The 72,089-nt window shown below is 39.4% G+C and overlaps 1 protein-coding gene across 1 annotated transcript; it reads left to right on the plus strand.

The window, feature by feature from the left end:
* The first annotated feature begins 25,604 nt into the window (after positions 1-25,604).
* LOC148014042 (cytochrome c oxidase subunit 5C-like) lies at positions 25,605-54,881 on the plus strand. Its single transcript, XM_087667164.1, has 2 exons — positions 25,605-25,849; positions 54,555-54,881. Exons 1-2 carry the CDS (start codon positions 25,723-25,725, stop codon positions 54,659-54,661), a joined length of 234 nt encoding a protein of 77 aa, XP_087523290.1. The 5' UTR covers positions 25,605-25,722; the 3' UTR covers positions 54,662-54,881.
* Positions 54,882-72,089: the final 17,208 nt, after the last annotated feature.

Below are 72,089 nucleotides of genomic sequence, written 5' to 3' on the forward strand. Positions count from 1 at the left end.
ATAAATCCTACACCTGTAATAAGAACTACCTTGCAATGGCTATTTTATATTATCCTATAACCATTACATTGTTTTGAACTTTTAATGTTTATATATAGTTAGAGCAACATAGTAGAAGGGTGATAGGTTCCAACCCACAAGTCCTACAATCCAACTTATTCCCTAACTTTGAGATGAGGACATCTCAATTACTCTAAGGGAAAAAGGATGTAATTTTTAGGGTGAATGTGCCTATGCCTAGCCGCCAGTGTATTAATTACACCAATACTACCTGCATATTTGTACACCTGTACACTACAAGTAGCAAGCACCCATCATTGTCACTTTATTCTTTATTCTTTCAATGAAATTTGAATAAAGGGAAGGCCGGTCACACATTGTGACTGTTGGATTTCTGACATCTTGTGTCTCTCTCTCTTTTGCTCTTACTCCTTCCACCATAGCTCTTACTTTTGCTCCATGCTTCACTTCAAGGCTCACTTCCTTGAACTAGTATGAGAGCCATTGCACCTAGTATTGAGAAAATCAACCTGACATTGCTTTAGCTTATGGAGAAAAGCTTTAGCTCACAACTTCAACGGCAACCATGGATTCTTCACCCGAGGTATGCATTGAGCTCTACCTTCTCCCGAACTTCTTCCTATCAACTAAGGCTTGTCCCAAGGCTTCCCAGGGACCTACTAAGCTTCCCCGAGCCTTTAATACCATCAGTAGCAGCACTAGCAACCACAACAACAGGGACAACTAGTGTGATTTGTGCCTAGCTTTCATGCTCCTCTAGCTTCATCCCACCTCTCCCTAGTTGAAGGCATTGCTCTCACTCTTGACATTGGTTACTTGATTCTTGGAGCTCCCAACCTCCATTCCTTGCTGTCCTGAATAACAAACCTATTGTTATATAGATCTAAATAGAGTTTTCTCAGACATTGGAGCTTGTATATGCTTCCAGCATGTTGGGTGTCCTTTACCTTCTCACATGAAGGTTAGTTAGGTCGATTGTCCGCAGTTTGATGAGCAAAAGGTCGAGACGGCCAAGATCCCCTATGCATCCACAGTGGGCAGCTTGATGTATGCCATGATAGCAACTCATCTTGACATAGCATTTGCAATGGGAGTTCTAGCATGCTATATGGCTACACCTAGCCTATGACATTGGGATGTTGTCAAGGGAATCATGTGGTACTTGAAGGGTACAATAGCTATGTGCATCTGTTATGGTGGCCAAGATACAAAATTCGTGGGATACACTAACTCTGATTATGCAGGACATGCAAATAGTAGGAAGCCCACCTTTCTGGCTATGTCTCCACCATTGCTAGAGGTGCTATTTCTTGGATGTCCAGGGTGTAGAAATGCATGAACCTATCTACTACAGAGGGAAAGTATGTTGTAGCCATTGAGTCTTGCAAGGAGGCTCTATGGTTAGGCCATCTACTAGCAGACCTTGGCATTATTGATGTGGTCCCTACACTACATTGGAATTCTATGAGTGCTATTTAGTTGGCCAAGAATTCGGTCTTCCATGTGAAGATGAAGCACATTGAGGCGCATTACCACTTTATTCCAAAGGTCATTGAGGACGAGTCCATTGAGCTTGTCAAGATCTCAACTGACCAAAATCCTGCAGATCTACTCACTAAAAGTCTCTCATCAAATCGTTTTGCCTTCCTTAGGAAGTTGATGGGTGTTGGATGAGATGACATCTTTTCTCGTCCTATTGTACTTATGTACATTTATACTTTGTCACTTTTTTTCTTGTTCTCTCCTCACTAAGGGTATATTTTCCATTAAGTGGGAGATTGTTGGGAGTAAAGGCACCTATGTCTAGCCACCAGTGTATTAGTTACACTAGCAGTATCAATATATCTGTACACGTGTACACTATAGGTGGCAGGAAGCCATCATTGTTGCTTCATTCTTTATTTTTTCAATGACATTTAAATAAAGGGAAGGTCGATCACATATTGTGATTGTTGGAGTTCCCACATCTTATGTCCCTCTCTCTCTCTCTCTTGCTCTTGCTTCTTCCACCACCATAGCTCTTACTTCTCCTTCGTGCTTCCACTTCAAGGCTCGCTCCCTTTAGTGATGACCCTGAGAAACCTACGCTTGAAGGAGGGCTCAAGGGAGAAGGTTGATAATAGTTATAAACCTTAGAAAAGAAAAAAAAAAATTTAAAAAAAACATCCTCAAACTAATCAATCATGGCAACCTCATTCTAAATGCTGCCTCAACGCATGGTGCTACTCATTGTGTGATGGAGAACATCCTCAACATCGTCACTACACTCAGTGATACCATCAAAGGCGCCATTTCATCTCACATTTCCAAAAGATGAAGGCCGCAAATATGACAGAGATAGATAGCCCTAAGATGAAGGTGATAGAGCCTTAGCCAAAAGCTGAAGCATAAGTTAGTTTTTTTTCTTTGATTATTCTCATGGCCACAAGATTTACTTCTATCAAATTTAGAGAGAGAGAGAGAGAGAGAGAGAGAGAGAGAGAGAAAGAGAGAAAGAGAGTAGGAGTGAGAGGAAGAGAAGAGCAAGAAGAAACCATCATCATCGACAAAACTATCGCATAAAAGAGCACCACATCTAGCTTGGAGAAACTCTGTTGACCCTCTTGCCTCTAGCATTCTATGGAATGGCTCCTTTTTCTCTCTTCAAGGTCTCCATCTCGTAAGGGATCCACCTAGTCGCTCGAAGCTTCCAATCATATATTCAAGTTTGAGGAAGCTCAGAAGACTAGGATATGAGAATCTTATTTGCAATGGCCCCAAAGAGACGATACTCTGGAGCGGGGAGCACAGGAGTTACAAATGTAGTCATTGCAAACATGGACAACACAACATCTCACACAACAAAATCCTAGGTTCCTTTCATAGCCTTATTGAATATTCTTTTAAATTTTTAATAGGAATTTTATAATTAGAAAACTAGGCAAGTTGAAATTTTGACAAGAAAAGAAATGATAGAATAAAGCGGGAAACTATTACTTTAGTTTGTAAATTTTGAATGGTAGGATAAATTGCACAACATCACAATGCATTGAATTAAACTCTTACCTTAGCTACATATAAGCAAAGTGCATAAAATAAATCAAATTTTAATTCAAGAATGATCATTAGAAAAATCCACCAAAAATTTTAATAAGAATTAGGAATCAAGTAACTGCATCAAGAATATTTTTCTTAGCGTTTATGAATCATGTAAATACAGGAAAAAGTAAATTAAGATAGTTAAAACTAGATCATTAAGTTAAAACTAGATAGTTAAAAGTAAATTGTGTTCATAGCCATTAGAAATTATTGAATTGTGTATGTAGGCATTAGAAGCCTAGGATATTCCAATCGACTTGCTTTGCCAACATAACAAAAAGAAGTATGAATCCTAGTTCATGAAGCAATAGAAAAGTAGATATGATTCTCTTTTGAGAAAATAGAAGCCTAAAATTCCTAGAAAAATAACTTGCGGTGTTAACTTATGTAGCTTCCAAGATAAAAAATCAAGATTTCAGGGTTTCCAACCTAGCTTCCACAAGTTAATTAACCATATCCTAACTCATAAAGTTTGGAAAAATAGTCAAGACTTGTAACATGGACAATTGATGAACCTTCAACAAAGGTTTAGGTTGAGAAAGATTGTGAGCAAAGGTTAAAACAAGTTGGAAATTTTAATAAAAACCATGGAAATATCCCATGAGAAGAAGACTAATTAGAATCGAGAACAAAGGGAACTTAGGGTAAACTAGGAAAAATCCAAGAAGGGGATAAGACCAAGTTGGAAAGGATTGTCGCTAGGTTAAACTCTTACGTTGATTGCCTCCCCATTCGTGTAAAAATATAGCTTGAAAAAGAATTGCTTGTGCTTGCAAATGGTGCATATAAGCTTATTTGATGCACTCATGAAGTTTGATTAAACTAGTCAAAATCCTAACGTACCAAATTTACAATAAGATAAAAAGAAAGAGTGATAGACCTCCACAAAGGCTCATTGCAAAATCCTTCACCAAGAGGGATTGCTTTTACCACCTCAAAGAGATCAAACTGCAACCGCGATGGTGAGAGGCCACTCCATAGGGGATCCTTGGGCAGGAGGAGTTGAGGGTGTAGGGGGGGCTCTAGCCAGTAAACTCTTTGACTTCTAGGAATCACAAAATCTTACCTGACTCAGGATAGACTTCCTAAGGACCCCAAGACTACTTAGGAGGGAAATCTTGGTAAAATAATGGCCTTTAGATTATTCTTCCATATGGATAGAAGATGAACACTTGTATAAGATTCTTTGATAAATAAAGAGTTGTATTCCAAAGGATTGTTTTCATTATTTGTGTGTTGTGACTTAAGTTACATGAATGAACATTGTAACTAAAGGGACTAATTAAGGAAGCTAGTTTTATTTGTACAACATAAATGTGTTAAATAAGTAGATGACTAAAAATATCCAATGGAGGGAAGCAAGAGTGCAAGATTTTTGACAATCTTACCCTAAGGGAGGGTGGTATTGGCAAGGAGAGAGCTTCTCTATATTTCAATGCATTATAATATAGGGAACATTGACCTCATAAAATCAGTTAGCACCTTGACTTTGTATCATTTAGGGGAACAGAGTGAGACTTGCCCCACGTGTAGAGAGGTCAATGTACTGGTACTCCCCCTCATTTCTCACTATGTATATCGTAAGTAGTAGTTAACTCTAAATGGTGGATTCTGTGAGGTTTTACGGTGGATTCTGTAAACTTTGATGACCGGGGCTCATACACAAAGTGGATTCTTTGTGCGAGAAGTTGATGGAGACGCCTGTCCTTTTCGGGCGTTTCATTAATTTAGTGTGTACATGGGTGATTCCATAGCAGGTGATTCCGCAAAATGCATATTAAATTAATAAACGTTTATGAGTTTAGAGTGCGCACTCGTAATAAATTAAGGTTAGGATTTATTTCTAACCAGTTGATTTATTTATGTAGCTGAAGACTGCTAGGTATTCACTTTTGTCAGTTTAATTGTATTATTTTATTAACGATTGTGAATGCTTCAGTTGATGTGTAGAGATAGCAGTAGTGGCAGAGGAAAGCATTGGAGGATAGCGAGTATTCGATCTATGGATTATATTTTGATAGGTGCCACGCCTATATTTTGTCATGCCTATTTATTGAGGCATCGATTATTTATTATTATTTTGTATGCGCATGGGCGCACGGTTATGTTATTTCTATTTGGACATTGTATTGGGCGTGCTAGACTCTTTGGGCACCGTCCATTAGCTTTATTTCTATTTTTTTGTAAAAGCAAACTCAAAAGCTAAAAGCTTGCTATATTTTTGTAAATTGGGCTATTATTGAGCATGAAGATGAAATATACATAAAATACATGCTTTGTGAAGCGCTCACACAAGGCATGGGGGGAGATTGCACCCAATTGGTCTCTTGCTCTTGTCGTTCATGCTTTTTACCTTGTAACTTGTGCAAAAAAGTAGAGTTCATTATTCTTGGGGACCTTCCGCATTCACTACGCGAGCATACAGCGTCCGATCTACGCACCACAAGGATGAATGGTTAAGTTGACAAGCATAATTGCACTGATCTTTACTAGTAACAACTCGCCTCAATGTATTATAGGGCTTACTACAACAATTATATTATTCCATGTACTTTTATATCATCGTCCAATTGATTTACTTATACCAAAAAAATATCTGTGTATTGAAAAAGAGCGGGGTGAAGGGTCCCATGAATGCTTGCAAAATTTTGAACTCCAACAACCTAACTCAAAACTCATGATGTATTTGTCAAAGAAGTCGAACAAAGGAGAAGATACACCATAGTTAACCTTTAATAGCTCCAAATGCCTATATCTACATGCAATCAAGGGAGCTTAAGGGAGATGACACATCCAATCTTTCATTTAAATATCCTGGCATGTAAGATAATGTGAGAAATCGACTCAAATTGAATGTATAACCAAAAATGGAAGTTGAATGTACCTTGGCATTATACAGCAACAAAATGGTCACAATCAATCAATTTAACACAAGGTTATTCTTTCTTTTCTAATGTCTAAAGTGTTGAAAATTATGTTACTATGAATAGAGTGAAAATATTTACAATAACAAGATTAATTTTTCATAATGAGATTAAAATGAGCGAAATAAGAGTTAGCACACTTGCTTGTCATTTGAGGATTAATTCCATAGTCAGAGATATTTGTAGTAAGAAAAGACAAAAAAGATAAAGTGCGCATTACATCATTTGGTTGACAAATAATAATTATGATGGAATGTTGCATGCAAAGGCCTTCACTATCCTCTCAAATGGGATGCTTTTCAAAAGAAGATTCTAGAGTATTTCTTGCCTTTTCAATTCAAGCTTCAAGCACAACAACAATGTGATGTTCTTACTTAGCAAGAATGAGAGTTAGTGGCATAATAGATGGAGTACTTTTGGAGTACCTTACTTTAGTTGTGTGAATGATGGAGGAGGTTCTTAAAGATAGTTATCAATGTAATTTTATGTCCGAACTCAACACCACTCTTTACTCTGAGGTGAATGTGTTTAGGCCCACTACTCTTGATGACACTATTTCTTTGGTCCATGATGCAAAGAGGAATAATATTAAAGGATGCATGCCACAACTATAGCTCCAACATTAGGGTAACTATTCTTCAAGACTTTTCAATTTCGAGATTTAATCATGGAGACAACTTACTCACAAGCCTTGGCCTAAGAATGCAAACTCCGCTAAAGGCAATATCAATGATAATGCAAGATCTTCTAAATCCATTGATGTAAATGTTGGGCCTATTACATGAACTGGCCCACTTTCTAGAGTGATTTATATTATTAGCTATTAATGTAATAATCGAGTCACACTGCTTGCAATTGGAAGGCTTTCAATATGTGGGAAAGACACTTGTGCTAGTAAATTTTCTAAGAGCTAATGATGGTAATGAAGATCATGACTTTAGTGAGGAAGCTCTTGAAATTGAACTACCTGATTCTTCAAACCAAAATTTAGGTACATTTTCTTACCATTCTTTACTTAAAAATGATTGTTTTGCATTATGATGGCATTGGGATGATTTCATTTCCAAAAACTAAATCTAGAAACTATGCCCTCAAATCATAAAATCAAAGCTACATTGTTTCTAGGAAGTGGAACACAAGAAGTAAAGGATTTACAAATCTATATGGAGCCATACGTAGAAAAGGGAAACTTCCTTACACCATTATAGTCTAACGACTTTATTTTAGGTATTCCATGGCATCATTAATTTAACCCACAAGTTTACTACAATACACATACCATTCAAATTGTGCATAATGATCAAAGTATCACTTTGCATGGAACTAGGAAAAGAGGATTTTACTCATTACTTAACCATGCACAAGCAAAATTTGCAATGAGGAAGAAGTACAAAACTTCTTTAATTATTAATAAATTGAATTCAAGTTAAGGAATTACATACTACACTAAACTAGAAAAAATTCATTGATAATTTTTTTGAAAGCTTTGTTGATGACCTACCACATGGACTACAATATCATCTAGACCTAAGGATCATATGAGAGACCTAATTCTTGAAAGTAAACCACCCTGCAAAGCTCCTTATCACTATAACATCATACAAAAGAAGGAGATCCAAAACCAAGTTGAAGAACTCATTAATAAAGGACTCATGCGACCAAGTAGTTTACCCTTTGTGGAACCTATTTGGCTTATCAAGTAGTAGAATCGAACTTATCATATGTGCAAAGACTATAGTGCACTCACCAACATCATTATCAAAAATGGCTATCCCATTGCTAGAATCGATAACCTCTTAAATAAGATTCAAGGTGCACGAGTTCTGTAAAATAGACCTCAATTCTTGCTATCACCAAGTTCATATGGGTACATTTGATATGTTTAAGACTTCATTTTGCATATAGTTTGGTCATTATGACTTTTTGTTGGTAAAGACTTTTGGTTCAACTAATTCCCTTTCTACTTTTAGTCATATAATGAACCTATAATTGTCTAATCTAACACACATCAAACACTACACAAAGACATATCACTGCTAAAAAATGAATAGTTAGGGAGGATTGCAAACCAAAATGTGACAAGAATGATCTATGATTCTCTATAGAATTTCACACTTAGCCCCCACACAACATCATGACCTTCATGGGATCAAGTGAAAAGAAGGAATTACAAAAATATTATTCACAAAAAGATGTTGGCTTAAAGAATTGGCTACAACATTTTCACATCCAAGAAAGTATTGTATAGATGGATGGACAAATTAGATAAAGGCAGCCCATCTAATGTGTCATTTAGAAATTTGGGTTGAGATAAAATATGTTTTAGACTTTGTGGGTTGGCCTTGATCATAAATTAAGGCATAATGCATGAACAATAACTAACAACTCTTTATCATATGTATTGTACTTTAACTTGAATGTGTGGTTGGATATAAATTTTGCATCAATCTAGTAGTACCAATACCTAAACTACTTGCATCCATAACCATTAAGAAAATTGGAAAATTAAAATTAGGTAGTTGTAATACAAGAGCAAGGCTAAATGCATGTTTATCAAGGGACTTTTGCTAGCTTTCACCCAAATGAAAAATAATTCTTTCATTTAATAACATAATCAAAGGCAAAACAATCAAAGGAAAAGTTACGAACAAACTTACAATAAAAACTAGCTAAATCTAAGCAAGATTAAACCTCTCATACATTTTTAGGCCAAATTTGACATTGCTTCTACTTTCTAAGGATCAACTTTAATTCCTTTGCCTAAGACTATGTGTTCTACATATTCAATTTCAAAGACAAATCTTTTTTGTGTTCTTCTTCATTTTTTCTTAAAACCAAGATATAATCAAAGAAAAAATGGCACAATGTTGAAATTTCAAAAAGATATAGCTCTATTGAGGCCCAAATTGATTATACTATTAACCTTAGAATATATGTTGTAGGTGCCAGGTCCTCTTTAATAATCATGTGACATGTAGTTGCAACATGTATCTCTTGGGACCACAACATGATGTTGTGTGGGAGTTGAGTGCATAGAATTCTACAAAGAATCGAATATCATTATTGTCATATTCTATCATGTTCTTGCCATTGTTCTTCTACTTATTAATGGCTTAGATTTATAGTTTCATAGTCCTTGATTGTGCGGTGTATTTGTTTTTTAACAGAAATATGTCTCTGTGTAGTGTTTGATGTGTGTTACATTAGACAATCACACTTGGTAATCCTTTAGACTACTCGTGGGATAACCATGTGATTAACAAAGTTCCTATAATTTTTGGGTGACCAGAAAGTTGACATTTTCCATATAGGCACATGAGATATGGTTGTTCTTAGCATGACAAAAGCCTCAAGATGTTTCAAGAATTCAAGACATTCTTGAATCTTCAAGCATTTTGTGAGTTTATTTCAATAGAGATTATTAGGTCGCTACATTAAAACTATATATTCAAGTATTCTATAGAGAATATATGAATTCAAGCAATTGTAGATAGATTCAAGGTAATGCACATAGTTTCAAGTAGATTTGGGTAGCAAGTAGTTCCAAGAAATCCAACCAGCTCCAAGAAATTTCAAGCATTCAACCAATTCATGCTATTTCTTGCAATACATAAAATCATGCAATCTATTGCAATGTAGAGTTCAAGCTATTTCTTGTAATACAAAATTTATGCATTTTCCTACAATGTAGAGTTTAAATCATATATTAGATAACTTTCAAGCAATTCATTTATTCATGGAGTTTTCAAGAAATTTATGCACTTGGGTTTGAATGTTCAATTTTCATGTTTTAACCTTTCTTGATGGCTAAAATGAAGAAGAAAAGGTGTGATATATGCTATGAGCATGGATACCATACAAAGAATTGTTTATGTGTGTGTTAGTCTTGTACTAAAGGAAAGTCATGCAAGTTCTTTTGCATAATTGCTTTATGCAAGGAGTTGTTTGGTATCTGTAAAAAGTTTATTTCAGCCTCAAAGCATGGATCAAGTTTAAAGATAGAGAAAGCATGAAACAAGTTAGATTCCTTTGAAAATTTGCTTCAAGAAGTTTATAAATGGCATGAGGATCATAAAGGTGGAAAAGTTAAGCCTTGCTTGAATTTAAAGTGCATCAAAAGATTGGAAAGAGCAATTGCAAAGCTCAAAGAAAAGTATGAAGATGTTTTAGATTCAGATTTGTATTCAAGTTCAAGTGAGTATGATTATTGGTGCCTTCCACCCATGGACTTGTCAAAGATGGCCCCAACATTCTGTACTCCGTCCATAATCCACGTCCAATATTGTTCCCAACCCACCGTAGAACTTCCTTGTCCCCCACCCTTGTCAAAGTGTAATATTTCTGCACGAAATATTAATGACCCTAGACCCCGCACATCCTGCACAAGAGCAATTTCGAGTGGTCTCCTGCACAGAAAAACCTTGGACTAAGTACTCCACCCTCGTGCATCAACAAACACTAGCTCCGTGTCGCATATAGGAAGCCGTGGCTCAAAAGTCGTAGTTTCACGCGGGAACACCCCTTCAAGGGACAAAAAAGGGGATAATTTTTGCAAATTTTTATGAATTAACTCCCTCCCCTTTAGCCGTTGCATGGCGAGGAGAGGGAGTATGAGTATGTGTGGAGTAGGGAGGAGCATGGGGAGGGGAACATGCTACCTGCCACGTGTGTGGCTACCCCTCCCCCCATTTCCTACCTATATGAACCCCCCCTCCCCAAGCTTGAGGGGGGGAGGAGGATCGTGCTGCCCGTTGCTGTCACCAAGCTGCCCACCGCCAAAGAGCTGCGCCGTCGTCGCAGGTTGCTGCCGCGCCCCTGCCGTCACCATCACCATCATCATCTTCGGCATCGTTGTCATCATCTCCACCCAATCATCTCCCCACCTCCACGTCATCTGACTGTTTTCAGAAGCTTGGAAGCTTTTAATTTGGAAGCTTCCAATAAGGCTTCCATAGGCCCCGTTCACCCGTGCCTTCCCCGATTTTTTAAAAAAAACATGTCTTCAAGGCCCAACTTCTGCGCAAGGAAGAATCTCGGCCTAGTAGGTAGTTTTGGAAATCGGATAAAGGGCAAGGAGAGTTCGCAGAGTTGAAGTCTACTGCGCCAATGGCTCCTAAGCAAAAGTCGAGAGGAGCACACGCGGGAGCTTCCACCCCGAGTATGCGAGTGGACAACACTCCGATTCTTAATGCCCAGGTTCCGATAATAGTCTCACATGAAAAGGATGCATTAAACATGTGTTTAATTCTCATAGGCAAGTTTAAATACATTGGGGAATTTATTTACTCATTCGATCTACAAGTTAGTTGCATGTCGTGTATTTGCAATTGCTTGCACTTCTATGGACAAGGATAGCTGCAATTCTAAACGTATGATGCATAAGTTAAAAGATGAAATTGTGCATCTCCCAAAGGAAAAGATTTATGAACTTGATATTATGGAAATTCGCATGCAACATTAGTTACAATTTAGGTTGTGATAAGCGGTAGAAGAAGGGTTAAATCAACTATGTATTCATTAGCATCTCGTCACGAAAGAATGATGCATCCATGCATAGAAGCTCTTTTATCAAAGTTCGAAATTGGGAAAGGATGCATTCTCATTAAAAGACTAAAGCCTTGAATTTGATGCATATACGTGGGATTTACAAGAAGTAATTCTGAATGTCAACTAATACCGTTAGGGCAAGGCAAAGAAAGATCATTGTAGATCTTATAGCTGCATAGAAGGAAAAGGTCTATGGTCTCGAAATCGCATATTTGCATGGAATGATGCATCTCACCTATCTTGCAGTTGCTTACATCTTTTAGAAGAAAGTATTTGCATCTTTAAAAGAAAAGATCATCTTAAATCGTGGGTTGGTTGGATCAACTAAGTAATCCGCTTATAGTTGAGTAGCTCACATGAAAATCATAAAGGTACGATTAGATTGCATATGACGATCACCTCAAAGTGCTAGGTAGGGTTAAGTTACATTAAAATTCTGCCTAGTATCGCACTTGGGTTGCCGACTTAATACTTCCAATCTTAAGGGTCCTACCCATATTTACGAAATGTTAGGATTATTTAAACACCGTGCAAGAACGATCTAGGGTTCTCGCCCTAAGGATAAATTGACCAAATACTAGACCTCCATACAAATTTAGAAACCCTAGGGCCAAAATGTTATCGGCCTAGTAGGGTTAGGGTTGGAATGGGTCAAGAGGACTCCCAAACCCTAGATCTTGACCAAGGAATACCGTGTGATGAGAAAAATAAACCCACAAGTTAGGTGCTGACACCTATCTCGTGCAACAAGTTGCAAAGTCGCGTGGTCTTGTGTCTAAATCACAAAATGGTATTGCTACTCCTTAGACCAAGTTTGGTGAGTTCTAATCGCAAGTCAAATTTCCTAAGAATTGAGAAATCGTCCTGCTTCAACACTCTTCCTTGAAGTCTGATTTGTCAAGCCAAGGTAATTATGAATTGCCTAGTAGGCAATTGACCAATCAAGTGATGACAACAGGGTTGTCCAGGATTTATTGACCTTAATATAAGGAAACCTAAGGTATTGACAATTTAGGTTAACAAGGTATAAACCCTAACCCAAGAAAAAAGGGTAAACAAGCAACTCAGCTTACGAAACCCTTGGGATCTTGCCAAGTTGCAATTGATCCCGGATCAAATGCTGGATGTATTTGGGGAGAAGGAATCACACCTTAGTAATTGGCCGTACAAACGACCACTGGAATGCTCGTGATTGTATACTTAAGAGCACTGTTTGTACTTCTTTGCTCAAGGAACTAATACTGAAAAAATAATTAATGCTTCAGGTTGAAATCCTGGAGGGAGAGGCAGTATCAGTTACCTCCGACTGTCTACCTGACCCTATCCAAGGGGGTTGTTAGCCGCGCCGGGTACGTGGACCGAACCCACCGAGAGAGGTCTCTCCGTGGGTGCTACTTGGAGCAGGAGGATGCTTGGATGCCAGGGGAGGCTCTGGCCATAAATCCCTTGTCTCCTGATCCTACACAAGAGGCCGACATGACTCGAGATGGGATCTCGAGGCATGCATACTAGTCAACGGGCGAAACTTGGAATAGCGATCCCAGAGGATTGCTGGAATAGCCTTCGGGCGGATTATATGATGTATTCCAAAGACTGATAAATAAAGATCAAATGTTGAAAAGGAACTTGTTTGACATTGTTTTTCTATGTCAGTGCTTAAGTTACATGAAGGAACCAATGATTAATTGGTTAATTAAGGAAGCTATTTTTGCTTATCAAACTAAATGTGGTAGGTAATTAGATAACTAAAGCAATCCGAGGAAAGTGCGGTGGATGTGACCCTGGGTCCATCCTACGGAAGGGTGGTCCCGGTTGGCCGGGAACTTTTCTCAAAGGATTTGACAGCGAGGTAACAATGACCTAGAATCATTAGGGCTAGAGTCCCGATTTATGTTGTTTTAGGGGAACGGAATGGGACTATGCCTTACAGGCAGAGAGGTCGAGCCTCGCATCCCTCTTGTTTCCCATTCTCCTTGAATCAAGTGCAGTATAAATCCGCTTCGACCCTGATGTTTCTGCGTAAAGTAGTTCGATGCTAGCTACTTCCTAGGAACTTGATGATTAGGGAAACCCTGTTTCAGGTCGGTCCTAAGTGGGAACGGTCGGAATGCTTCCACTTCATGGCAGACTCAGGAAGGTCTAGATCGCAAACCCCGTGACATTCCTTGGGAGTGCTGGGCGGCGCTTTCTGGACTCTCTTCCCGCTAATGGGTTGCTAAGACGTATCCTACAAGTGGACAGGGGGACACGTTACACAAAGTAACCTTCCATACACGCCTAAGCATATTCCCAAAGTCCATCCCCAAGGTAAATTCCATCCCATACTCGCGTCTCCACACGCGTCATCCACCACCAAAACAACGTGATAGTGTTAATAGCAAGGCTTTCATTTCATCCTCCACTCGCATTGTCCTCCACCAAAACAACGCGATAGGGTTAATGGCAAGGCTTTCCTTTCTGTCCACTTGCGTCGCATTGGAAAGACCTTGCGCAAGGTTTTTATCACATCATAATCACATCTTATCACATCGTATTCACATCTCCACTCGCGTCGTCCACGACCAAAACAACACGATAGGGTTAATAGCAAGGCTTTCATTTCTCTCCACTCACGTCGTATTGGAAAGACCTTGCACAAGGTTTTTATCACATCGTAGTAATCACGTCTTATCGCATCGTATTCATGTCTCCACTCACGTCGTCCTCCACTCGCGTCATCCTCCACCAAAACAACACGATAGGATTAATAGCAAGACTTTCATTTCTCTCCACAAAACAACACGATAGGATTAATAGCAAGACTTTCATTTCTCTCCACTCATGTTGTATTGGAAAGACCTTGCACAAGGTTTTTATTTTTCTCGCAAGGTTTTCTCACACATGTGTCTTTGTTTTGCGTTGTGTGTGTAGAATCCCAACCGACTTCTAAATTGGAACGGCGCGATGGTGGAATTTTAAGGCTGATAAATGCTTCTACTTGCGTTGTAAAAATTGATCTTCCAACACAGAGCGAGGGTTGCACTTCAAGAGATCTATATGTTTATATTCGCTTTGTATAGGCAAGTAGTGTTTAGAGCTATTGATTCAAGATGTCAGGAACAGAAATGTCACACATATCTACCTCCACATCTATTAAGGGGAAAATAGATCTTGAGCCCACAATGACAAAGGAATCAGTTGCTTCAAATGTTTCAATAGCATCTCATATGTCAATGAGACAGGTGAAGGTTCAAGGAAGGCTTCAAAGTCTCCTGTGAGGGTCCCATGGCTTTCTCAAATTATAGATGTTATAGCCTCTGAGAAGCTCTTGGATTTTCTCATAGAATATAATATTGACCTTACATTCTATCCAACAACTAGGGAGATTTTCAATCCAGAGTGGGATCTTGATCAAATTCTTAATTTCTCAAGGGACTTTTGCAATAAAGATTTTGCAGAGTTTGAAGAGTTGGCATATCCTATTGTTCAGTTGGATTCCAAGGAGTATGTTCACACCCCTGTTGGAAAATCAGGCAACACTGAGAAGTCCTTGTTTACCAAGAAATGTGGTTATCATTCTCTTGATAGATTTTATGCAGCTGAGTTATGCTCTTTACACCCAAAAAAATGCAGGCTTATGCTTAAGTCTATTGCATTCATTGTATTTGCCCTTGTGAAATGCCCTCTTAAATCTTATGAAAAGCATAAAGAAACCTCAAAATTATCTAGTTGTTGCCTTCTTAAAGAGATAGTTGATGAAGTTGATGTTGAGGAGCAACTAGACACCCATATGGAAGCACTAGTTTCAAAGGACATGGATGTTGCTGAATTTAAAGCAGATACTGTAATTGAAGAAACCACTATAGAGGTTGATGAGCCATCTGACAATCCTTCAAGCTTATTATTCCATCTTTGCCTACTTTCCCAATTAAAGACAAGGAATACATATTATTGTCTGATCTCCAAACTCTTTTCAATTTGAGAGAAGAGTATTGCTTGGCAGTTATTGCAGAGGCATCTATAAATGCAAAAGGCATAATGGATGTTGAAAATGAGTCCAAGGACTTACTTAAATTAGATATTCAAATGTCCGATGATATGCTTATAGATGCATCAAATGCTTTATCCTTATGTTTAAGCAAGGTTAAAGATGCTGAGAGAGAGTTACTAGCTGCTAACAAAGAGTTTGATCAATTTCAAGAGAAGCTTGGAATCTCCAATTTTGGAAGGGAGGAGTCAGAATATGTAAAGGAGCTCAAGGGTATCAAGGAGACATCAATCAACTTTTGGAATCCAAGCAAACTTGAGAGTGATGAAAATCAAATGCTAATGCATTCTTTTGTTTTTGTGGAATCACATACATATTTTCATTTTTTTCATTCAAACTGTTGCTTTTATAGTTGGAGATTGCAGATGAGGATAATTTCTTGGGAAGAGCCAAAGGATCGAGAGTTGGTGGTAGTTCCCTAAAGGATGTTGCACTTAGGCAATTACATATCAAGGATTGATCCCAATATTCTATTGGTTTTGCATAGCATTTTCTCAAAGGAGGCCTCATGGACAATTGTCTGTGTTAAAGCACTTACAAGGCTTCTTGGATACTTAGGTTTGCAATACAATGCACACAAAGTTATGTTTTTAGAAAAGACATCAGCCGTCTGAATATTTGATTATGGTCCCGGCTTCTCTACCTCCAGGGCTGGATACTTCCTTGCATACTCATCTTATGTTTTAGCAGGAAACAAAACATATATCAAATCCATAGTTGGATACAAGATAAGAAAGTTTTTATGTTATAGAGGACAAATGCCCGAGGAGGAAGAGGATGTAAAGGCTCTTAAAAGCTAGCCATGTATATAACATTTTGAAAATAATATCGGTATTTTAGATTCCACCGTATTTATTGTGTTCTTTGAAGTTGTCTTCGAAAAAACCAATTGAATAACTCCTAAAGGGCATTGGTTTTTGTTGCTCCTCCTCCATGTCTAGTGCTCCGAAAGAAACACATGGTAGTGAGATTTCTCCATACCTTGGCTACTATAAGTTGCTAGGGGCCCTTGCTCTTCCACAAAAAAAGGCCCATGAATAAGAAGAATATGCTGTGACAACCCAACAAGCAATAATTAGTTTAAATCATTAAACCTTGTTTTCAAAATAGAAATGTTCAAATTTATGTCCATCTTACCAAGTAGAAAGTAATATCCTTTTCTCCCCAAGCTTCCTTGATTGCTTGAACAAGATTTACAATTGAACATTTGTACTCTTCTGAATAGTTAGATGTTATCTTTTGTACCCTGAGAATTTTAAAAAATATGTCAAGGTGTTTCCAAACCTCCATTCGTAGGAATGCAATTCATGGTGTGCTAGTCACATTTTTTGTGATTGCACACAACTCTCTCCAACACTCCCACAATGCGTTAATTTGTTTGCCAGTATGATTTCTTAGAAATCGTCTAGCTTTTGCACCCCCCGTAGAGACATCTGCTAGGACCTCTCTTGTTTTCCCTAAGGCTTTTGGATCCTTTCTCAGGTGAACTTGACCTCCATGAAAACCCATTTTTGACAGTAAAGCCTCACATTTATCAATACAGTCATCTGACAAAGATATTGGTTTTATTGAGTATGCATAGTCAAAATGCAATCTAAGCAACTTATCAATTATTCTAATCTCTGCATGTAATGTACAAATATGAATGTTCCTTAGAGAGATTGAGAGAATAGGATCCCATAAGCCATCCATGTTTTTGAACTTACTCAAATCTATAGAGTTTCGAGTCGGGGCTCTTCTTGCTCGCCGCAAAGTACTCCATTCTTTGGATCCCAAACTCTCCATGCAATAAATACAAGGATATTTTGCATTGGCCCCATTACTTACTCCAAGCATACATTTGATAGTTTTTAAGTCAGTACTCATATGCCATTCAACATTAAAACTACCAACACCATTGACTATCAACATTTTACCTTCACTTTGAGACTTTATAATATCAAGAATACCTGTATGAGAGAATAACCATTTCAAGATTTGTACCAAAGCTCCATCTTGGATTGTATCTTAAATTGTTGTTCTGGCTCCTTGCCGATACTGTAATCCAATGTCCTGTTCATGATATAGATGCTGACTCTTTTCATCTTTTGTCCCTTTTGAATCTTTGCTTCATCCAATTTTAGTGCAAACTTCAAAATACCACAACATTCTTGGACAATAAATTTATACATATGGACCATTGCAATCTGGACTCTTTTAAGATCAATCCAAATATTATTAAATGTGTTGTATTCAAAAAAGGCCTTTGTTTTATGTTTTTCATAGGGCATGGATCCTTCTATTTGAATATACTCCCCAAAAACATCTAGAATCCTACGATTCATAGATGTCCTAGCAATTGAAATTGCAAGAGGCCGAGGCAAACCAAATGCACTTATTCTATGACATTTAAGATTTGTAAACCACAATTTAGAGAGAGCACGATAACCTCTATGATTGATACCCATATTGTCACATGTCTCCACTATTTTATCTGGTGGTTTAACTGTTCCTTTTAAATCTTTCACTAACTCTTTCAGAGTTTGGCTTCTCAAGTCTACAATTTCAGGTGATTTAAGAATCCTTATAATGTCCTTCTTTGTCATGGTTTCTTTAATAAGCTTAATCCTCTCATCGTTCTCTCTAATATTACTACCTGAAATTTTAGAGACACATCTCTTTGCAAGATTTAATCTCCTTTTCTTCACCCGACTACACAAGTCCATTATATTTTTAAGTGGTTTTGCGCAGTAATTTTTCTTGCAATGATTGATTAGAGTTTTCTGGATTATCAACCTTGTCCATTAGCTCAGAAATAGTTTTTTATGCCAATGCTTCCTTCATGTCGTGCATTTGTTCTGTAAATGTAAAAGATGCAGAATATAACCTCATGTAATAGCCAAGCATCCCATCACAACCATCTCCAACATACCTTATGAAGTTGTGAATATTGTAAAAAGGAGGATGCTTACCTATAGAAGCGTCCGGAGGATAAATATTTCCATCCATCTATAAGTCTATATGCTTCTTTCCTTGTAATCGCAACCTGTTAGCTTCATCCTTGTCCAACAATGCTCGATGGTGTATACTCCTCCAAGATGAATAGACATGATCTAATTGAATAGTAAGTTTATACTTGCGTGGTGGGGCTGTGCTTATATTGCTAGAAGAGGTACTGGTAAACATTTTGGTAGGGAACCCTAAACAGGACAACAATATCACAGAGAAGGAAATAAAAACCACAGGAAAGAGAGGTGCAGAAAATGAATGTCGAGGAACACAAACAAGCGACGTCTTTTGGTGCGAAAATTCAAAAATACAAGATTTTGCAATTTTCAAGAGAATAAGACTGAAAATGTGACACTTAACATCCATTAAAGATTGAAGATATTTAAAACCCGACCTCTTAAATGAATCATATATTCTCTCATTAATAACGTCCAGGCAGCCAAATTTGGAGGGTTTTTCTTTTCTAAACCTCTTCTTATTAGCAACTTAATCATTTTCCTATGAGTGCCGTTTTGAAACGTTTTTGGCTCTAATGTTTTTGAGCAACTATAATTGAGCTTCAATAAGCTTTAATTAAGAAGGAAGCAATCAAGAATAAATTAGAAAGGAAGAGGATTAGTTAAGCAATCAATAAGAAATCAGTATAAGGAAAGATGATAGGTTAAATGATTAATAAGATATATTATCACGATGGTGATATTTTCATGGATGACAAGTTTGAAGATCATGGTTTCTCAATGATGATATTATTGTGGATGAATTTCCTTTTTCTGTTGTTGATTTTGAGCAAAATGATGCAACTATTAAGTTGGATTCTAATGAAGAGACTTTGCAAGTATATGAAGTACCACTACCTATAGCGTAGAATGTGCCATCTTTGGATATATTTGTTGACAAAACCCATGTTTCTAGCATAGGAGATACCGTTTCAAATTATTGCATTATTTTGCTTAAAGGAATTTAGCAAGTTTCTACTACTGTAAATATTCAAGTGGATTATCCATATATGAAAAAAGTAGCCAAGTGGTCCAACCTAGCATTTGGCTTTGGGAAAGGTATACAAGAGGTTAAAGTGGAAAATGTACCTAGCTTGAGCTACATTAGAACTGACTTAGGAGCCAACACCCAACTCTACAAGCATAATGGGATGTGTAATAGGGTAATATCGCTATCTACATAATCATCCACCCCCAAAAAACAATCAAGGATACCTAAAAGGCTACCATAGCAATGTTATAACCCCCCTAGCTATGGTTTGTCTTGTTGTGAGTGAGTATATATGTGGAGCTTGGTAGTTCCTTCCATGTTCACATAGATGATCTTGTGGACCATTGTATTTTATGGGTGCCATCTTGAAAATGTCCAAAAGACAGCTTCTCATCTTAACCACGACTTCCATTATTATAAGAATGGCCATGGTATGCATGCATAATGACTTCACATTTGGCGTCAAGATATTAGGAAAATGGACAAGTGAATGAGAAAGTACAACATGGGCTACATAAATCCTACCCATTTCGAAATATGAAATTGTTGATCATGGGAGTGAAGTACGAATGAACTTATCTCTTAGTGCATACATGTGTGGGATTCAACAATTGAAAGCATAGGTGTCCAATTCTTTGTACTAGATGATGTACACAAGTGAGAGAAGGAGGAATATTGGTTTCTACCATATATCAAAAGATTAGTGCAAGATCGGGAGACATCTTGAAACTAAGTAAGAAGAAGAAGACATTATACTAAAATTGGAGAAAGAGATGTGCATGCTTGTCCTACTAATAAAGGATGTGATTATACATGTGATCCTCCTCAACATCAATATCAATGGTAGGGTGGTGGTGCTACTCCTTTTTGTGATGCTAGGATGGTGTTGTTGTTTCTTGGCTCTACCAACTGCAAGTTGCAATGCATGTTTTTGAGGTTTTGGCACTTGTGGAATATGCAAGTGCACCTCCTATTGCCAATTGATGTTAGATGATAGAAGCTTCTTCTATGGTAAGGTTTGGGCGTTGTCTTATTCGTGCTTCACAAGGTCTCGATTCTCATGAAGGTGAGCCGTCATCAATCGTAACAAGCTCATCAACTATGAGGACCTAGCCATGCCCTTAGTGGTGAAGGTGCACAACAAGATGGAGTTGTGGGACAACTAGAGGTGGCAAGATGACTTTCAAGGGCTGAGCATGAGGGTGCATGCAAAGCAGAGCCTGGCATTGGTGGGGCAGTGGGTTGGGTGAGAACTCCACCATAGGGCTCATCATGAGATTTTGTGACCTCCTGTTGTGTGAATGTGCACTGGCTATGTTTCCACATTGTGTTGGTGTAGCAAGAACCAACACTATTCAGGATGTCCATCTACATATGGTGCTAGTGGGGCACTGCCACAACTACCATCACTATCAAGGCATCTAGTTGCATCACCATACATGTGACTTGGTTAGCTCCCTACTATACAAGTGCATCCCTATTGCCATGGGTAGGACATAGCGATGGCCATAATGGCACTTGCCAGTATCTTGAACACTTGCATTGCAAACACCACTAGGATGAAGGCTCCCTTGATGAGCGTGTTTGCATACTCCAACATCATGTCTACTAACAATGGGTTGTCCCCCCTCCCCACCCCATGCCACACCCCGATGATAACCTGCACAAGCTTGTTGTGGCTCATAGAAGAAGAGATGGTGTTGGAGGAAGGGAAGAGGAGGAGATGATACATATGAAGATGGTGGTGATGGGGCCACGAAAGGAGAGAGTTGTGGCAGTAAAAGCCAAGAGGTGCTGCCATGAAAGGGCTCACACATATTTGCAGAGAGATTGCAAAGAGAGAGAGAGAGAGAGAGAGAGAGAGAGAGAGAGAGAGAGAGAGAGAGAGAGAGAGAGAGAGAGAGAGAGAGAGAGAGAGAGAGAGAGGTGCCATTAATGGCCAAAACATGTAACTTTTTTCTTTAAAAAATTTTAAAAGGTGATGCCCTGAAAGGGCTTGTACATGTTGGCCATGTTTGCATATATCATTGAGAGAGAGAGAGAGAGAGAGAGAGAGAGAGAGAGAGAGAGAGAGAGAGAGAGAGAGAGAGAGAGAGAGAGAGAGAGAGAGAGAGAGAGAGGCCCATTAGATCATATCAATTAGAGACTGATTAATAGAATATATCTCATGTGAATCTTTAGGAAAACAACATGAATTGATTGATTTCTATAATTCCTTACTTTCAACCAAGTATTGTAAACCTAAACATTATTGAAAATTGATATCTTGCTATCCTAAAACTTGATATCCTAAAAACCCTAACAAAGTAAATGTATGTATGAAAAATTACAATACAATTGACCTAGGAAGATGATCAAAGACCATGCAAATCTAGATTTTCCCCAATCCCCACATGCTCTCTCACTCATTTTCTCATACTTAAGATGTTAAAGACACCATTGCATTCAAGTACTTGGCAATTTTTAATGCTATAAGTTATATAAACATTTTCTAAGAATGGCGGGTATACACTTGCATATATGTGGATACTCAAAACTTTATGAAAGTTATATGAATCGCCTCGTTCAATGTGATTGCTTAAATTGCTCCCTCATGTAGGAACTTTTTTCGAATGATGAGATGATGTTATGCATGAGTATTTTCATAAAATATCTTAATGTGTTTGACTTTTTGATATTGGGTAATTTAGAAATTCATCTAACAACTTTCACACACACACACACACACACACACACACACACACTCTCTCTCTCTCTCTCTCTCTCTCTCTCTCTCTCTCTCTCTCTCTCACTTCAATAATATATTAAAGTGCAAGAATTTGCCAAATTTGAGACTAAATCCTACATGTCAAATATTCAATACACTCAAGTTGCAAAATGACCCCTCTCTCTCTCTACACACACACACACACACACACGCACGCACACACACACACACACACATTTCAATACTATATTAAAGTGCAAGAATTTTCCAAACTTGAGACTAAATCCTACATGTCAAATATTCAATACACTCAAGTTGCAAAATGACCTCTCTCTCTCTCTCTCTCTCTCTCTCTCTCTCTCTCTCTCTCTCTCTCTCTCTCTCTCTCTCTCTCTCTCTCTCTCTCTCTCTCTCTCTCTCTCTCTCTCTCTCTTCACACACACACACACACGCGCGCGCACGCATGCACACTTACATGTGCAACTTACAATCTAGAATATGTGCCACACACACACACACACGCGCGCGCACACATGCACACTTACATGTGCAACTTACAATCTAGAATATGTGCCACACACACACACACACACACACACCCCCCCCCCCCCCCCCCCCCCCCAAACATAGCTCTCACATCCTTCCTCCAAACCAAGGATTTTCGGTAATAGAAATACAATCCTCTATGAACCATCAGCAAGAAGCTTCATATCCACCAACTTAAAACAGAAAGGAATTACATTGGAAGATTGCAGTAGTACTATTAAGAAACTATTGTATGATTGATGTAAGTTTCTCTATTTAGGAAACCTCATGGAAGGAAGTCACTTCTCTTAAAAAGATGTCAAAAGTTAGTAATCCATGATTATTTCACAAATGTACTCTTAGATATATTGCATTTTAAATCCCTTCTACGAGAGATCTTTTTTTGCATAAGACATAACTCTACCTCATTTGATTTGGTCATCTACCACTTTTATGTGGATTGTCCCCCCTCTCTTAGGCAATAATTGTATCGTCCAAAAGAATACTTCTTATATGAAAATGATTATTCATGTTTTTGCCACCTCTATGATTCTAAAGTCTATTTCCAAGAATATCTACATGTGATAACTACTAACCTCAATATCATTGAGAATCCTTCTCTTCAAAACTTGCTCAAATTAGGGCTTAATCATATTTCCTCATAACCACCAAATGTTCAAAATGCAATGGATGCTCTACTTGATGCTTTCACATCATTTCGACTTGGAGATTCCCAGTCTTTCTCTATCTTTCTCCCATTTCACCCTATAACAAACTTAAATTTTTGATGGAGGCTCGAATTCATAAAAAAGATGAGGAATCCCTTTGTTTTGACACACTTATTTCTCACTTCTTCATTAGAGGTTTGGATAAAGCTCCAAATAATGGTCCTAAATAATGGATAAAGCTCCAAATAATTCTCCAATTAGCTAAACAAAGAATTAATGGTCCTAAATTACCCAAATGTCCCTTTTTTTAGAAAGCATTCAACACTCACTGCATGAACTAAAGGCCCTTCTAAATCTTGAGTTCACACCCTCTTCCATGATACTACCCTTTCTTATGGCCAACTTCAAGTTGCATAAAATAGATTTTAGATGGCTTACAAGTGCTTCATCCTACCTCTACACTGAAACTACCACTCTATGTGTTGCACCACTAAATACTTGCAAAGTAGAGCCGCAAGCCATGAGTGGAACCTTTAATCAAAAAATATTATTGATTAGAGGCCTTCAAATCACATCATTTTGGATCATTGACTCAACCACCATCAAACTTATTATAAACCTTTGAAAGAATATATTTAGTGCATGCTCCCTATATATCAAGAAATGTTATGAATCAATCCCTCATGATGGACCATAAGGCTTAAAGAACACCCTAACCACATTAACCTCCTAGGTGTTCCATTTTGCTAAGGCCTCTTATATTTCATTATGAAAATTCCCATCAAATTTTACTTATTGGTGCAATAGCAGAAACTCACTCTCTTTCAATGTCCAAGAAGTCATTTTAATCAATAATTGGCATATCGACCATTCTTATATTCAATTAAATGCAAAAATTAGTAGGTGCATTTGTGGTGTACCTATGGGCTTCTCTTATTCACCTCTATGGTGTAATTTATATTTATTCTACTTTGAATATACATTCTACAAAAGACTTGCAAGCCAACAAAGATGGGACATTTTAAAATGGTTTCAACAATGTTTTTAGTTTTATGATGATCTTTTTCTCATCAATGTTCCAAACCCTTTGATGTTACTCAATACCACAATCAAAGACAATGAGTCTATCTTAAACATTTATCCTAAAGATCTCATTGGTTTTGACTTCTCGGATAATAAGCTTTATATGATCAATGATTGCCACCACATTTCTATCTATACTACATTCCTCAACTTGGAAATAATGGTCTCTAAGAATGAACTTCTTTTGAGAAGATTTAGCAAGAGAAATTGTCTCCCTTTTGAACCAATTAGGTTCATGCATAGAGGAGGGAATCGACCTTCAAATTTGGCACACAATATTATTTTATCACAAATTCACTCTTGCCTATACTCAACAAACTCAATTTGTGGGATTTTATACATTAGGCATGAAGCGCCTCGCTCATTGTGTACGAAAAGTACTATTTTCTTTTGTGAGCAAAAGAAAGTGGCTGTGTTATCGCTTCCCTTTGCTCACTAGGGTAAAGGGGCCAATAAAGTAGCGCCCTCCAAAAGGAAAACACACCCCACACCAATTGAGTGACAATTTTACAAGAAAGATGTGACTTTTAAAGCCACTTAGCAAATATAATATGAATTTTTTAAAATTACAAATGAGCTTTAATTTATGTCAAACAATTGAGCCGTGTAAATTTTTTTATATTTTAGATTTTGTAAAACCCTAAAGTAATGCATATTCGAGTGTCACTCTATTGGCCCCTCACTATCCATCTTTTATGAACCTTTCATTTGTAACTAAGGCTACTTGATAAAAATATCAAAATGTCCTAATATTTTTTCTTTGAGCTCTATATAATGTAAATCGTTTGACCATTAAAAAATATTTATGTAACTCACTTGGAAAAAAATATATTTATGTAACTCACTTGAAAAAAAAAATTATAATAGAGGATTGTTAGATGACAATCTATTGGCCCCTTTACCCTGTGCGAGCTTTGCAAGTTTGCCAATCCCGCGACACGCAGTTAGCGAGTGGGACCAGCTAGTCTTGATTTGAGGACTTGCTCTCGGCCAATTCCAAAGTTTTGGTGGAAAAGGGGTTGGTTTTGGAAAATTCCACAAAATTTAGGGGGCAATTTGCTAATTTTCCGAAAAGGAAAGAAACGCGTAAACCGTCGATGCATTTCTGGTCTTCCCGATCGAGAGAGAGCGCGCAGAGACCTTTCAGGAAGGACTCGGATTCAAGCGATGGCTACCCGCATTCCGCAGACTCTGAGAGCGCGTCCCGAGGCAATCCCTGTAGCCGCAGAAGCTGCCAGGCGTGCTCCGAACGTCGTCAGGGAGATCTGCTATGGCCTTGCCGTCGGGATTACAGGTATTCTTCCTGTTTTTCATACGAGCTAATTAAGGGTTAATCCGAGCTGCGTCTGAACCCTTGTTCTACAGGGAAATGATATTGTCACACAGAGAGAGAGAGAGAGAGAGAGAGAGAGAGAGAGAGAGAGAGAGAGAGAGCGCACTACAATTTGCCCATACCATGCAATGAATATGCGTTTAGAGAGAAAAAAAGAGATTGCAAGAAAAGCAAGCAGAGGTTTTTTCATTATTTATTTATTTTATTAAAAAAACATTTCTTTCCCAAAAGGACCAGATCAACACACACAAGCTTATAAGTGGGCCACTTAAGTCAAAGTTAACTAGGCATAAAATTTTCGGGATATGAACCACCTCCTCACCGTGCTATTGTAATAACATATGCCCTAACACGCAATGCTAACAAAAAAAAAACTGTAAATTAACATATAAGGCAATGTGATGATGGCATGAGAGCACATGAGTCCCTAGCTTTCCCACCATCTACAAGAATCATCATGGGGTATGTTGGAGGGGTATAAACTTCTCCAAGATGAGAATTTGATGAAGTGAATCCCCTCAAGAATGTCCAAGTGTGGTGAGAGACGATAACTTGGATCTTGTGGACATTGCTTGGTTGAGAAACAAGGTATGCTAGCTCTTCATAACTTTGCAACTTTGCCTATAGCGACCCCAAAGAGTTCTACATTACATGCTAGGGCTGGTATTGATGGATCAGCCTGTAAGGGTTCTTTGTCTCATATCATGCATGCGTATTATGTACTATTGCACATGCTTGGGGTGAGGCTAGTGCATCTAGGTGTTTACTAATCTCCAAAAGGAAGAGGTCCGGGCATCTCTGGCATAGTTTCCATGCTTTTTGGAAATGGGAGTTTCAGAAATTGGAAGACATGGAGTTTTAGAGTTTTGGCCGTTTGAAATTTTCGTGGACATAGCATTTTGGAACATTCCAATAAATTATAATATAGTATTTGTGTTTATGCATATAAATATACATATATATACACATACTAAGCATACTAGAGACGAGAGCCTCTGAACAATCTTAATTTTTAATACAAGAATCCAAGCTCCATGATTCACATTGCACAATTTCACGTAGTCATTACTTTTGCAGGCTGCAACTTGCAAGATTCATTAGTATTAAGTAATCTTAAATCACCCAAAATAACGTTCAATATTTTGAAACAAATCAACTCACATGTGACATATCACATAAATCCTGAATCAAAAGCCGTAACATCATAACATTTGTCATTCGAGAATCACAACTCAAACTTAAAAAGTCAAGTTCATAAGAGGAACATGGGATAAATTAGGATTGGGGGCTATGTTATTTTGTTGGCCGCAAGCTGCCCGAACATCAAACAAACGTCAAATAAGACTAAAACATTGTGTGTATTGTTGGCAAGACTAAACATTTCTTATACCTTGGTTGAAAATTGCACAAATTCAGGTCTGAAATCTGCAAGAAAATAGGCTGAATATTCACAAACAAATGACACACAAGGTTGAAATAGTGTGCATACAACTGGCAAGACAAAACAATTCATATATCTTGCTGAAAATTGCAGAAATTCAGGTCTGAAATCAGTAGGAGAATAGGCTGAATGTTAAGAGCTGAAGCTTACCTTTAAGAAGCGAGCTTTTAAGTTTTAATATTGCCAAGGTGACAACAGATTGATATGCAACATTTGGGGCAGGTTTGTAGTAGTTTGAGCAGGTGTAGTAGTCCAAAACGTGTAGGGAATAGGTGAAATGATCTAGCAATAAAAAGCGTACCTGGAAAGGGGGTTTTACCTTGCTTGTCACTCAATTTGCTTGAAACACTATTTCCAAGAAATGCAAATGGCTCAAAATGACTGTCTCGTTTTGGTAGGTCCAAAATGCCGTTTTTGGAAACTATGATCTTTGGGTAGGAAATATCATGATTAGATGTATTAGACCAAGTCCCTCTTGGAAGAGACATTGGTAGCAGTTAAAGACTGGGTCACCAAGATGGGCACAAGCGTGTTCAAGTTAGTTTAGGGTAGTTTATGCAGTTGTTCCATGTATAATAGTAGATCAGGCAATAGTTTCGTGTAGTCATTAGATTTGGGTGTGTAGTGAATGTGGAGCGTATGGACAAGATTGAAAGACAATGAACAAGAGAGAGGAGGGAGAGAGAAAAGAGACAGCAGAATGTAGAAATCTGTAGTAAATGAATATTGAAATGAAGAAGATAGATATATAAACAGGTTGTTGAAGTATCTCCATGAGACAATCTCTCTCTGTGAGAGTGCACAACGGAAAGAGGAAAGTGAACACAAAGAGTAGACAAAGAGAGAACGCAAGAGAGAGAGAAGGAACAATGTGACTGTAATGGTTGAAGGTACAAGGCTACAATAGTCAGTCCCAACATGTAGCTCGATACGTTAGTGTGGGTGCCAAACGATAGCAGGGGGATGAGAGAATGAGGAGGGCTGGTTGATCACGAAGGATCAATATAATGGATAATGGATAATGGATAATGAAAGTGGGAGGGCAGGCTACCTATGTATAGATGAAAAGGAGGAAAACCCTAAATGTGGTCAAACCCCTAAAAAATAGGCAAAAGTGTACAAAAAGAAATGAACTAACGTGTTCTCTATCTAAAGTGTCTAAAACACATAAAATGATAGACAAAGACAATGATAGAGCTACTAATGTCATCATTTGACTCAAACTAAGGCTCATAGGAAGAAGATGACCACACAAGACCCACTTGCTAACACCCCCTCTCAGAACTTGGATATGGAGGAAGGCCAAAGGAGATGTGGATTGAAGGGTGGCAGAAAGAGTGTTAAAGCTGATGTAGTCGGTTGATGAAGAGAGCCAGCCAAGAAGCAAGATCTCTTCTCCATTTAAATAGTTGATCAAACGGAAGGCCTCCAAAGGGCTATGGAAATGGAGAGGCCTCGAATGGATCACTCCAAAAATCTCTAGTCGGGGATTGGCGAGCCAAGCCTCTAACCCAACTATGGAAGCACTAGGGACCAAGGGCCAAGCGGCAGGGGATGGTGGCTCAATGATGAAGAAAAGTGGTAGCCGAATAAATAAAGGCCCAAAGTAGACTGGAAACCTTGAAGTAACTCCTCACGATCTCAAAAAGCCTCCTCTAGAATAAAAAGGGCTAGGGTATCCACAGTCGCATCACCAATATTGCCCCCTTCTGAAAAGGATGGGAGATATGAAGAAACCACAAGAGAAGATGGTGGGGGATGGGATGGAACCTGTGGAAAAGATGGTGCATAATCGGGAACAGGTGCGGCAATAGAAAATTGCCTCGGAGGGCCCTGCACAATGGGAGCGGAATGGAGCATAGATAGCTCTCTCCGACCAACTTGTCACAAAAGTGGCTCCTGTAAAAGAATCCTCAACAAAAACAGCCGGATCGGTGAAGATAACGCAAGGTCCTGAGTCTAGGAAGGCCATAAATTGAGAGGAGAGGGAAGCACAAGTCGATAATATATAGAGCCTTAGAAATGGAGCTCAATGGACTATTAGACAGTAGAGGCAAGGTGCAAAGACCACTAATAGGCATGAAAGAAATGTCACTAGCAGTGACAATGCTCTTTGATGGATAGAGAACTTGTAACAAATTACCTCGAGGAGTCATAGGACTCCATGTACCACTGTCAAAGAGCCAAGGTTGCTCAGAAGACGAGACATACAAAGGAGTCTCTGTAAAGAAATACCCTAACACAGAAACACAAATAATAGTCGTACGACAAAGCACAGACTGATAAAAGAACACAATTAGGGTTAGGGTAACTCAAAGACAATGAACACAGTGAATAAATGAAATGATATGATTATTGAATATACAATGCTCATGCAGTAAACACACTATGCAGTGAATGAATACTAAACCTCGAACTCCTGTATCTCAAGGATCAGGGCAGGGGTAATGAGCTGGAGAGTGTGTTGTACTTTGAATGGATCTCAAATCGCAATAGCCTCCGGATGTAGAACACCAATAAACACAGCTAAGGAAGGCTGGGTCTGATGTAGATGGTAGTGTAGGAGAGAGAAAGACTAAAACGCAGGAAAAACCAGCAGCAGCAGTCAGCATGCTGAAATTAGCTCCAAGCAGTGTGTGGTAGGTTGGAAACAAGCATTGGACTGTTATAGACAGCAATGGCCGGCTTGGACTGTGATGTCCTGCGCGTCTGGGGTGTGGGTAGCAAGCTGAAATACTTGAAATCTGCAAAAACGAGATTATTTTCTGAATGGAGAGTGATCAGCAACAATCACTTTGCTGTAAACAGCTGCAAATTGCGGGTGGAAGGCTCAAAACAGGCACTAGACTGTAGATGACAACAAGGGACAGTTGAGATTGCGATGTCCTTCACGAAAGGGGTGTGGGCAGCAAGCTGAAAACACCTGAAACTTGAAAAACGAGATTGAGGGCTGAATGGAGGGCAACATATTTATTTACAGAAAGTTTGGGCCCTCCCAAGTGGGTTTATGCTTATGGGACACAGACACTCTCTAGGAACACATTTCTTTTAAATAAACAAGGTTTCTTCATTAATTAAGTATGTTTTGGGGTTGTTTTAGTAAAGCTAATGCATTTTTAGCTCAATAGGCTCCTCCACCTGATAAACGTGTAGAAACACTTACTTAGTGGAAATAGTGAGTTACGAAGTAGAGGTAGACAAAGGCTCCGATGAAGATCAACCCTTTGCTCTCAGACAAAGGTGAGGGTATATCCTCCAGCACTTTTCCTCAGGATACGAAGTCTTCCCACAATGAGGACATGTGGAATATCCTCTACGCTTCCTCACAAAAATAGTATCAGAGTCGAAAGATGACTTCAACTTCTTTTGCTTCCCTTTCTTCTGCTTGTCTTGTCTTGTATGTGTAGATAAAGTTGTATAAGCTTGGCCATGTGCATAGGCTCCGCAAGAATTTGGCTCATTGTGATACACATCTTACTCAAGCACCAATGGGACTGGCTCCTCCCAAGCGAGAGTCTCTCGACCATGAGAAGTGAGAAGGTTGGTGTAGAATATATCATATGTTGGTGACGGAAGATGTGAGAGAAGTGTCACAGCTAGGTTGTCCGAAGAAATGTCTGTACCAAGGAATGAAAGCTCATCTTGAATCTTCAGTGGATGTGATCCCTCTGCGACAGAAAGTTGTCATAGCTTCAACTTAAGAAATAATTGATGCCCAAATGTCTCAATCTAAAAGAGAGATGTCAATCTCCTCCAAATCTTTTTAGTGGTGTGGATATGTCTAATATGCATGAGCACAGAATTTGTACAACTCAAAAGGAGAGAAGAGTGGGCTTTGGCATTTAATTGATCCTATAAAGCTACCGATTCTGCGGTTACACCATCATGAGGATCCACGATAGATTAGGGTATAGGGACTGTAACAAAATCCCCAAGATCACATTCGTCGAGGAGACGCTCCATGTGGCATGACCATAGAGGGTAGTTTATCCCATCTAGCTTGTTGGATGGAGAGAAAGAGGGTAGGACTGATACCTGCTCAAGAGATGCCATCAATGCTAATCAAGGACTAGAAGCCCTAGAAGAATATAATGGGAAAGAGTAATAAGATGGTGGTCAGCCCGAACCACACGATCCCCTATTATGCGGATGTGAAATTTTGAGATGCATCTTGTTGATAACATTTGATTAAGTTCTTAATCAAATGTGCAATGTTGTTTAGCACATGTGATACACATGGCAGCTATTTCATGGTAACAGGCCAAGGACCTCGAGGATGCAATGGGTGTCATAGGCAAAAGTTGTGATAAGTTATGCCAATTGGGCTTTGGGGGTCAGTTGGTGTCAATTTCGACCCTAGGATAGTTATTTAGCCATTAAGTGTTGGTTTACAGTAGAGATCTCTTTGATGTCCACCAAATATGACTGAGATTTGCTCAAAATGGCTGAGAAATGTTGAGATCTCTTGAGAATGGGTTGGAGAAGGTGAGAGAAAGCCAAGATGAGAGAAATTTTGTTTTCTTTGTGAGGAAACCCTAAATTTTACCTACTGCTTACATTTAATGTAGTCACCTATTGCCAGGCATCTCCAAAATGCTGTCACCTGATTAGCAATGCTGTTGCTAGCCTCTTGGAAGGTGACTCCATGCTGTCACCTGCTTGTTGAGGCCCTCAGATGGCTGTCTCCTACAGCAAATTTGTGTTCTTTGATCAGAAAATGGACCAACTCCTCCCCCTCTTTGTCTCTATCTCTCTCCCACTCTTCCCCTCCCTCCCCCCAATCCCCCCTGAAACCTTTCTATGACTCACATAAAGTGGTAGTTTCTTCAATTAACACTTGGTCTTTTCACACACACACACACACACACACACACACACACACACACACACACAAAAACAGAGATCTCACTCCCTCGCTCAATACGAGATTGGCCCCGAAGACCGGCGCCCCTCTCGATATTTCTTTATCAATTAAAAGATGGAAAGTTGCAAAAATGAAATGTTCCAAAATACACAACTTGTGAACAGTTGGTTTTCATCTTTTTTGAGTAAATCCCAACTGCATAAGGACAGTACAGCATGACTAGAACAACATCCTTTTTGGGAAAGCATTTTTTGTGACCATAACTCAATGATTCATGTGCAGAATTGGAGTGTGTAGAACTCTGTATTTACTGTTTTTACTGTCTAGCATATCCAGAACAACATCCCTTTTAGGAAAGCATTTTCTGTGACCATAACTCAATCATTCATGTGTAGAATTGCAGTCTAAAGAACTTTGTATTTACTATTCTTACTGTCCAGCATATCTAGAACAACATCCCTTTTACCTTGGCATCATTCCAGCAGTAAAACAATCCCACAAATAGCACTAAATCAGAGCTGAAAAACCCTCTTCCTGTGTGGCATGGTCATCACTTTCTTGTGTGGCATGGTCATCACTTTCTTTAGTTCTTGCATTGGAGAAGCCAACAGCTGCTCCTGAACCTAGACAGTGAGGCTCTTGCCTCAGCAGAAGTGCAAAGAAAACACAGAATTGTACCTTCGATGGAATCAGCCCATCATGCAGAGCATTTCCTCTGAGAATAGAGAGAGAGTTGACTAGAGGGAGCAAGCTCGACCTCTGTACATGAGTTAGAGACGAAGAAGTACTCTCCATAGCTGATGTACTTGCAGCAATCTGCCCTCATCTCCTCAAAACTGTGAGAGTGCGCAATGGAAGAGGAAATACGAACACGGAAGGAGAGAGAGAGAGAAAGCAGAAAATAAGGAAGAGAAATCTGCACTGACTGAAATGAATGCTGAATACACTGAAATGGACTGATCAGTCCCTGCACGCAGCCCACAGCGTCAGTGAGGGCACCAGATCAGGCTGATGATGATGGGAGCACCACCACGGGGGAGAAGGAGTGTCGGAATCTGCAAGAAGACAACTGACCAAGTGGGGAGGGGGGCTGCCAATAAATAGGCAACGGACAAACCCTAGCCCTAACCCTAAAATGGGCGCAAACCCTAAAATGGGCGCAAACCCTAAAAGTGCCCTAAAATGGGCGCCCCACAACAGTGACCAAAAAGTGGCCGGGCAGCCAGTGGCTGCCCACTAAAAGAGGCCAAAAAGAAATACACAACCTAAGATAGCCAGTCGAGAGTGACTAGCCTCCCCCATCATAACACATGACAGACATGTCAGAGCTCCTAATGTCCTCGTCTGACTCAGACTGAGGCTCACAGGCAGGAGATGACAAGGCATGACAAACATGACTGCTAACACCTCCTCTCAGATCCTGGATGTGGCTGAAGGCCAAAGAAGAAATGGATCCGGGGATGGCAAGAGGAATGCCAATGTCGATGAAGTCCGTCGAAGTAGACTGCTGCTGAAGGAGCTCCTCACGATCCTGGAAAGCCCCCTCTAAAACACTAGGGGCCAGGGAATCCACAGCCGCATCACCGAGATTGTCCCCCTCTGAAAGGGATGGGGGGTACGAGGGAACCACCGGAGGAGAAGGTGGGGGATGGGAAGGAACCTGTGGAATAAAAGGTGCACAAGCGGGAACGGGTGTAGCAATAGACTGCCTCGGAGGACCCTGCATCAAAGAAGGGGAATGGAGCCTGTAAAGCCCGCTCTCCTGCCAACCTGTAGATAAGACAGCTCCTGTAAAAGAATCCTCAATAACAACGGCATGCTCGGTGAAGATCACTCGAGTGCCAAGCCTCGTAAGGCCATAAACTGAGAGGAGGGGAAGGCCCAAGTCCGGAACATGTAGGGCCTGTGAAAGGAAGCTCGTAGGTCGGTCTGTAAACAAAGGCAATGTGCCAACACCACTAATAGGCACCAATAAAATGTCACCAACAGTGACTGAACCCTCTGATGGACGGAGATCCTATAACAAATCACCTCGGGGAGTCATATGACTCCAAGCACCACTGTCCACTAACCAAGGCTGCGCAGAAGACACTGCAGCCACGGAAGAAGGATCCTCCTCCAAAGCATGGATATGAAGGAACACGGACTCATGGGTAACAACTGGTGTAGAGGTAGAAGAAGGCTCCGATGTAGATCCACCCTTCGCTCCCGGACGAAGGTGAGGGTACTTCTTCCAGCATTTCTCCTCGGGATGTGTCCCTTTCCCACAGTGTGGGCACTTCGGTCTCTCTGAATCTGAGTCAGAGCCTGAAGAACTGTCCTTCTGCTTAGCCTTTGACTTCGTCTTCTTCTTCTGTCCTCCCGAACCTGCAAGAAAGGCTCTAGTGGAGTCGGATCCACTAGCACTGACCTCTCTGAGTCGCTCGTCATGCTCCAAGACAAGCGGGGATAGCTCCTCCCATAGAAGCTTCTCACGGGTCCTCGATGTAAGAAGGCTGGTGTAGAAGACATCAAACCGAGGCGATGGCAGCTGAGTCAAAAGAATCATAGCCATGTCTACAGAAGATATCGTCCGACCGAGGGATGCAAGCTCATCCCTCATATCCTGTAATCTGTTGATGTGGTCCTTCATGGAAGGACTATCATCAATAGCGAGCATCCGCAACTTCTTTTCGAGAGATATCCGGTGGGCAAACGTCTTCTGCTGATAGAGAGACGCTAGCTTCTGCCAGACGTCCACTGCAGTCTTCAACCTGTGAACATGAACAAGGACAGAATCCTGCAAACTCAGAAAGAGGAAAGATCGGGCTCTAGAATTGAGCCGATCCCATAAGGCTGCACGATCCATAGATGTCCCATCTGCGGGATCCACCATAGGCCGGGGAATAGGAACAGAAACAAGCTCCCAAAGATCGAAGGAGTCCAAGATACACTCCACCTTGCAGGACCATAGAGAAAAGTTGGAGCCATCCAACCGGTCCTCTTTGGGCAGCTGAGGAAGTACGGGTACCTGTACAGGGGGTACCAAAGGCTGCATCTTCGGCCCACTGGAAGGGGCTCGCCGAGATACATGAATAGAAGGGGGACGGGAAAGAGGAATAGACTCCGGACGACGGTCCTCGTGATAGAAATCACGCCTCCGTTCAGATGAATGTCGAGACAAAAGCTCATCATCTGAGTCATCAAAACCTGTAAACTGATGATAAGACATCTTCCAATCTGCAAAATACCAAACACCAAAGAAAACTGTGCTGATGCCGAAGAATGACCACCAGAAGGGTCACCAACCACCAGAAGAACCACCAAACTCCAGGAAATCAGGTCGCCTATCACCAGGAGGTGAAAACGCAGCTGTGTAGGGCACAAAATCCGGAGGGAAAGTTGCCAGGCACCAAAACGCAGCCAAGAAAAGAAGCGCCAGCTGGAGATGAGCCGTCAGGAGGGAAAACGACCACCTTGGATGCAAAATGCAGCCTGTAGTGGAGTCGCCCAGCTGAAGAGAAGGCCGCCCAGCTGAAAACGCAAGTAGACAGGGGCTGGTTGATGACGTGGCAGCCTCTGGAAGGGGCTGATGCAGCAAACGCAAATATTCAGACCACCTATGCAGCAAACGCAAATATTCAGACCACCTGGAGGGGCCGCCTGGCTGTTGGAGAGAAGGGGGGCAGCAACAGATGATAGGTGTGGTCTCTCTCCAGTCGATGAAGACCTCCGTGCTCTCAGTTTGGCGATGATACCATGTGAGAGTGCGCAACGGAAGAGGAAATACGAACACGGAGGGAGAGAGAGAGAGAAAGCAGAAAATAAGGAAGAGAAATCTGCAGTGACTGAAATGAATGCTGAATACACTGAAATGGACTGATCAGTCCCTGCACGCAGCCCACAGCGTCAGTGAGGGCACCAGATCAGGCTGATGATGATGGCAGCACCACCACGGGGGAGAAGGAGTGTCGGAATCTGCAAGAAGACAACTGACCAAGTGGGGAGGGGGGCTGCCAATAAATAGGCAACGGACAAACCCTAACCCTAACCCTAAAATGGGCGCAAACCCTAAAATGGGCGCAAACCCTAAAAGTGCCCTAAAATGGGCGCCCCACAACAGTGACCAAAAAGTGGCCGGGCAGCCAATGGCTGCCCACTAAAAGAGGCCAAAAAGAAATACACAACCTAAGATAGCCAGTCGAGAGTGACTAGCCTCCCCCATCATAACACATGACAGACATGTCAGAGCTCCTAATGTCCTCGTCTGACTCAGACTGAGGCTCACAGGCAGGAGATGACAAGGCATGACAAACATGACTGCTAACAAAAACTTCACTCTGAGATCTGCCCTTCATACCTATTACGTTTTTTTAAAAATGCTCTCTCTCTCTCTCTCTCTCTCTCTCTCTCTCTCTTTGGGAATTTGTGCCACATGGCATACATGTAACAATTTTCCCGTTTAAACCTTCCGGTCTAAAATTATCCATGATCATTGCAAAATTTGACCTCGGCACAGACTAGAGAATTAATCCTTGTGCAAAAATGAAGATAATGACACGAACAAATTTTGGGGTCCAAAAACAGTAACTCCCTAAATTTTAGGGATGGTGACCCCTGCATTCCTTAAGTTGTTCTGAGCAACTTTTATTATTGCAACCACATCAAAAAGTGTAATGTGGCTCAGTTACAGTGACTTTTATTTCGTGAGCATTCTCACATATGCATCTTCTGTCTTGGCTAGGCTCATTGTCCCACACTATCTCCAGTGGCTAAACACACAGTCCCAAACCATTGGCATTCTATTCTTCAATGCCCATTCAATCTGGTCCCAAGGCCTAGACAAATCATTAGTGCAATTTGTTCCAATGGCTGCCTCTTCTAGCCATACAAAGATCCCGGCTTAATCCAAGAGAACTCTAGGGGTAAAAAGCAACAGCAACTAAATAAAAGAAAAATAAAATATTTATATAAGTAAATAAGGAAAGCAACTGCAAAAAGCATCACCACCTAGTGACACACCCCAAGCTGTAAACTATGTGAATGGCTAAGACTCAGACACCAAAAACGTTTTCTTAGTTTATGTAGGCATTTTTGCCAAGTGGTTGCCTTATAAACCCAAATTTTAACATTATCCAAGTATTTAATTAATTTTAGAATTAAATAATATTGAAAATTAATTTCAGCCTTTGTGACACTGTCCAAAATTAAATGTGCCCATTTATAATTAAATTGGATAGGCCATTTGCAACCTGGAGTGGTCCCTATCCTCTGTTGACCCTTAGACTAGCATTAATTGATTAATTAATGCTAGTCCAGAGGGTTACCATCAACACTTATTGGCTAAATAATTATCCTAGGGTCAAAACTGACACTGACTGACCCCCAAAGCCCAATTGGCATAACTTATCACAACTTTTATCTTTGACATCCATTGCATCCTTGGGGTCCTTGGCTTGTTACCATGAAATAATTGCCACGTGCTAAACAACCTTGCATATTTGATTAATAACTTAATTAAATGTTATCAGCAAGGTTAAAGCATCTCAAAATTTCACGTCCTCATGATAGACCTCCCCTTTGAAATCCTTGTACTCGTCCTTGATTGCACTGCAGTGTGCTAAAAGAAAAGCATATATTGCATTGGAATTTCCACAAGGCATCATAGTCATGACATTGGCCATTGTTGTCTAACTAAGCTAGTAAACCATTGAAAATTGAGCATAATCTGATTATAAACTAATCACTTGCTGATCTGAGAACTGGTAACAAATTGCTGTAAATGTGACCCCAAATTGATCACAAATTGGTTGCAAAAACTGATTAGTAACTAATGCAAAACTATTCTCAAAAGTGACCATTAAGGGTTTTGAAACTGATTAAAAACTGAGCTGAAACCAATCAGAATTTGATTTCAAAACTGAGTTAGAAGCTTATGCTAATCATGAACTGATTTCAAACTCTTGCAAGAGTATAGTCTCATAGCTGCGGTAACAACCATGCTCATTTGTATACGTTGTGCACAATGACTAATACACAGAGTAGTAATCTTATAGTAGACATATTGTTAGCATAGTACCTTGGATGCATGTTGAATACATCTGAGATCCACTACATATGGGAGCTATCCACAACTAGAGGAATGGGAGTGCTATCTCCCTCTTGAGCATCATGTAATACTCTGGATCCTTGCTCTGTTGAGTTAGACTGAGCTTGAATGAATTGAAGTTGGCTCTCATTGAAAGGCATCAAGGACCAAGGTAAAGCTGCAACAATTGAGGATGGTCTATGAAGTCATCCTCATCTATCCATTTTGCATCCATTGGTGAATATTTTTGAAACTTCACTAAATATCTCTTGGAAACTTTACCTCTAGTCTTTTTTTCTATATGTGCCAAGATTTACTCAGGTACTAAAAACTCATCCAGCTCCTCAACCTCAGGCTAAATTTTAGCAGACATATCGCATCACCACGAAAAGGCCTCAACAACTAACACAAAAGGCATTGTGTATCAGCCAATATGGAGGTAATTTCAGCCGATATGCTACATCGTTGGTCTTTTTCAACACTTGGAAGGGTCCATAGTATCTCATACTCAACTTCGGATATAATCTCTCTCTTCCTTTCATCTTTTTTAGCCTTGCCTTTTCAAAACATAGCAATATATAATTGCCCTCTATTACCTGCAAAGCACGTCTATGGCGATCAACTGCCTTCTTTTGCTTTTCCTATGATCTTTGAAGTGCATACTTTATCTTTGCATAGGTTGCATCCACGTTTTTCACATAACAGTTAGCCTCAAAGATCTTATCCTTAGTTTGGAAGATAGGAAAATGGGAATGTATCTATCACCATTGTCGTAACGTCCCTCAATCCTCACCTCTCAGTTGATTGAAGAGAAAAATTAGTTACGCTTAGCCCCCCCTCTTGTTGATAGATATATGAGTGCAACTTGATTCTTGACACTTGTTGATGTAATCCTCATTGCCTCTTGTGCGAAGATTGTATGCCTTGTAATGGTCAGCCTCAAAGATCTTATTCTTAGTTTGCAAGATAGGTAGTACCTTCTTGCTACCCTCAACCACCTTAAATGGAGCTTTGCCAATGGAACTATGCATTGTATTGTTATAAGCAAATTCAACTAAGAGCAAATACTACTCCCACTGTGTCTTGTGCTTTGAGACATAGCATCTCAAAGGATCTAATACTATGGAATTTGCTTCCTGAGACTGACCTATTTGCGGATGGAAGGATAATGAGAATTTTTGCATGGTACCCATATTCTCAAACAATTCCTTTCAAAATATATTGGTTATTCGAGGGTCTCGATCATTGATGATCAACTCTGGCATATCATGATACTTAAAGATATGCTGTAGAAATAAGCATGCCATATGATTAGCCTTTATTTTCTTCCTCACCGGAATGAAATGGGTTTGTTTGCTAAACTTGCAAATGGTAGTCCATTTTCCATCATTTCTTGTAGGTATCCTAGGAAGCTCAAAAATAAAATCCATTGCAATGCTCTGGAGAAATTTTGCGTGGTACCCATATTCTCAAACAATCCCTTCCAAAATATACTGGTCATTCGATGGTCTCGATCAATGATGATCAACTTTGGCATACCATGATACTTAAAGATATGCTGTAGAAACAAGCATGCCATATGATTAGCCTTTATTTTCTTTCTCACTGGAATGAAATGGGCTTGTTTGCTAAACTTGCAAATGGTAGTCCATATCCCATCATTTCTTGTAGGTATCCTAGGAAGCTCAAAAATAAAATCCATTGCAATGCTTTGCCAAGGCCTATCTGGAACAGGCAAGGGCTGCAACAAACGTGGCATTTTTTGCCTATCATGCTTTATCTTCTGACATATAATGCATGTCCTAACAAATTGCTCTATATCATTCCTCAAAGTTGGCCAATAAAAGAAATGCTCCATTGCCTTGACCGTGGCATCAATACCTCTATGTCCTGCTTATGGAGGAGCATGACTTTCAATGATAACTCTAGGCTTCAACTGCTTCATGACACATAATCATCCATGCATCATAAAAAATCCGTCTCTTAACACAAAGTGCTCATGCCTTTGGCCATTGTACAACTGATCATAGACATTAGCAAAGTTTGAATCAACAATATATTGCTCTTTCATGGTATCCAACTCAGTGTGATAAACCATGTTAACAGTTAAAATTTGTGGCTTATGTGATAGTGCATTAGCCATAACATTCTTTTTACCATCAATATATACAATTTGAAAATAAAACATAGAGAGAAAAATTTGCCTATCTCATATGTTTCTTTGACAACTTTGTTTGCGTTAGAAAGTGCTTTAAAGTTTGATGGTTTGTCTACATTGTAAAATTGGCCCCCAACAAATAATGTTTCCACGTAGACAATGCATGAATTACAACCAAGAGCTCTTTCTCATAAACTTGCAAATTCTTTTGTGTACCGTGGAAAATTGAGCTCTCATAAGCCACAACTTGGCTATCCTGTATAAGAACAGCCCCAATGTTGTTACCACATGCATCACACTAAACCAGGAATGACCTCCTTAGATCAAGCAACACAAGCACAGGATGTAAAGTCATCTTTTGCTTCAAATTTTCAAATGCTAAAATTTCCATTGGTGTCTATCTAAATGGCACATCTTTTCTTTTGCAAAGCATGCAATGGAGATGCAATTTCAGCAAACCCGTGTATATACTTCTTGTAGTAAGAACATAAACCCAAGAAGTTGCTCATGCACCTTTTCAAAGGTGGCCATAATCGTATTGCCTTAAGCTTTGCAAGGTCCATGCGAATACCATCAATAGATATAATATGTCTCAAAAAGTAAAATTCATGCAAAAAGAATTCACTTTTCTTGTCATTGATAATCAGCCTATGCTCATGCAATTCATTGAACGCAATGTCCAAGTGTCTTATGCTCTGTCTCATTCTTGACAATCATGTCATAAAAGAAAGTGGCAACAAATCCTTTAGGTGGCCTAAAGATGCGATCCATTATCCGAGTAAAAGTGGTAGGAGCATTCACAAGTCCCAAAGGCATAACAAGAAACTCATACAACCCAAAAGATAACTTGAAAGTTGTCTTAGGTACATCTTTTAGTCTAATGCGTATTTCATGCTACCCACTTTTCAAATCTATATGGCTGAATATGGCTGCCCTTTGTAATCTATCCATGATATCATCGAGAATAAAAAGGAGTGCTGAGTTGAATCAATGCTTTTTCTAATAGCTCATTCTCCTGACTCAATCTCCTGCTAGGTTTTACTAACTTTGTAGGGTGACTTATTAGGTGGGCTACTTTTAGGGATAAGATATATAGCTTCATCTTCAGGCCATTCAGGTGATAGTTGCCCTGAAACCGCATATATTTTCAGAAATGACATGCAATCCTTCTCTAACTCAGACATATTCCCAACATTCTTACTGTCATCTTTATCCTTAGTAAAACCAAGTACATTGAAAGATGATTTTTCATTACTTTAGAAATAGTAGCTGCAAATACAAGAGGACCAGATTCCCCTTTTAGTTTTACATCAAGTGTGAGTGTCTTTCTCTTATTCTGAATAGTAATCTCTTTTCTATGTGAATCAATCATTACATGCATACGGTGACACTAGAGCATACAAAGCAATACATCACAACCCTCAAGTGGAGCAATGAAGAACTCTTCACTGTGCACATATCCTTATATGTGCAATCGAAGCTTTCCAATGAGCAGTGTGATGGGCTCTGCATGGCCTTTAGATGCCATTCCAACTTTTCCCATAGGATCCATCTCATCCTCTCTGATACCTAGACGGCGGGCTGCCATGTCTACAGAGATGAAGTTGGCTCGTGCACTGTTATCAAAGAAAATCAATGTATGCTGATCCCTTATTGCCCTATGCTCTACAAAACTTAGTAGCATCATCATTGGGTTGATTACTAACAACATTGGGCACCAATGCCACTGATGTTTTGGGTTTCTTTCCTTTAGAATCTCCTTGATTTTCTGATTTTCCAGCTTGTTGCTTATTGGGACAGACACTCGCAATGCGACCCTCCTTTTCACAAATAAAGCATTTATTTGTAGCCATCAATTCTCTACGTTGTGCCGATGTTTTTTAGCCCTTTCTTTGCTGTTTTGGCCTCTTTTCAGGCTGATTTTGAGATCTTTCTCTTTTCTCAGCCTTAAACAACTTTTTATTCGGCTTTTTCCCACTCTTTAAGAAGCCGGAATCCTTCCCATGCAGCAAAGCATGTATTGTAGCAGCAGTCTCTATGAGCTGAGACATGCTAGAGACTGTGGATTTAGTGCAAAAATCCCTAATTATTGTAGGCAGCTCACAAACATATTTTTCCACTTCATAAAGAGGTACGGGGCGACAAGAAGTGATGGGCAGCAATGCATCCCAAAACTTCTTATTGTATTGCTTCAAATTCTTATATTCCTTAGCATCTAGCTTATTCCAAGTTGCGATGATGTCCACTTCAAAGGTACTCGTCAACCAATTTGATGCAAACATTTGCTTGAATTGTACCCATGTTGACAATACTCTACCTTGCATCAAAAGAGTGGACCACCACTGCGATGCATTCCTCTTCAAAAAAGTGGCTGTCTTTCGAATCGTGGAGGACTCGGTGAAGTTTCCCCTTGAATAGGCTACATCAAACTGTTGAACAAAAGTTAAAGCTTTCAGCCTATCTCGTGCACCATTGAAGGACTCAAACATCATTGCTTTTTCATCATAGTCTTTTGCTGCCCCTTTGGGTGTCAAGTTGTCATACACTAGCTGTTGAAGAAAGGATGCATTCGCTGAATTTACATCAAAACCGACACCAAATGGAGCATTTTCATGACTAGTGTTCATTCCTTTAGTCCCATAAGCATTCGGGGGTGTAGATGCATTACCAAATATGCCATGTTGTGCCCAAGGCATGAAGCCAATGGTGCCATACATAGGTTTTGCATATTTCCAACCATACTTGAATACAATGGGCCTTACACACCATGCATACCATAGGGATTTGTGCCATACATTCTTGTATGCGGTCCCTGTCCAACCATAGCATGAAAAATTGTGCTTCCACCAAAGTATCTTGGTTGCCCCATCATAGCATGCATGCCCAATTGTCCAAAATCCATTGGATTGGCACTTCCATGATGGCCTTGCATTTGCATTCCTTGCCTTGTAGATACCAACTGTTTTGCTTCATTAGCATCTTTGGGAGCTTCAAATGAAGGCTTTGGCATTACCTTCGGTGCACCTTTTTGTCCCGAAGGTGTAGAAGATGTCTTCTTTTTCTTATTCTTGCTGTCCTTCTTCAAAGCATTCAAAAATCGGGTAAATTGAGGATCCTTTGCCAATTCAGGAAAGAGATTTGTGCTATTCTCATCCGGTTCTTGAAGTGGTCATCAAATTCCTCTTCACTTTGCTGGTCATCAGCCTCATTGTGCCTTGAAAGCCTTGCATCTTGCCCAACAACAACATTTTTAGCTTGCTGTCCATGGTTTAAGCCTTGTCCAAGGTCAGACATTGCATTTTCTTCATTCCTTTGTGAATATTTGTACTGAGAGGCATTATTACTACTTGAGTCCATCTCACTGTATGACGACATATTGTTGTAATTTCTTAGTTGAGAGCAAAAATTAGCAGTAGGACAAAGCTTTGGCTTGCAATTAGGTGCCTTAGGCCTACCAAATCAAGGGATTGAGTGGTATCCCAGGAATGGAACCGTGAAACCAGACTTTCTTCTTGGAGAGGGTGGTAATTTCGTGATTAAGCACTTGTTTACAGTAATAAGCAAATAATCATAAATTGAAATGCACAATTTACCATAATAATCTTGGACAATAGACAACCGGTTGGTCCCAAAATTGGCTCCGTATTTCTTTAACTTTAATTACTAATGGATTGAGTACAAGTTGAGATTTCACAATCTCCTTTGTTGATTCAAAAGCCCCTTGCTATACATACAGTCAACAAGCAACGTGGGCCAATCGCCCCTTGATTTTCACCCAAGAATTGCACAAATGGAACCACCAACTAGCCAAATGTTTCCCCAATTCACAATGGATGGCTTTGCATTTGAAATCCCTATCAATTCCACGAATTTCAGGTGCTCATTTCAGTGTAGGATGCCTACTCCTATTGGCATGGATCCCAAGGTGGTTGCTAGACCCTAATTTTTGCAAAAATTTAGGGTTTACAATAGAGATCTCTTTGCTGTCTACCGAAATTGACTAAGATCTGCTCAAAATGGCCGAGAAATGGTGAGATCTCTTAAGAATGGGTTGGAGAAGGTGAGAGAAAGTTAAGATGAGAGACAAATCTGATTTTCTTCGTGAGTAAATCCTATACTTTATTTGCTACTTGCTCCAGCCTGCATTTAATGTAGTTACTTACTGCCAGGCATCTCCAAAATGCTGTCTCATGATCAGCAATGCTATTGCCAGCCCGAGGAAGGTGACTCCCTGCTGTCCCCTGCTTGTTGAGGCCCCCAGATGAATGTCTTCTGCAACAAACTGCTGTTCTTTGATTAGAAAATGAACCAACAGCTTTCTCTTTCTCTCTTCCCCCCCCTCCCCTCCCAAAAAAAGTTGCAAACTATCTGAATGACTGAGATCTAGTCTCCATAAACGTTTTCTTAGTTTTCATGGGTATTTTTGCCAAGTGGCAGTCTTTTAAACCCAATTTTTAGCATTATTAAACCATTTAATTAATTTTCAAAATTAAATAAACTTGAAAACTAATTCTAGCCCTTCTGACCCTACCCAAAATTAATGTGCCCATCCATAATTAAATTGGCTAGGCCATTTGTAACTTGGAGTGGTTTCCAACCTCTATTGACCCTTAAGACTGGCATTAATTAATGCTAGTCCCTCGTGTCACCATTGATACTGATTGGCCAAATAACTGTCATAGGGTCAAAATTGATACCAACTGACCCCTAAAGTCCCACTGGCATAACTTATCACAACTTTTACCTTCGATACTTACTACATCCTCGGGGTCCTTGGCTTGTTACCATGAAATAATTGCCATATGCATCACATGTGCTAAACAACCTTGTACATTTGATTAATAACTTAATCAAATGTTATCAGCAAGGTTAAAGCATCTCAAAATTTCACATCCTCGTGACACTTATCCAGAGTGCTATTGCTATGGTACTTGGTCTTAAAGACCCATTTGACTCCAATTACCTTCTTGTGACGGATTGAGGCACAAGATCCCAAGTGCCATTCTGCTCAATTGCATCCAACTCTTGGTCCATAGCCTTTTTCCAATGCTATGACTGCAAAGTCTCCTTCACGAAGGTGGGTTCTCTATCCTTCGTGGCACAAGACATCAAACAATAGTTAGTACAAACAAGCTCGGTGGAGTGTGCTTGGTTTCTCCAAGATTGTTGTGGGTCATCTTGGGGTCGCCACTCCTTAGGGACTCTCTCAATCCTTGCATCACGAAGTGTATTAGGTGTCCAATGAGGAAGAGGCTGATACTTCCCTCGTTGCTTTGCCTCTGTCGAAGTCTGTGGAATGTCTATTGGGCCAGCATAACGGGCTAATTTGGTAGTGAAGCAATCGTCTCCTCCACTAATGGTGGAGCCTCAATAGACAGAGGCTTCAAAGTCATTAGATCAGGTGTCTAACTATCACTTGGATCTCCAAGTACGGGATGCTCAACATCCCCCTCTGTAGTTATAAACTCCACAAATTGAACATGTTGACTCATGTATACCTCCCGTGAAACAGGTTCATAAAACTTGTATCCTTGGGATTGCAAACTATAACCCATGAACATGTGTCTGTTGGAAGTTGACTCAAATTTCTCTCTCAGTTTCTTTGGGATGTGAACATAAGCATCACACTTACCTACCACGGTCGATGCAAGAGATTGAGTAAGGATGTGGACAACAGTGACCACTGCTTCGGTCCATAGACATTGAGTTGTCTGCTGATGTTCCATCATAATCTGCGCCATCCTGATCACATGATTCTTCGGCCCCAATATACCATTCTCTTGAGGTGTGTTTGTGTTGGCAAACTCCAAGTGTATGCCACGATTTGTACAAAACCTGGCCAGTTTTTTGGAGACAAACTCCCCTCCCTTATCGAAATGCAAAGTCTTGAGTTTCTTGCCAGACTTGTTCTTCTTGAAGATCAACCAATCCTTAAAGTGTGAGAATGCTTCTAACTTCAGCTCCAAGAAATATGCTCAAGTCATTTGGCTAAAATCATCAACAATTAGCTTAAAGTTTACACTCCCCTTACAGGACTTTGTCCTTAGTAGTCCACGTAAGTCTGTTAAAACAAGCTCCAAGGATTGATTAGCCCTCCATGAAGCCTTGCTAGGAATCATCTCTCTATGCTACTTGTCATGAATGCAAGACACACATGGTGGGTGGCTCACTCCAATCTCTGGCAATCCATGCACAAGGTAACCACAAGCTGGCTTCCAAAGGTACTCCTACTTGAGATGGCCAAACTGAGCATGCCATAGCTCAGGTTGAGTTTGTGAAGAAAGAAGAAAAAATATAAAGGCTGATGAAGTCTACATCTTGTAGACTCCGATTTTCTCATGATCTGCACAAAGAACTCGTTGAGAAGCTGTATCAACGACTTGAAATGAGTTCTTATTAAACTTGATTGTAAGACCAAGGGCACAAATCTTGCTCACTGAAAGTAGATGATACCCTAAACATGGCACATAGAGAACCTTTGATATGTGGGCACCACCTTGCCCGTCCAGAACCAACTACATATTGCCTTTGCCTTTGATAGGGATCAAAGAGCTGCCATCTATGAGAACCCATGGATTAGATGCATCTGAGCAATATCATTTGTAGGACGTGGTATGCGGTAGGAAGTGCCACTATCCACAATCCACTCACAAGATTGGGGGTCACCTTGCCCGTCTAGAACCAACTACATATCACCTTTGCCTTTGATAGGGATCAAAGAGCTGCCATCTATGAGAACCCATGGATTAGATGCATCTGAGCAATATCATTTGCAGGACGTGGTATGTGGTAGGAAGTGCCACTATCCACAATCCACTCACAAGATTGGGAGCAAACATTGTTGCATTAGTGGTTGTCAGAGAAACGTCCTCAATCACCTTCAAATGGAGGTAGGTGGCCGATGGAGCAGCCGCCATTGTGCCTGAGTCCTTTGTGGTCTTGTCCTTCTTGGTATCCTTGTCCTTGTCGGGGCAATCCTTCTTTCAATGACCTGTCTTGACACAGATGTGGCAAGTAGACTCCTTGGCTTTACCTTGCTCGGTCTTCTCATCCTTGTTGTTGTTGTTGTTTCTTGGTCCAAGACCATCAAACCAACTCCTCCCTCTCAAGGGTATCTATTTGCCTCGAAGCAATCAAGGTGGAATAGAACACAATGAACTAGGGCAGTAATTGTGAAAGAAGAGTTATTACCATGTCCTTCAAGGTAATCACCATCCTTGCACTTGCAATTGCCGAAGCTTAGTAACACGCTCCCACATGGAAGAAAACTTCTTGGGACTCAAAGTTGGCATCTGAACCTCCACAGACACCTACTTCATAATGGTCATCCGATTGTATATTTGATCCAACTCTGGCTATATCTTCAAGTCAAGTGCTTGGTGTAAGCAATAATAGTTGGAGTACGAGAGAGAGAGAGAGAGAGAGAGAGAGAGAGAGAGAGAGAGAGAGAGAGAGTGTGGATGTGGGTGTTCAGTTTATCCCAATGTGCTTGTACCTTGAGCAACTTAGCTTTATCACCTGTAGACAGCTTGGAGGAATCACAGATTGTTGGATGGTCTAGAGCCTTGGTCACGAGCTTCACTAAATCATAGGACTCCAAGGTGGCAAGCATCATTACCTGCTAGATAAGGTAATTCTCCCCATCGAGCTTTTGATCTAAAGGAAGAACGGTAACACGGGTACGTTACGGTCCATAATAGCTTGAAACTCCATGTGGATCTTAGAAGACATTGTCAACTAAATAGCTTGCACAAAAACAAGGACAACCCCCATTGACTCTACAAACGGTGCTTGCTAGGGCTTCCTCTGCTTGTCTCAAACGCATTTCAGCCTTGCAGTAGGTGATGAAAACTCAATCTTTGCTCCAATATGCTGGAAACACAGCATTTTCTCCTTCACGAACAGCAAAAACCTGCAAAAAACATCAACTTCGCTTCTTTCCCACGCTTCACTTGTTTGCCTCAGCCTTTGAGTGCTAAAAACACGAACTTTTGTCATGTTGAAATCTCCCATTCAGGTTTACCCACGATCAAATAGTCCTTCAACGTTGCTTTGATACCACGTTAGAGTGCAGCAAATGTGGTAGTGTATGGACAAGACTAAAAGACAATTAACATGAGAGAAGAGGGAGAGAGAAAAGAGACTGTAGAATGTAGAAATCTGCAGTAAATGAATGCTAAAATAAAGGCAGATGTATAAATGGGTTGTTGAAGTATCTGTGTGAGCTGATCTCTCTCTCCACTTGAAATAGACAAGTGAAGTGATCAATAACAGGCAGCCTATAAATAAGCTTCAAGAAATACAATATGATAATCAGGTCGGCCAGTTTTAAATTGGCCAATTGCACCAAAACTGCAATCACTGAATAAAATAATACTAAAAATGCTGCACGACAGTGCAATTGCCATGTGGCACTCTGTGCAACATCCTGTGCTTGCTTGATTGCACGGTAAAGCTGATAAATGCTTGTAGATTGCATAGATGTCCTTGTTAGAAATGAAATGTGTAAATGTGTCTGAGAGAACTAACTGTACAACAGTAGCGTAACAATACCTATCCAAGGGATGAATAAATCTCTAACATTGGGGAGGGTTTCGGGCAAGTAGGATAGTGTGTAGGAGTGGTCGGATAGCGAGCAGGTGGCATGTGGCAGCCTGCACAAGCAGTGCAGCATTTGCATGATCACTTATTAAAATTGGCCATTTTTTGCAGTCGGCTAGTTTTTATTGGTTCACCTGATCTCGGTTTTGTAGTTCTTTTTGCCTCCAAATGGGTCTTCTCTTATGCTCCGTGATGTCTTGCATATACCTACGCTCAGTAAGAGCCTGATCTCTGTCAGTCAGTTGCATGGTGCAAGATATTATGTCTCTCTTGGGGATACTTCATGGAAAATCCGTCGTGGTTGCTTGGTATTGGCCAGAGGTGCTAGATATGGCAGTGATTATGTAGTGCATGTCTCTCATGTGGGAGATTCTATGGTTGCAGTTACGCAGATACCACATGCATTGTTATGGCATTGTTACCTAGGCCATGTACAACACACTGAGATGGATGCTTTATGCGATATGGACTTATTGCCTGCTTTTTCCCATGCTACTTACCCTCATTATATTCATGGTCCGTGCAGAGTCTCTTTGGCTTATGGCGATCGTGTGAGGCAGGCTCCTTTAGATCTAGTCCATGTTGCAGTATATGGACCTATGCCTTCGCAGTCACTTACCAGCTCCAGCTTGGTCTGTTGAGCATGAGCACTTCTTTGTATTTAGGTTTTTTTCTGAAGTAATATAATTAGCCACACTTTATTTGTAAAAAAAAAAGCCTTCCCAATCACTTGGTGGAGCGTCGTATTTTGTGACCTTCATGGATCATGCTACCCACCGTATTTGGGCTTATCCTTTGTTACGGATTGAGGATGCTGCTACTATGCTTAACAAGTTTATGGATTCTGCTGGTAGCAGGCCTAGATGCTTGCAGATGGATTATGAGAGTCATGCTATCTCTCCCAGCTTACGGATCTCTTGTCAGCAATATGGCATTGATTTCTTATGTCCACGGTATTATGGAATTGCTCATGGCATGTGCCTGACTTTACAGGCAAAGGTTGCTTCTATGCTTATCATAGTTAGGTTGTCTTATGGATTTTGGGCTGAGGCTCTTATGACGGTAGTCTACTTGGTTAATCGGACGCCGTGTTTCTTTTTGGATGCTATTACTTTGCATGAGGCATGGAGTGGCATAAGACCCTCCTATGATCACTTGAGGATGTTTGGCTGCCAGGCATTTGTTAGTATGCCACATGAGCCTATGTCACGCAGATGCATACTCCTTGGTTATGGAGATGGTGACTTTACGGCTTACAGGTTTCGGGATTTAGATGCCGTCATGCTGTCTTTTATGAGACGCAGACACCTCTTAGGCCTCTTGATGCGCGCTCAGTGCGCTTTATGGCTGATTCTACAGCCGTATGTCAATCTTCCGCTTTGCTGAGGCCGCATATTGCCTTGAGACCCCATTTGACTTGTGTTCGGGATGCTGGCTTTCTTTCGATAATTGACCTTGGAGAGTCTGTATGCTCTCCGCTGTCTTTTATGCGCTGCGCTGATGCTATGCGCCGCTCTGATGCTTTACAGCCGTGCACTTATGAGTTGTGTTGCTTGCTTCATGGGAAGCAGTCATGGATTGCTCTATTGTCTAGAGCTATGGGATCGCTTATCTCCTGGATGTCATGGACTTAGGGATCCTTGACTCTTCTTGTGAGGAGATTCCCGTCACTTATTGCACAGCTGGCTTTTCGATTGGGCGTTGGGTGAGATGTTATGATTCCTCACCTTGTCTCTTTTCTTTTGTTTTGTTTTTTCACTCCCTGGCCCATTGGCCTTTTAGTGGGAGGTTGTTGGGGTAAAAGGCCCTTGGGCCTGCCCGTGTACAGTGACCGCCCATATTCTTTATTCATATATATATGAAAGTGTAATAAGGCTGTTATAACATTGTTGACAACACCTACATTGTGTATGCTCTTCTCTCCCGCGTCTCTTGCATCCCTTTCAACCTTTTGGGGGCTTCCATTTCTCTTGGAGGCTATTCGAGTGATCATGCCTTAGGCTATCATGGATTGTAAGGTCTCGGTTCTACGGACTCTTCCACATGGTTAAAAGCTAGATAGAGAGACTATTGCATTTAGTGGGTGCATGCATGCAAGTGAAAGGCTATATGAGGTTGGAGCCTCATTCTAACATGGTGGGCATTGGGAGAGGAAGAGAGAGAGAGAGTTGTTCTTGCAATTTTTTAGCCATTGGGGTGATCAGCCGAGCGATTTGATATTGTCAAAGAGCTACCCCTAGCTGATAAGGAGGCTATTGAAAGCAGGTGATAGCCCTTGTAGGCTGCCTATAGGTAGGTGACAACAAATTTGGGGGCCCATAAGGGTAGATGATTGCATGTGGGGCTCTTATTGATGGTGGGATGTAGTAAATTAATCATTCACAATATGGCAATGTCAAAATTCAGCCAATTTTTGTGTTTTGCTGTTGGCCAGCCTCCTTTCTGCTAGGCAGCAGTCTTTAAGGCTGGGCAGCAGCTCTTCTCAGTTGGGTGGCACTGTTATTTGTTGGGCGGCCTATTTATAGACGAATAGCATCCTTTATTAGATGTGTTTCAAATCGGTTGGTCTTTTCTGACCATGGTGGCCTCTTTTTCAAGCTAGTAGCAAGGCAGATTCATGTTTATTGTAGGTACATCATTTCTGGACACTCCTAGTACTTTGCTAGTCCTTGGATTGGCACTCAAAAATTAATGCATATTTGGCTAGCAAAGGGTTCAAAAATAGTCCAATTGCTCCCACTCCATACATTAAGAATGAAGGGAGGGACTTGTTGATTATCATTCTTTATGTGGATGACATGCTATTGATTGGACCTACAAAGAGGAAAATTGCAGATTTTAAGGCTGAATTAAAGCATGCATATGCTATGTTAGACATGGGCTATCTACAACACTATTTGGGGATTCAGTTCACCCAAAATTAGTATGGTATCATCATGCCATAGTCATAGTATGTGGATAAGCTATTACATAGGTTCAATATGCGAGATTGCAAACCTATGTGGACTCCTATGGAGCCAAGCATAAAGTTGTCTATGCATGATAGTGAAGAGATGCATGATGTTGCAATCTATAGCCAGATTGTTGGTTGCCTCATTTACCTTTGCAACACGCATCTTGAGATTCAGAATGCAGTATCTCAAGTGGGCAAATACATGCACAGCCCACAAACCATACATTGCCAAGCTGTTAAGCATATCTTTAGATATTTGTAAGGTACTCTTCATATACACTATTGTTTCGCGGGGGGGTGGGGGAGGGGAGACTTGCAGTTAAAGGCTTATAGTGATTCAAATTGGGTTGGTGATACAGACACTAGGCAGTCTACTAGTGGACATTGTTTCTTTTTGGGCCATTTATGTATTTCATGGCTAAGCAAGAAACAACTTACAGTGGCTACCTCGTCTTGTGAGGCTGACTACCGGAGAGCCTTCAAAGCAACAGTGGAATGTGTATGGTTGCGCAAATTGTTGGCCGTTCTACATTTGCTATTGGAGGGTCCTATATCCATAATTTTAGAGTGTATTGTAGTAGCTCAAAATCTTGTGTTTCATGCTCGCAAGAAACACGTTGAGGTGCATTACCATTATCTTAGAGAGAGATGCTATGCAAGAGAGATTAGCTTGATGTATATACCCACACATGAGAATGTTGTAGACATTTTTACCAAAGCATTACTACGTGAGAAGTTTAAGGCTTTTCAAAAGTCTTTTGTGTGGTGTTGATACTTATTTTAGTGTCAATGTAGTGTGTGTACCTAGTGTCTTTAGATATTAAAGTAGTGACACTAGGAACTAGAGTAAGTTAGCCTAAGTCTAGTTAGTTGGTGGAAGGCTAGTCAGGTCAACTCATGACCTAAACTAGGTTGTATTTTCACTCTTATCTTTTCAGTTCAGCAAGTACAATCTACTCTCTTGCTGTAGCTCACTCACTTTCACTATCTTGTTTCTCTCTCCTTCATTGCTGGTCTTGTTTTCTCACACTCATGGCTGTGGGGACATATGGAAAATGGACAGTCGCATCTTAGCCAATTGCCGTTGCATGTCTTTGATTTGAGCTTGGAGAATTGCCATTGGTGATGTATCTCCATCAAATTTGATGGAAGAAGATGCTTTGGGACGTTGCACGTGCCTGTGTTTGGGTTTGGACAGGCATCCTCCATGTGTTGAAGTTCAGTAGGAGTGGGAGTATCAAAATGAGAGACTTTGTGAGAAGCCATGGTGGTGAGAGAGAAGAAATAGATGGAGAGAAAACAAGAAGATTTAGAGAAAAGGGTGTAATGTGAGCTTAAATGTAGATTAGAGCAGAGAGAGAGGCATAGCGCAAGACTATAAATAGATTGCTTTTAATGTAGATTTGTATTGTCTTTTTTTTCTCTGGGGAAGCAGGGGGTCAGCTCAAGGGGCTTGCTTCCTCCCAAAGTTAAAAATTCAAACTGAAATCTTGAAAGGGAGATCAAAAATATTAAATGAAAGGGCAATTGGGTTCATGAGAAATTGTCAATCCACGTGTCATATGGAAGATTCAAGACTTTGAAGACTTCACGCTTGTTCCGCCATGTAGCCCCCAAATCACTAGAGGCCATACCACGTGGATTGTACATGATCAGGCCCCCCTTCGCCCCACATGGGGACACCACGGATGTTCGAATGAATACAAATGGGCTGCCTTAATAGCCCTCTGTTTATGCGACTGCCTTGCTACCTCCGTCTCATTGTTGGACATCTAGATGGGTGCTAGTAGCATTGCTTAGTGGTCATGAAGTGACTTAGTGCGAACACACTAAGTACACTTCGGGGTTAGGGCAGCGGAGTACTATTTATAGGACTCAAGACCCTATTGTGCACATCGTTGTGTGATCACCACTCTTGGACTCTCGGCTTGTTGGTTGACACATTCGTACATGGGGATGGTGTGGGTTGGTGATATAGGACACCAACCAACCCTTGGGATGTGGTCGTGTCCCGGAGTGCTGCAAGCTACTAGGCTCAGGGGGTGAGTTGGCTCTATGGTTGGGAGGTGAGTTTGATGTCCAGTCCCTTATGTCCATGAATGTGTCTTGTGTTGTGTCTCATATGGAGGTTGGATGCTAGGGGGACGTTTCAAGATGGATCTTCAATCTAGTGGCTAGATGACTGTCTCCCTGGTGGAGTTCATTTCCCAGCAGTTTGGGGCATGATTATGTTCTGTAGACTCCAGTTACTAGTGTTTGGGTCCAAATGTGTGTAGTTTCCATGTTGTGAATGTGGCTTGTGTTGTGTCCCATATGGAGGTTGGATCCTAGGGGGATGTTTCAAGATGGATCTTCAATCCAGTGGCTAGATGACTCTCACCCTGGTGGAGTTCATTTCCCAGCAGTTTGGGGTATGATTATGTTCTGTAGACTCCACTTACTGGTGTTTGGGTCCAAATGTGTGTAGTTTCCATGTTTCTTAAGCTTCAACTGGGTACTTTGTGTGGCGAATTTTTTTTAAAAACCGTCAGGAGCTGGCTCAAATATCTAACAAGATTTTGTTGGTGGCCTGTCAAATACAGGGGGTGCTGCATGGAAGGCTTATCACTTGCAATTGAGACGAACGATAGAGGAATTCTACTATCTTTTAGAAAATGGTAAAATCACAGTGGTGGTACCTGAGGAATGATGTCAACTGGAATTTCTGGTGGACTGGATGCTGCCCTTGCGATTTGGCATACACTTATATCAGATCAGTGAACAGTGGGAGCTTTCATTCTCTTCTCAGGAAAATGTGAAGTTACTGTTGCAAATAGTGAGGTATCATATCAACTGATGAACAGTTAATAAAAGACACATGGGCGAAGGTACATGCTTTTATGTAAGAATTCTGCTCTGGTTCTAGATAAGAGTGTTCTCTCGCTATTAAAGTGGTTTTAGGTAGATCTGCAGTACTTGGCTTCCAGACTAAGAGACATCTAGAAAGTTCTACATGAGCAGAAATTAACAAGGTCATCTTACTGCTGCTTGTTCTTTTAACACCTTTACAATCTGGAGTATCATGTGTATCTTGATTGTGTTTAAGGGTGCAGATATCTACAAATGCTCGTGACAATGAACATCTTAGATTGGCAAAAGCTAGAGAGAGTTCAGTGGTTGGTGACTAGGATTGTCTTGCATTTAGTGTAAAGACTTAAAAACATCTTTGTTGTTACACGTGCAGCTAGAACTCACATTTGGTATTCTGGAATGCTTAGATATGCCAGTGACATGCTACTTTTCTAAAAATAGTACGTGAAACAAAAAGTGAATGCCTAAAAAGGCAAACATTGCATAGATAGAAAACTTCTCTCTGCATTTTTGAATTCTTGAGTTACACCATGTGGCAAATCCTAATTTTATGGAAAATGATTAAAATGCTTTCTTTGGTCTACAACACAAATGTCAGAAGTACTAGAATAGGCCTGAGATTTGGTAGACAAATTCTACTGGAAGATATAATGGTATTTTAGTGATTCCTTAAACCAAAGGAGTCTTCGCTAATTTACGGACATTTTTGGTTTCCAAAACTGCGTTGGCAAAGTAGAGCTAATGTGATATACACACACATAGACACAGACACATGTTCTCTCTCTCTCTCTCTCTCTCTCTCTCTCTCTCTCTCTGTAATAGGTAATTGAATTAATTAATGAAAAAAAGTACGAGTACAAGATGATGGGTCTAGGCTATCATGCAAAAAAAGTAAGATCACACACACACACAAACACACACACACACACACACACACACACTCTCTCTCTCTCTCTCTCTCATTGAATAGTAGATCTTTGCCCATTGGACTAGTGTGCATGTGTGCATGCATGCTCAATTATGAAGTCTATGGGATTATACTTGGAAGGTAGAATATAACTTATGCAATAGTAGTTGGCTTTGTGAGCTTTGCTCTAGCATAAAGCACTTGTTTGTCATTTAGGCTACTAGCTCTTAAATGTATGGTCCCTTATTTAGTATAATCTTTAATTGTTCTTTGAGCGGGAGTAGCTTCTCATATTCTAAATTGTCCTTGTTTCAAAGCCTAGAACCTTACCAAGCAAGTACATATCATTCCAAGCATTCTCATAGATAACCATGAATGAGCTAGAGGATTAGAGGTGGAAGCTATGACTTGGTTGTCATTGCATCTCACAAGTAAAATTGTATGGGAACAAGAGCATTGAGTGAGGCCTAGTATAGAGCAATCTTACTTCAGACATAACACAAATCATATTATGGTTTGGAATTCCCCTTGCTAGCTTTTCACCATATGCATCCCACTCCCTTGCTATTGTTGTCTATTTTAAAGCTGTGCTGTGTAGTAACAATCTATCAAGACATGATAGCTACTTTTGGTGATCTCCTTGGCATGATCAAGATCTAAGCCCATGGTAATTTTGTTCCTTGAAGACTAATGTTCTCTCTTTTCAATTTTAGAGATTATCTTTGACATATGTAGGCACACCATGTGTAGGGATCCTCCTTAGAAGTTCATGTGATTGTATAATAATCTAATTATCCTTAGTGTTCTCTTTTGGATTCCTAGAGCTACAAGAACTAAGCAAACGTGGAAGAAGAAACCTTCCTAAATAGGGCTGTGTGAGTACTAATTGAACATAGATGGTTAGTAAGAATCTTGTTTTCCCTCTCCCAATCTTGAGAATCCCATTTCCCATGTTGGACTTGCCACCATTGAGAAGGCCATTCCTATCCTCCTCTTGTCAACCACATGTTCCCAACCCTTGGAACCTTGCCATGGTGAGCCCCTCAAGAATCCAATCCTTGTAGCCTCGAACCTTGGAAACATAGGACCAACATATGGTGGTAGTTGTACCCCTAGAAAAGATGACATGCATGAACACCATGTCTAAGGAAGCCTTGGTGAATGTAAACTCCAATATAGGAGCAATAGATGCATGAGGCTAGGAGAGGAATTAAGATCAGTCTTGGGTGTAGATACTTGTGGTTGTTTCTCACATACCCAGGTCCCTTCTCAAAAGAGGTGCAGTACCATGAACACAAGAGGCTTAGGGAGATCTACAAGTACTAAAAGAAGATTTTGTATTTTCTTTCAAAAGCTTGTGCATAAGAGGCCATCGATACGGTGTTAGCAAAGCTTTTTGAGAATATAGTATTGTATACAAACCATGCCATAGTCATGCCAACCTTGTACATATGCATATTTAGTTTTAGGGCATACTTAGCCTTAGAAATCTTCTCTATTGATACCTCTCAATACACTTAATATTGTGCTGTGTTAAATTTATTCATCTCCAAATGTGCATTCTTACAACCATAAATCTAACAATTGGTATTCAAGTGAGCTTTGATTTGCTTAGATTTGGGTGGGACTTGACAAGTGTTGTTAGGTTGGTAAATAATGTACATAAGCCCACAAGGACTTGGCGTCATCAAATTTTTGATTTGGGTTCATTTTGGCTCTCATTTGCATTGCTGTGAGTATTGCGCATACTACTTTATCCTTTTATATAGAATTTTTTACAACAGTCAATGTTGCAAGTAAGAGCTAGTATAGTCTACTTTATATTCTGCTATATAGCACATGTTGGTTTTGTGCACATTTTTCCTTTATATAGGCAACTTTTGCATCAAGTGCATGATATATTGCATATGTTAGTGGTTAAGGATAAGTTGGATTGAACTAACTATCCATTGTGGGCTTACATGACGAGTCATGTATTGGTTGCAAAGGGGCTTTTGGACATTGTGCATGGAATGAAAAAAGATCATGGTGGTGCCGTGAAAGCTGCAAGTGCGGCATAAACAAAAAAAATAGGTGCAGTTGAGGATGTTGCAAGTTCTAGTTTTGCTGTTGAGGATATTGCTGGTTCTAATTTTGCTCTACTTAGTGCTAGTGTTACCATCACCTACTCTTGAGTATATTTATTGTGATGGTGGAGATGTAGAGGATCATGCCTTGATTGCATTGTTTATTAAATGTATTATGATTCCACACATTCGCTTATGTAAGATAATTAAAGATATTTGAGATATACTTGCATGTTTATATCATGGAAGAAATGAAGTGTGTGTTGCTTACTTGCATAAGGAACACATGCTTAATTGCATAAGCAATTAGAGTGAAACATATGGATGGAGGTGACTATGGATAGTTTTTTTACAAAGATAAAATATCTTAAGGAGCAATAGATCATTACAAATAAGATTTTACCAAATAGTTCACTTGTGTAGATTGTTCTCTATTGTCTTCATGATTCTTATTAGAGTTTTATGTCTACTCTTTTTGTTGATGATGAAAGAAAATATGAATACTTAGTGATTTGATGAGTTAATTTTTGTTTGGATGCAAGAAGTGAAATCTCGAAAAAGCAAGTCCATTAAGTTTGTTATATATTAAGATTTTGTGGCTAGAAGCAAAGGAAAAGTTGCATTTTTTGCCAGTAACTAGAAGTCTGTAAATGAAGTCCAAACAAAGAAGATTGATAAGGGTGAGAATAACATGAGAGTAAGATTTGTTGTTTTAGGTATTGTAAGGTCAAACATCATGTCATTAAGGACTATCCTAAATTGGCTATATAAAAGAAAGTAAGAAGAAAGAGGTTAATATGGCACGTGCAGATGCCTCTCCCTTTAAATTGGAATATACAAAATAATGTGCAAGATATAGAGTGGCATTTAGTATGCAATGCAATTATGACCCTTCTTTACATAATTCTTGCATGTATGCTATGGATTCAAATGTATGGTCCTTTGATAGTGATGCCACTAAGCATATTACTTCTTACAGTAGTTTGTCCACTTATCTGGAGTCTACTCCTAAAGGTAGCACTATTACATGTGCCACTAACTTCTTTTATCCTATTAAAGGAGTTGACAAAATTGTATTGACTATTGCTAATGATAGTGCTTTCACACTTAGAGATGGTTTGTATGTATTAGAGCTCAATAAGGATTTGATGTCGGTTTTTACACTTGATTGTGAAGTTTCTTGATCACAAATGCACAATTTATGATCTCTTATGTGGTGATACAATTATTGTATTTGGATCACTATATCGTGGGTTGTACAAGCTCAAAAGCTATGGTAAATGTGTGAAAAACATGCCATACACACAAGTGATCTCAAATGCAAAACTTTGGTATGCATACTTTGGTTATATGAATTTTCCTAGTTTGCTATACCTACAAAGGAAAAATGTATCTTTCATGGAGATGTCATGATGCATGATTAATAGTCAAAATTTACCACAGTTTTTGGTTTGAAGTTATTTTGTGTGCAACTTATGTGCATAACCAATATCCCACTGAAGCATTGTAGTCTATCACCTCATATGTGGCTAGCATGATAGGTAACCATTTATATTTTTGGTCACTTGCCTTATATATTAGTACTTGTGCAACAACATATGAAGTTGGATTATTAAGAAGTAAAGTTTATTTTTGTGGATTACAATACTAAAAGCAAAGGTTATAAGTTATTATATTCATAAGTTAAGCATATTTTAGTTAATCATGATATCTTTGTAGAAGATGGTATTTAGCCTTTATTTTTAGGTACCAAAGAGATAAATGCATATTCACAAGATCTCTATGGCATGCTGTTTCCTCTTTTTAGTAGTGCATAGTCACATGTAGTAGCAAATGAGACAAATTTTTAGCCTATGAAAATTTCTCATAATTTCCATAGATCACAAACAGTGCATGATAGTAAATTGGATGCACCTTTGTCTAGTTGTATCCATCTTGGCTATCATAGAGCCTCATGTATTAGATGGTTATGTATTAGTGATTTCTAGTCTATGTGATGAGGATGAGCCTATTTCTTTTGAAGAGGCATAAAATTAAGAAAAATGGATGGTTAATATTTAATATGAATATGATGTTATTGTCAAAAATGATATTTGATCCTAATCTAATATGCCTCTTGGTAAAAAGGACATTGTCACTAAGTGAGTTTACAAGTTGTAATAAGTGTAAGTTAGATGGAAGTGTTGATCATTATAAAGCTCTTCAACTTGTGGCAAAGGATTATGCTCAATACAAGAGCATTGACTTTGATGAGACCTTTGCTCACACTTGTATTATGATAATAATTTGTAGGTTATGTGTATTAGGAGCTCATAATATACATTCGATGGATATCACACTTGTATTATGATAATAATTTGTAGCTTATGTGCATTAGGAGCTCATAATATACATTTGATCGATATCAAACTATGTTTTTGAATGATGATCTACATGGGAAGTATATGTTTTTCAGCCTCATGATTTTATGTAGAAGTGGAAAGGAAACAAAGTGTGTAGATTGAAAAAAGCATTGTATGGTCCAAAGCAAGCATCTTGAGCTTGGTATTAGAAGATTCATGCATACTTGATGCATGTGGTTTTTAGAATATGTAAATAATAGGGAAGATCAATATTTTAGAAATATTTGGAAAAATAAATAAAAAATCACACTAAAATTGGTATGAAACGAAAGAGACTTGTATTTTTGTCACCATTCAGAAATAATCAAATCAGTCTCTTCATCTCTCCAACTCTTGCAAGCTTTCATCGGTTCTCTCTCCTTCTCTCTCACTCTATTCCTTCTCTCTTGGTTAAATGGTTATTTACTCTACAAGGGTAGGGTATGTGTCCCGAAAGATGAAGAAATAAGGCGCCACTCTAGTCTCCTTTATGAAAATTGATATTACAGCATATGTCTTTGGTCCCATTTAGTCACATTTCAATCAAATTTTATCCTATTTCGAGGTAGATAATTTATGGCCACTCAAGTATTGATCTTGTTGACTAGTAGTTCTTCAAATCGAGAAGATAGCCTATTTGAATAATCTTGCAAGATATGGTGGCAAATTTGTAGGCAGGCTGGACAAAATAGCAGGTCATCATAAAATCTTAAGCCATTTTGGAGGTATTATGTCAAAAGAGAAGGTCTTAGGAGTTAGTAGTGGTCCAAAGTCATATTTACCTTTGAGAAAAGAGTCACTCTCTTCTTTTTCTTCAAGCTTTTCCACAAAGCTCTCATGGCGAACTACTATTCAAACATTGCTCTTGCTTCATAGATGACTTTTCTCCATCTTTAACCTACTTCAAAGCACTCATTGAACCATGGCCAACAAGTAGAATAGGCATTTGAAGCATCTTGAGTATGAGGCATTACCAAAATTTCTATCACATTTTGTAGTGCAAAATGCATTGATTTAGTAGGGACCAAGGCATTAGTTCCAGTTGTTGACAACACTTGTGAAGTTTCTCTAGTGATCAAGCAAGCAAAGGCTACCTATTCTTCATGGTTTTGAGCTCTCCTTCTCATTCTTTTGGCTTAATTTCTCAAAAACCCCAAAAATACAGTAGGGGAACCATAACATCAACTTGAAGCTTCAATTTCTAGAAGTTTCTCAGTACTTTGGCTTGGACACTTCTGTGCAATGATCATCCTTCAAGATTGAAGCAAGATTGCAAGCTTTGAAGAGCATTTGACATCAAGAGACCATTATGGGTCATTATTTTGGGGATTCTTCATGGAAAGCTCTTATTTATCATCAATGAGTATTCTTTAATGTTGAATAATTACTTTTCTTGAAGTTCTTCCAATCTACAATCACTGGGATTGATTTGTCACTTGACATGGAGGCTATGGAGCAATTTGGGAGCAATTCTTGATGCATACCATTGAAGGCTGATTCTTCATGGTTCATCAAGCTTCACCAATCAATTAAAGAGTTAATCCATTACTTTTAATTCTAATATCTCTCTAATTCCACTTGTTGTAGCCTATATGCACTTGATGATGAGAGATTGCTTCATCTATAGGCTTCACTTCCATGTTAAATCACATAAATACCTCTTCTAGTATGGTTGTGACAACTCAAGTCGGGGGGAACTTTACCCACCTCCTGGTGATTTGGAGCTTGTGTAGGGAGCCCTTCACCCCACTACTTTATCCCTCACACAAATACTGTGAAACATGGCATTTAATCCTTTTTGGAGGTGTTTTTCAAACATTACCAGGTGCTATAGGGTATTTTTGAGCCTATGCATGTTGAGTATAGGTCATACCATGTTATTCTCAACCTATACAGGTTTGACAATGATTATTATAGACTCAAGACACTCCATATAGGGCCTATAGGTGGACAAGACTCTGTAACATGACTATTATAGGTTGATAGACTGTTTTGCATAGTTATTAAAGAATATTCCCAAAATATTCTATCCTAATTCTAACTATATGTGATAGCTCATCCTTGACTTTGATTTGAATCAAAAAGCAAGTTGATTGCATATTGAGATCAAAACATATCGCCATTTTTCAGAGAGGAGGTATGTTTGGATAACACTCAAAAATGGCAAGAAACAAGGGGAAAGATAAAGCTAATGATGATGTTTTGTAACAACATATCAAAGTTTCCAGAGATGCATTGGATGAGCAGCCATATGAGGATGAGGAATCTCAAGAATATGGGACATATAGTAGACTTAATGACACTCTATACAATCACAAGACAAGACATTCAGTCAGGCACCTTGAATCGGTGTCCAAACTTGATCATATGGTGGAGAAAATGATTTAATCAAGTGCACAAACCAAGGAGGTGATCAAGCACATAGCTCAATCTACGAAGGACTCTTGGACACGTTAATAGCCCAAATTTCATAGTTTGTGATAGTGAAAATGGTTGATAGAGAAAGTAGGAACAAAATTAAACCAAAATAGTCATTTTAGCCCCCCAATTTAAATTCTTAACTAGGAATAATTGAATGCAAAGGGATATGAAATAAAAATGATAAAATAGAAGAACCATCTCATAGAAATGAGGAGACTATCATGAGTATTCATGCATCAAATCGCCAAGGAATAAGGGTACAACCAACTCTAGGAAGGTTTTAGATAGCTTATTAAAGGAGTACCTCTAATAATTCAGTCCCCATTAGAAGTTACTTGGACATCCATCCCCAAACTTCTAATGGGCAGCAAGCTTTTATTGAAAGACAACTTTGTGATAAGATTGTATCGAACAAATATAAGGCATTAATATTTCCCTTTTGATCTAGGGGAAGGGACATCCAAATTGGAGTCCTACTTCGACATTTATCCTAGGTCAAAAGATTAGAAGATCCATTTCGCTACTCTTCACCTAGAGGGTTTTGCTCATATGTAGTGGATGTGTGAAGAGAGAAAACTAGTAGATTAATAGTTGGGAAGACTTCAAGGCATAGATGGCCCATGTATTTGTGTCTCTAGTTGAAAAAAGGAGAAGTTAGCTAGAAGGAAAGTACCAATTGGATCAAAGGAGCATGAGCATTTTCGAACCTTATGATGTATGTGGATGCATAATGATGCTAAGTTGCATAAGTGTATATATAGTCTGACCTCTTAGCAGATGTTATGGCCTAGAAACTAGCCACACTCTTTCAGGAAATAAAATCGGCTAAGGTAAATTTGGGGAAAATTTTGGTGGATCTAGCATGCCATTTTATAGCGCTAAAGTCCCTACATACATGCCCTTTAATGCAACAAGACAACAAGGTACTTATAAGGTAGCACTCAACCCCAAAGTTGAGAATAAGCAATGAGACAATAGGCCACTTAATAATAATACAAATAGTGGGCATAAATTCATACTCATGGATCTCTTTAGAGAGAGGAAAGAAAAGGACCTATGTCTCAAATGTGGGAAAAAGTATACAACAGACCATGCTTCAAAGTGTACCTTCAAGAATGTAACGACAAAGAATTATAATGTGATTATCCTTGAGGATACAAACGATGTAGGGCATGTTGAAAATGAAGATAATTGTTAATAGTATTTTGTGAAGGTTAAAGTCAAAGAAGATCAAAGCAAAGTGAAAGCTAAAATGTCAGATTTATTTGATGTGGATTATTGTTTTTGGAGCACTCCAATGATTTTTTTGGGGTACTTGTGGTAGTGTCCTTAATGATCATGGTTGTATTATTTTGTAAGAGCTAAGCTCACTCTTATGCATATTTGTATTTATCTCCCGCATTGTATTTGATGCACTTGCAATTGTTGCATGGGTTTTGCATATGGATTTGTGACTAGAATAGCATAGGTTAGATATATTTAGACTAAGGTGATAGCATGCTTTAAGGAATGATTGACCTATATCTCACAAAGTGGGAAGGACACCCGAAAGGTGTTGCAAATCCTAATTCATAGTTGTGGAAATCCTAAAACATAAAGTGGGGGGTGCAAACTCTAAAATGGAAACGGGGGTGCCGCCCTAGAGACGTAACCTAACCCTAACCTTAATTTCTGTCTATATAAGGGTGGGAGGTCTCAGTTATATGCACCATCCATACTACAGAAGCTCTGTTAGTACAATATTCAATCTTTCTATTCTATCACCTTGCTTCCATTGTTGAGAGTGATTGAGAGAAAGTGAGAGGTGTGTTGAACAAGGGAGCGAGGGAAAGTGAAGTTCTATGTTATCTTCTTGATTTTCTATTCTTCTCTATTAGCTTCCCAACTAGTTGGGGGCTTGGTGGTGGGATGTGAAGGAGCGATGACATAGGATTGTGTTTCTTGGGTCATGGAACTATCTTCAACCCTTCAAGATTTTGGACTAAACATAGCTTCCCATGGATTTGCAGTAGCCTATTAAGGTACAAGTAGTGAATGAAGAAGAAGAAATGAGCACCCAAATGTGTACACAAGTTCCCATACTATTGGTTGAAAAATAGGAAACAAAGGTGAACTTGATTGCTTTGAAAATGGTGCCCATAGATGTGGTATTAGGTTATGATTAGGGTATGATTGGATGATGACATTTGGCATGATTACAATAAATTTCTCATAGTTGTATATGGAGTTTGTTAGTGATGGACATTTTATCCATTTTTAGGGTATTTTCAACTCATCACTACAAGCAACTCAAGAAGGTGTTTAAAAAGTGCTCTCAAATATTTGTATTGTACCTAAATAAAGAGGTATCAAATCAATCTAAAGAATCAACAAATAATTCGGCATTGAAGGCTCTTCTTGAGGAGTACAAAGATTTATTCTAGGTACCTACATCATTACCTCATAAGAGAGCACAAAGACTTTGCCAAAAAAATCAATGAGCTATTCGAGATGGGATTCATTGAACCTAGTTCTTCAACCTAGCCACTTTTTAGAGCTCGATGAATAAGATACTATAGCCATTCATCTTCAAATTTTCTTATTATTCTTTGATGATATCCTTATTTAGAATGTTCCGTTGCACATGAGGAAGGTATATGATATGTTGAGACACCATAGGCTCTTTGCTAAGGAGACAAAGTGCTCTTTCATGTAGATAGAGGTGGAATGTTTAGAACACATTGTCAATGAGGAGGGCCTTAAGGCTGATCTTAAAAAGGTGTAACGTGTTAAGAGATTGACCAACACATGAAAATGCTACTTTACTTCAAGGATTTCTTGGTCTATCATTATTCTATTGCAGAATTATTAAGCATTATGCGACTATTGCAACCCCTTTGATGACCGATAGCTTGAAGAAGGAAGCTCTCTTTTGGAATGCCACTGCAAATAAAAGATTCAATCAGTCAAATGATTTACTCATTTCTACTCCTACTTTAGTTTGATCAGACGTCTTTAAGAAGTTTACTATTTAGTGTAATACTAGTGGTAGAGGCATATCTTGATAATGACTGGATTGAAGAGTGGCAAGAAGCCTATCTTTTGGATGAAGAACTCAACCATGTATTTTAGAAATTAAAGCAAGGAATTATGGAAGAAAAATCTCATTTTTAGTTTAGAAATGGCCTCACATTAATGGCAAGATTGTCATCCTTATTCTTCTCATTTCAAGCAAAAAATCATAGAGGAGGTGTATTCGTTACCTAGAGGTAGATACTTGGGTGTTTTCAAACCCTATGACAAGATTTCAAAGAGTTTTCACTAGAAAGGATCGTGGAAGGTTATGAAGGACTATCTCTTTAGATGCATTTCATGCCAAAAGAATAAGGAGAACACTCATAAGCTAGGTGGTTTGTTGTAGTCCTTACCCATTCTTAAAGGAAAGTGGATGCACATAACCATGGATTTCAGTACTGGCTTGCCTACAACTAAAAAGGGATGGGATAGTATCTATGTGGTGGTGGATAGACTCACCAAGGTAGCCTATTTCATTCCCACAAAGACATAGTCTACTACATCACAAGTGGCCAGTCAATTCATGGAGCATATCTTAAAATTACATAGATTATTGCATGTTATTGTTCATGCTAGTGACAGTAAGTTTATGAGTGATTGTTAGCAGGTGGTTTTCAGATCCATGGACACTAAGCTAGCTCCATCTATAGCCTATCCTTCACAGACCGATGGACACATAGAAAGAGTCAATAAGTGTTTGGAAACCTATCTTGGATACTTCTATCATGATGCCGAGCATGTGTGGGATTCTTGGCTACACTTGGCTGGATTGGGAATGTTATATTGTAGATAACACCCCAAATAGCTGTCTATTTTTGAGCACATTCTATTATGTTCTATTTTTAGAAAAGTGCCACATACATAGACTAAAAGTATCATGAAAGAGCTTTGTATTGATATGTGGTACTCCTTGTTTGGACCAGCCCTTGGAAAGTTAACTCAAATTTTATGAAGCAAGGTTTGTTTATACAATAAGTTGTCTTCTGGATGCAGATACTCTTTCATTAAGATTTTGTGGCTAAAGATTTGTTTTGAAGACATCAAGGTGCTGTACACTAAAGAGGCTTCTACTTTAGTCTTTAGTTTAGCCAAAGTTTTTACTTTTCCCAAATAGTTATGTATCATTCGTAAGGCTGAAAATAGAGTAGTACTCTGTATTGCCTATAATTCTAGCCTTTGTAATAAATTTTCATTTTGTTTTTGAGGGCAAAAATCTTAGGGCAGGGATGGAATGTAAAGAAGGGGAAAGATTAATATTTTATAAATATTTGAGAAAATAAATACCAAGTTACATTGACACTAGTACAAGATGCAAGCGAATTGTATTTTTTTCACCACTTAGAAATAATCAAATCAGTGTCTTCAGCTCTTCAACTCTTGCAAGCTTTTATGTCTTCTCTCTCATTTTTCTCATTCTAGTCTTCCTCTCTCCTGGTTAGTATTTACCTCTCTTTTCTCTTTTTTCTCTCTCTTCTCCTCTCTCCTCTCTCCTCTCTCCTCTCTCCTCTCTCCTCTCTCCTCTCTCCTCTCTCCTCTCTCCTCTCTCCTCTCTCCTCTCTCCTCTCTCCTCTCTCCTCTCTCCTCTCTCCTCTCTAGTCCCCTTCATAATAGAATTGTCCAACTAAAAGCACCTTATATGAGAAGATACATGCATACTTGGTTGCACGTAGTTTTCAACATAGTCCAACTAAGAGCACCTTATATGTCAAAATGAGGGTGATGTGTGTCTAATAATTGTAGTTTATGATGATGACATGTTGCTCATTCACTAGTCCTAATGAGACATATATTATTGATTACATGTCAAATTTGGGCCCATTGTATCATTATTTTGGCATTTAGTTCAAGCAATGTAATGGAACTATTGCTTTGTGTCAAACAAAGTACATTGAGAGATTGTTGCATAGATTTGGTCTTGAAGATAACAAGCCTATTGCTACTCCTATGAAGACAAGCTTGAAGTTCAGCCTTCATGGTATTAGAGACTACTTCGATAGCTTTCTCTATTAGCAAGCTATTGGATGCTTGATTTATGTATGCAATAAGAGACTTGATATTTAGTTTGTAGTCTCACAATTGACTAGGTTTATGCATAGTGCATGCACTAAGCATTGGGAGGCAGTGTAACATGTCTTTTTCTACTTGAGTAGTACTTGACACCTTGGGCTATTTTATCCCAAGGGGGGATCATTATTATTACTAGATTTATATGCTTTTTTTGATTCTAACTAGATTGGTTAGTCTGACACTCATGTATCCATAAGTGGTTTTTGCTTCATGCTTGGTAGCTCCTACATGTCATGGTCTAGTAAGAAGCAACCCACTGTGACTAGTTTTATTTATGAAGCTGAGTACAAGATAGCTTTCATAGCCCTGATTGAGTGTGTTTGGCTCAGACGCCTTTTGGATTATTTGGGTATTGGACAAGAATTAGTCACTATCATATTTAACGATTAGAGTGCATTGGTAGTTGCACAAAATCTAGTCTTCCATGCATGTACCAAACATATTGAGATGCATGATCATATGCCAAGGAGAGACTCTTTGTAGGAGAGATAAGCTTGGCCTACATGTTATTATAGGATAACCTTGTCGATCTTTCTAGAAAGGATTTACCTATTGAAAACTTCAAAGCTGTTTGAAAAGTTCATTTACTCACCTTTGTAGATTGATCATAGTCCATTGGGCTCCCATCATGCTTGCACTCCCCTATATATGAGTGCTAGTTTTTATTCATTGTATCACTCCTAAGAGGGGATTGGTTACTATATTTTGGTAATGATGTTTGTGAACACACTTATTACTGCTTGGGCCATTTTTTCTCTCTCTAGGAGGATGTTTTTCCTTAGACGTATATATATACCTATTCAGTTTTAGGGCATACTTAGTCTTATAAATCTTCTCTATTGTGATAACTCTCAATACGCTTAGTATTTTTCTCTCTCAATATTCTTCGTCTCCAAGTTGTGTGTGTGCATTCTTGCAACCCTAAATCCAATATCAAAGTCAAATCCCTTATTGACTGGTTATGAGCATAGGAAATCAAGTCTCACCTATAGTGATATAGAATAGGTGTTGTATGCTTTACATGAGATAGCCTCATCCATTATCTAGGAAGATAGAATAGGTATTGCGAGTCTCATCCATTGACGACTAGGGGGATAGAACAAGTGTTGCATGTAATACATGAGATTTTAGCTCTCTCTCTCTCTCTCTCTCTCTCTCTCTCTCTCTCTCTCTCCCCTTTATTCTTTCTTACTCTCTCTCTCCAAAATTTTTTCCTCTATCTCTCCTACCTAATTTTGTTGTTTTTGTCCTTATTTTTCCTCTCTCTCTCTCTCTCTCTCTCTCTCTCTCTCTCTTTCTCTCTCTTTCTCTCTCTTTCTCTCTCCCCCCTCCCTCCCTCCCTGTCTCTCTCTTTCTCTCTCCCCCCTCTCCCTCTCAAATTTTCCTTATTTTTGAATAATATCATTTCCTCCCTCTCTCTCCCCCTAAAAATTTTCCCCTAATTTCATCTCTCTCTCTCTCTCTCTCTAACACACACACACACACGCACACACACACACTCTCTCTCTCTCATATTTCTTTATAATCTTTTCTTTTCTCTTTATAAATTCTCCCTCCCTCCCTCCCTCCCTCTCTCTCCCCTTATCTTTCTCTCTTAATCCTCTATACACTTGTCTTTTCTCCTTGTAAATTTCCTATGTGTGTGCGTGTGTGTAAGCTTTCCCTCTTATATCCTATATTCATTCATTCATTCATTCTTGCTCTTTCTCTCTCTAAATTTTTGCTTTCTCTCTCTCTCTCTACACACACACACACACACACACGTACATATGTATGTTCCCTAATTTTCTTTCTCTCTCTCTCTCTCTCTCTCTAAATTTTCTCTCCCTCACACACTCTCTCACTCTCATATTTCTTTATAACTTTTTATTCTCTCTTTTTAAATTTCCTCTCTCTCTCTCTCTCTCTCTCTCTCTCTCTTTGTGTCTTGTGTAATTCTTTATAAAATTTTCTTCTCTTTATACATTCTCTCTCTCTCTCTCTCTCTCTCTCTCTCTCTCTCTCTCTCTTAATTCCTTATACATTTTTCTTTTCTCTTTAAAGATTTCCTCTCTTTGTCTGTGTGTGTGTGTGTGTTTTTGTCCATGCTTCTCTCTCCCTCTCTCTCTCTCTCTCTCTCTCCTCTATAAATTCTTTCTTTCTTCTCTTTTTATAAATTTCTTTCTTTTCTCGTGATTATATATATATCTCTCTGTGCCTATATAAATTTTATCTTTTCTTCTCAAGTATTTTTCTTTTTCTTTTTCTTCTGTCTCTCTCTGTCTCTCTCTGTCTCTCCTTTCTTGCTAACAACTTGTCCTATGCCACTCTATCATCGTCTTGCTCCCAACCTAAAGCCAACCCCTACCTTGATTCGTGCTAGCTGCATTGATGCCATTGTTGATGTCTTATGTTGACCCCACTACCCTCCTTTGATGTGCGCGCGCGCACACACTCACACACACACACATAGAGCTGATGTCATATGTTGATCATGCTATCCTTTGATGTGCAAGAACACACACACACACACACACACACACACACACACACACACACACACACACACACACACACACACACACACACACACACACACACACACACACACACACACACACACACACACACACACACACACACACACACACACACACACACACACACACACACACACACACACACACACACACACACACACACACACACACACACACACACACACACACACACACACACACACACACACACACACACACACACACACACACACACACAGAGAGAGAGAGAGAGAGAGAGAGAGAGAGAGAGAGAGAGAGAGAGAGAGAGAGAGAGAGAGAGAGAGAGAGAGAGAGAGAGGGAGAGAGAGAGAGAGAGAGAGGCCTTTGTCAAAGAGCTTGAGCTTGCTAGAGAGGGAAAGTGAAAATTTTCATTTGAAAAGGTTAATTCAAGTTTAAAAAGGCTTGGGAAAGTGTTAGGTTAGGGAAACCTTGTGGATGGATCTCAAAACCAACAACAAAAATAAAGATATAGGATAAATGAATTCTTTAGTACTCTTCTCTATATGCTACTTATTAAAATATAAGTTCTTGACAAACCTCTCTAGCCACTTGTGTGTTGTGCTATCATCATCACAAAAGTGGTGGATGAAGCCCACATGAGCCGATCATGTTTTTGTCATCAATGAGTACCTTTGGGAAAACTACAACCATCAATTAATTGATCAAAACTCCTTGTTAAATGAAAGGCTTTTAACATGACCATTTGTTTGAAAACCATGTAGAAGAGTTCTTTCTTGAGACCAATATGCTATTACAAAACAACATTAACACCATTTTGAAGATTTGGTGAAAGATGCAGGCTTTGTTGTTGATGTTGTGGAGTACAATGGTGTGGATTTGTGATGATTATCAATATTAGTGAAAGAAAGTACTCACTAGATATCTCTAACAATAAGAACTTCAAACTAATTAATCTTTATTGATAAATTTGCACTTCACTTTGCACAAGGTGCAAATGCATTTCTTTTAACTCATTATGTGAATGCTCTATGTGTGAAAGAAGGAGAGGAGAAAATAATAAGAGAGAATGGAGAAGAAGCTCTAGCACTCACGCTACCTCACCCTCTCACAATAACTCTCAACCACACATATAAAAACACACACATGCTCCTATGTATGTGTGTGTGCGTGCACACACACACACACACACACACACACACACACACACACACACACACACACACACACACACACACACACACACACACACACACACACACACACACACACACACACACACACACACACACACACACACACACACACACACACACACACACACACACACACACACACACACACACACACACACAAATGAGTTTTTAGTATAAGGTTAAGTAGTCAACGTATAAAAGGAATTAATAAAATGATCATACTTGTTTGAAGAAAACTGTTGTTGAATGTCTTGCACTAACAGAAGCATACACATTGTGCTCATCAGGAACTTACTGATGAGGAAGCTACACGTTTGCACAATATTTTTCCCATCATGTATCAAGTAGCCTTAGGTTCGAATAAATTCTTATATCGCGAGGCTATACTTGAGATAATGGAGATGATATTTATTCCTCCAATTGTACTGCAACCTTATCCTAACACATGGTACATGAGAGATTTATGGCCAAGGAATGGGTCACATATGGAGATATATTGTGAGCATGACATTCTTCTTTATTATGAACTATGGAGGATTCGATGGGTTGAACAACTAAGGATAGTTAAGATATATCTTTTGTTCACAGTGCCTTTGCTGAACGGTTATTAAACATTGGGGATGAGCCTGTATCTGAAACCTTTTGGGTATATTGGAAAGTGTTACGAATAGTACCAC

This window comes from Lygodium microphyllum, chromosome 25 (genome assembly GCF_053477565.2).
Source record: "Lygodium microphyllum isolate KBCC chromosome 25, Lygodium_microphyllum_v1.1.10, whole genome shotgun sequence".
NCBI lineage: Eukaryota > Viridiplantae > Streptophyta > Polypodiopsida > Schizaeales > Lygodiaceae > Lygodium > Lygodium microphyllum.

What these genes read in the sequence shown, in the direction of transcription:
- LOC148014042 (XM_087667164.1), top strand. Translation starts at nt 25,723, where the DNA reads ATGGCTACCCGCATTCCGCAGACTCTGAGAGCGCGTCCCGAGGCAATC. An exon ending in CCTTGCCGTCGGGATTACAG is followed by an intron (nt 25,850 to 54,554) that starts GTATTCTTCCTG and finishes TGTCAAATACAG; the next exon opens with GGGGTGCTGCATGGAAGGCT.